The sequence below is a fragment of the Eublepharis macularius genome, chromosome 10 (genome assembly GCF_028583425.1).
Source record: "Eublepharis macularius isolate TG4126 chromosome 10, MPM_Emac_v1.0, whole genome shotgun sequence".
Taxonomy (NCBI): domain Eukaryota; kingdom Metazoa; phylum Chordata; class Lepidosauria; order Squamata; family Eublepharidae; genus Eublepharis; species Eublepharis macularius.
The window spans coordinates 38,879,239-38,951,327 of NC_072799.1; the positions used below are offsets into that span (position 1 = coordinate 38,879,239).

A 72,089-nucleotide genomic window follows, 5' to 3' on the forward strand; every position below is an offset into this window, starting at 1 on the left:
TGGACCACCGTCTCCCCTTTGCCCACTCTTGCAACATAACCTGTGAGATAAAAATACATGATGTTTCAAGAGTATTTATTGAAAACTGGGAGAAAGGGGAAAACAATACCCAGCTAGTATGAGAGAGAAGAACTGGTCTCATGGACCACTGAAATGTGTGCATACTGCTTATACAAGAAGTAGAGGATAAATAAATGAAGATTTCCAATTCTTCATCTTCATTCTGGCCTGACAGAAGGCAACATGTGTTCTTATTTTGCAAGCAAAGCCAAGGCTGAATCAATCATACATCCAAAAACAGTAGACATGCAAACAGAGATTTCTTTTACACTGCCTCTGACCTTCTTTTTGAAGCACAAAATGACAATGGGGACACAGCTGGGGCAGCGGTCCTTTTTGCCAGTATTGGGCTCCTCATAAATACCCAACCTCCTTGCTATGGCCCATGCAAATGAAAATCTGGTTACTCTGTGCCCCCTGCAGTTTTTTATATTAGAAAGGCATTTACTGGGTAGTCAAGCCAAGACACAGATATACTCTCAGGACAATACAGTTCTGAGATCATTCATTTGTCTTGGGTGTTAAGTAAGGGATTTATATGATTCTATAATAGATGTTTTAAAGCAGCTTGGCAAAACTGAGAGCTGTGGCACACATGCGGCATATTTCGAATGTACGGTCTTGGCCACATGGATGTACTACAGTTTTACAAAATAGAGCTGTATACAAATCACACACTGGGTGCTTATGAAAGTTTACTAGCTATCACACACAAAAAAGAACCCATTAAAAGAAAACTCTTAAAAAGTGTGCTCAGTACAGCTGTTGCCTTACCATTTGCCTTGTGCTGCACATCTGGCGGAAACCGGTCAGGAACATACCATTGACAGTCTGGCTGCACAAAACAATAAAACATTATTACAGCAATATGGACTTCATAGACACTTCAAACAAAAGAATAGCAGCATGGTAAATATAATTATGCTGTGAAGCTATTCATTAGTCATACCAGAGTAATTTACCCCCAAAAACCTTCCTATTCTTTGGATCAAATAATTCTAGTTTTTCAGCTGCTTTTCTTTTTATTGCTATGTCTTTTGGATGGTTGGGCACATAATAAAAAAAAGTTGTGTGAAACCTCCTAGATCCCACAAATCAAAACAAACTTTATTAACATCAACAAACCAGATTCAGACAGCCTCCTGAACCTTGAAACGGAACAGGGAGATGACAGAATGAGATGGAATGCACCTGATGCTATCGTAAACAGTTAGGCCTCTAACTACAGCCAATTTCAGCTGTTAAGAAGTTAAGAGAAAGCTGGTGTGCATCAACATGACAGGTGAAGGTGTTCCAAAGGGAACTTGTTTACATTTTGTTAGGATTCTATTAAAGCTCCAGTAACCTCGGAGAACAGAATCCTAATCTCCCACCCTCATGGCAGCAGGTCAACACTTTAACTTACAAATGATTTTGTTGAAAATATATTAAGAAAAAGTGATTGTTCTTATAAAACCTGCAAGATTTTTTCCTTTTTCAATTTTAGCTTCTAATTTTAAAAGTATGCACTTTCTGTAAAGTCGTGCTTCATTCATATGTAAAAATAACTATAATAAAATGCAGTGTTTTAGCTGAACTACAGCTTAGCTACGCGTGTTCAAATGGTACGATACTGGATAGATAATATGGGAAACTGATAGAATTTGGAATGTAGTGTTAATCTTCTGCTTCAAAAAGGAAGTGATCCTAGAGTGTTCAGCAGTCTTTTGCACTGTGGCAAACTTCTATTATGTCTAATACATATATTATGGCTGCAATTTTGCTTGAAATTGTTCCATATTGCAATGAGTTACTAGAACAAACTCTCCTTCTTGAATGCTTGTGCTGGTGTGCAAAAAAATAGCATTAACTCTATGGTGAGCCATTACAATGCAGCAACTTACCATCTGATAACAGACACCACAGTGTGCTTTAAAATGGCTGTCACATGACAACAGTAGTATGTAGACCACCTCTCTGCCACTGAGACAGTTTCCCTACTGCTGAAGGATGTCCAGCTCCTCCTCAGGACCAAGAAGGCATGTTAGGTTGTTCTTAGAAAGGCTACTGCAAAGACCATGAGAACCTTGGTCACCTCTCAAGCAATAGCAATGTGGATATAGGATGGGAGCTAGCCAGCTTTTTCACTCAGTCTCTCCCAATTCCTCTCCTACCTAAAACACCAGGCCCACATGCCTATTGTCTATGTAGATCCCATGAGAGCCAGTTTGGTGCAGTGGTTAATCTGGAGAACCAGGTTTGATTCCCCGCTCCTCTGCTTGAAGCCAGCTGGGTGACCTTGGGTCAGTCACCGCTTCTAGGAGCTCTCTCAACCCAACCCACCTCACAGGCTGTTTGTTGTTGTGGGGATAATAATGGTAACATACTTTGTAAACCACTCTGAGTGGATGTTAAGACTAGAGATGGGCACGAACAGCAATATGAACCAAAAAAAGCCACGAACAGCCCAATCTGTTGTTTGCGAACAAGCTGTTCGTGAGGCCCCATTCTAAATGAACAGGTGGTCGTTGCAAGCATCGTTCGTTGCTGTTCGTCTTGCTGTTCGTCAAGCCAGACAGTCAGGCACCTCCAATCAATTCCCTTGACAACTTAGGCAGGGATTGTCTGAACTCTGTCTGAACTCCTGCTGTTGCCCTGGAACCCCCAATCTAAGCCCAATTCAGCTTGATAGGCAGGTTTTCCTTTCAAGTGTGGAGCTCCAAATTTGTTACAAGGGAGGCTCTGGTTTTGCAGACAGTGCAGAGGGAGAGACAGTTGCTGTTGGCCTTTTGATAGAGAGAGTGCGTTGGAGCTTGAATTTTCTTTGTGTGTGGTAGGATAGGGATCTACCCCTTCAAGTTCCAGGGCTGCTGCCAGGCTCTGGGCCAAGCTATTATTTATTATTGGTACCTTTCCTGCTGCCTGTTCAGGTAAGGTTTCTGGGAGTGGTGCGGTAGGGATCTACCCCTTCAAGTTCCAGGGCTGCTGCCAGGCTCTGGGCCAAGCTATTATTTATTATTGGTACCTTTCCTGCTGCCTGTTCAGGTAAGGTTTCTGGGAGTGGTGCGGTAGGGATCTACCCCTTCAAGTTCCAGGGCTGCTGCCAGGCTCTGGGGCCAAGCTATTATTTATTATTGGTACCTTTCCTGGTGCCTGCTCAGATCAGGTTTCTGGGAGTGGTGCAGTAATGATCTTAACTTGGATGATGGCTGGAGGAGAGCCTGCTGGCCCCCACAAACAGCCAACCACAAACATGTTGGTGAACAGGGCCATGTTTGTGGTTGTTTGTGAGTCCCTGTTCGTGGATGGCAATGGGCAACGAACATCATGTTCGGGTTTTTTTCTGTTCATGCCCATCTCTAGTTAAGACGTCCTGAAGGGCAGTATATAAATCAAATGTTATTATTACTATTATTATTATGGTCCCCAGCATACCCTTGGGAGTTGTCAAAAGAGAGCCCTCATTCCCTTTTCACTAGCATAAAAGCTGGTTGAAGCCAACCTATACCTTTTTTTTTTTTTGAAAAGTTTTTTATTGGGTTAGAACATTATTATTTTTACATTACAATCAATTTTCCCCTAATTTTTCGTTTCTAACCCCCTCCCTTTCCCCCCCTTTTGTTGACTTCCAACAGCTTTCCCACCCTCTGTCCCTTTTCCCTTTCTTCTATTAAATTCCTCTGTCTAAAACAGATATACATTCTCCGTTATATTAAGCAGTACATCTTTAACTCCTTTACTTATTATACACCCAAACTATACGTCTTTAGATAAACAATTTATCCCATTTTCCAGTTTTGAATATTTCTATATAAACCTATATATCATAAACCATAAAAATTTCCCACATTTAAATCAAACAATTTGATTTGTTCTCTATATATTACTCATTTCATCTTTTTATGGTAATTCTATATAACTCCTCACATAATCAATCAATTTAACTCTTCTATACATTCAGTTTGGTGCATATAAATCTTATCAAAGAAAGAAAATATTGTTAATTACTCAATCCTCATGTTTAAACCTTATCATTAATTATTCTCTATCAATATTCTATCAGTTAACCTATACATATCTATATATATCTCAATCAATTAGTCAAACTGCTTATAAATTCACATTTCTCTTCCTCCCCCGGTAAAGTCACCCCTCTCTTTTATACTTTTATTATACTTTAGTAGTTCTCAAACTGCCACAGTTTTCCTCCCACCTCCCATTTCTTCTCTAGATATTGTTTCAGCTTCTCCCAGTCTGTGTTAAACTGCCCTGAGTCCAGATCTCTCAGTTTTCTTGTCATCTTGTCCATTTCAGCCATATACAGCAATTTGTAGATCCAATCTTCAATAGTTGGCACTTCTTGTACTTTCCATTTCTGCGCATACAAAAGTCTAGCTGCTGCAGTCATATAGAAAATCAACGTCCTATGATGGGCTGGAATTCCCTCCATTCCCAAGTTTAGCAGCAGGAGTTCTGGGTTCTTATTTATTTGAAACTGTAAAATTTCACTCATTTCTCTTATTATTTCCCCCCAGAACTGCCTAGCTACCTCACACGACCACCACATATGATAGAGGGAGCCCTCATGTTTCTTACATTTCCAGCATTTATTAGAAGTATTCAAGTTCCCTAGCGCAATCTTCTTTGGTGTCATGTACCAACGATAGATCATTTTGAAAATGTTCTCTTTAATATTAATACGCCAACCTATACCTTTTAATGGGGTGGTTTTACCAGGAAGAAAATTGGACCCTAATCTTTCCAGAGGGAAGTTCAGTAGGAAAGTTAATCATGCATTGCCGTGCCAAGACCACGGCAATACAGCCCGGAAAACCCACAACAACCATCGTTCTCTGGCCGTGAAAGCCTTCGACAATACATTTAATCATGGAAGTTATGTATGTGCTTAAATATTGACCAGTAAACCTTCAAAATACTGTAGCTGAATTGTCCAAGCTTCATCTTTAGCCCCTCCATATCTCAGGTAAAAGGCTAGGAAAAGCCTCTGCCAAAGACTATGGAGAGCCAATGAAAGCTAGAATAGATTGTACTAAGCTAAATAAAACAACAAACTGTGCCAGGCAACTCTTTAAATGTTGGATCTGTATATTTTCATTTTAAGTCTGCACTCAGAACATTAGGATTTACAGGGATAAATATCTGATTAAGCAGGTAAATTGTCCTTAATAAAATGTTATTAAACATATTAAACAGCAAACTCCCCAAAGTTTATTTTATTCCAAACAATACTTTGTTAACATCTTAACTACAAACAGTAACATTATTTTCATAATTATAATCTTGAAAGTATTCCAAAGCATAGAAACATGATTAACAATCAGACTAAACAAACTTTTATTGGATGATTGAAAGGTAAACAGTAAATGTGTGATTTTAAAAAAGGAATATAGGTCATCAACAAAGAGTGAAACAAATGTTATATTTTACATATGTTAAGCCTACGCACTCTTTTCTAACACCTTTCCCATTTCATGACAAATTACCTGGGGAATTATAAAGAATACATGTTGCAGCAGCTATACTTGTGTAAAAAAAACAATCACAGAGAACTCCAGAAAGAATTTAAATCCACTAATCAGTGGCAGACTGTAATTTTCCAGCACTCTTCTAAAGGACACAACTTTTCTAAACTCCAAAGATGAACTGCACAGCTAGAAACACAGTTGGTGAAAAACTCAAGAAGAAAGGACAAAATTATTTATGCTTATTTTAAACTTTGGTAAGAATTTTATTTTTCAGGCTACGTAACTACATAAACAAAAGACCTTCAAGTGTATGGTTCTCCTTTCTTCATTTTTTCCCCCAAGCATAAATATCAGAACGCTTCTGTAACTCTTATACATTTCAGTGTGTGTGGGGGGGGGGGGTTGCTCAAGAGAACATCTTAGTGAAACATGAAAAAGGCATCCTCTCTAGGAATGTGCATCCTGAAATTCCCAAGCTAAAAATATACACAAATATTGGTGTTTCGTGACATTACCATGATTTTCCATAATGTAAACACAAATCTGGAATTCTTAGGCTTTATGACCCCATATACCACCTCAAAAAATCTGTGCTATTTTTCCTGTTTAGATGCTTACTGTCAGCAGCACGCATCTTGTTTTCCTTTGCTTTTCTGAATTTCCCAGGCAGTGGAATTTCATCTTTCCAATTAGATCCTTGCAAGAGATCAAGAGCTGAGACAAGCCCCAGAGAAGGCATTTTTGTGGAGGAGTCTGTGCCAAGCTGTGAGTGCTCAGACCACTCCACATACAGTTCTAAATATATGTGAATAATTTCCCACTAGGGGTCTTTAGGATCAGGAAAAAGACTGGGGGAAGCAAGAGCACCTCCCTCCACCTGGGACACCTAGCAAAATCAGCATCTATGGCTTTTAAACAATGTTCTTGGAGCTGACGTGTCACTCTGATCAAAACAGTGAACCCAGACACAACTTTAAAAAAAATGTATCATCTACTTAGCCCTCATACTCTCCCACACCTCAGCCTCCTGCTGCCATCACCTCCTCCTCCAGCAACTCTTTAAATAGTACTAGTACAAAATAAGGTACCCTTCCAGTGGACACCCAGTGTGAAGATATGCATCTCATAGCAACTTGATGATTGAGTCATTGCAAGCAATCACACACACACACACACACACACACACGCCCTATCTTTTTTCCCAAAAAACTGAACATTTTCAAAGATTGGATGGACAAAGCTGGGTCGGGGGGAGGTTTACTTTAAATGAATCCTTCTTTATTTTGTGAAAGGAAACAATGAACCACAACAAGGAAGGATCACAAAAGCAGAGTTTTCAGGAGAAAGGTTAAAAAAAAATGTCAGTCAGTCACTATAAGATTATGTAAAAAAAAGTTTTTCCCCAAATAAAATGCTGATGGCTAATACCAATTCCCTCCATAAGAATCAGTGGAGAGAAGTGTGCCTGCGCTGAATGGCAATTGATTCAGGGATCTGTAAAATCAAATTGCTTTATCCATTCTGCTTGAAACTGGGGAATTCTTTAGATTAGAGAGAGGTCTATGTTCTGTCCAAATTTGGTGCCATTATCCTTAACAACTGTTGTCCCAGACCCTTGAATTTCCCAATAATGGTCCTAAACCTCCAGCATCAGGAAAAAAAATCACATAGATTTAAATTCCAAACCTGTAATGTTCTATCCCAAAACCAACAATAATGAGTAAAAGTTTCCCCTGAATCCCACAGAAAGTATGAATTTTTCCAAGCACACGCTTCTAGTCTACACTAGGGGTGTGCAAGCCAAAAATTTTCGGCTATAGCCGAAAGTAGAAAGCCGAAAGAAGATTCTCTATCGTTAAAGCCGAAAGCCGAAACAAGAATCTCTTTCGGCTTTCGGCTTTCGGGATTCTTTCGGCATTATTTCGGCATTCTTTCAGCTTTTTTCTAAGGGAAAATGCCTCCGTCTTCCAGGACGCCTGGAGGAGGCATTTTCCCACCGAATAAGCCCAAAATTGGTGGAGACCTTCCTCTAATCCTTCTCTAACAACCACCCAAGTTTCAGACAGATTGGACTTTGGGGGGCCATGTTATGGCCCCCCAAAGCAGGTCCCCCCATCCTCCCATAAGAAAGCGAAGGAGCAGCATATTGTTAGCATGCTGCTGCTAATCTTTCTTCATTATTTCCTATGGGGAAAAAATGAAGAAGCAGGCTTCCTTTGCCAGGGGTGGCATTTTGCATGCAAAATGCCCCCTCACCCTCAGGGGCCCTTCTCCCACCCCTCCTCCCACCCCCCACCAAGGCTCAGCCTGCTCCCACTTGGGGGGGCCATTTCATGGCCTCCCCAAGTAGGTGCTCTAATCTCTACCGCTGACAGCTGGGGGAGGCTTGTGTTGCCAGGGGTGGCATTTTGCATGCAAAATGCCCCCCAGCCCTCTGGGGCCCTTCTCCCACCCCTCCTCCCACCCCCCACCAAGGCTCAGCCTGCTCCCACTTGGGGGGGGCATTTCATGGCCTCCCCAAGTAGGTGCTCTGCTCTCATCTCTACCACTGACAGCTGGGGGAGGCTTGTCTTGCCAGGGGTGGCATTTTGCATGCAAAATGCCCCCCAGCCCTCTGGGGCCCTTCTCCCACCCTTCCTCCCACCCCCCACCAAGGCTCAGACTGCTCCCACTTGGGGGGGGGCATTTCATGGCCTCCCCAAGTAGGTCCTCTCAGCCCCTAAAGTCCACCCCTTACAGCCCCACACAAACCCAATTCCCCCCCAGCTGCCACACACAGACCCAAATCCCCACATTAGCCCCTCACAGACCCAAATCCACCCCCACCTGCCCCACACCCATAACCACAGGAACAGGCTGGCAAAGGCCAGCCCTCTCCCTTTGTTCCCTATGCTGGGAACTTCTAAACTCTCTTTCCCTGGGCAATTCTGCACAGCCCAGGGGTGCCACAATGGTGGGCACACTTCTGAGTGCCAGCTGGTCCCTGTGAAAGAGCACCTGAACCACAGACACCCTCCCTCAAATTCCCCCACCACCTACAGAGATGGCTGGCCAGCCAGTCCCATTGTTCCCTATGATGGGAACCAACTGCACAACAAAGAATAAAACAAGAACAACACAAAATAAAGTTTTAAAAAAATTATATTCTCCCTTCCAAAGTACAAGTAGGCAAAGCATTATGACACATTACACCAGCAGTCCCCCACACAGAAAAATTAAAACAAAACTCACTTAACATCAGAGAATCACAAAGCATGATTCCTGTCAAAAACACTTTATTTCTTGAACAGCTTTAGGTTACACAGCAGGGGGGAACACCAAAGGGCATGGCAGCACTATCTTACACAAAAATAACACAACTCACTTAACATCAGAGAATCACAAAAGCACAATTCCTGTCAAAAAAACTTTATTTCTTGAACAGCTTTAGGCTACACAGCAGGGGGGGAACACCAAAGGGCATGGAAGCAGTATCTTACACAAAAATAACACAACTCACTTCACATTAAAGAATCACCCCAAAAATTGCTGTCAAAAGCACTTTATTTCTGTAACTGCTTTAGGTTACACAGTAGGAAGGCACCACAGAGCAGGAAAGCAGTGTACTACACAAAAATAACACAACTCACTTCACATCAGAGAATCACACAAACACAATTGCTGTCAAAAACAGTGAAGTGGGTTGTATCATTTTTTGTAGTACATTGCTATCATGCCCTGTTGTGCCCTCCTACTGTGTAACCTAAAGCTGTTCAAGAAATAAAGTGTTTTTGACAGGAATTGTGTTTTTGTGATTCTCTGATGTTAAGTGAGTTGTGTTATTTTTGTGTAAGATAGTGCTGCCATGCCCTTTGGTGTTCCCCCCTGCTGTGTAACCTAAAGCTGTTCAAGAAATAAAGTGTTTTTGACAGGAATTGTGTTTTTGTGATTCTCTGATGTTAAGTGAGTTGTGTTATTTTTGTGTAAGATAGTGCTGCCATGCCCTTTGGTGTTCCCCCCTGCTGTGTAACCTAAAGCTGTTCAAGAAATAAAGTGTTTTTGACAGGAATCATGCTTTGTGATTCTCTGATGTTAAGTGAGTTGTGTTATTTTTCTGTGTGGGGGATTGTTGGTGTAATGTGTCATAATACTTTGCCTACTTGTACTTTGGAAGGGAGAAAAAAAATTTAAAACTTTATTTTGTGTTGTTCTTGTTTTATTCTTTGTTGTGCAGTTGGTTCCCATCATAGGGAACAATGGGGCTGGCTGGCCAGCCATCTCTGTAGGTGGTGGGGGAATTTGAGGGAGGGTGTCTGTGGTTCAGGTGCTCTTTCACAGGGACCAGCTGGCACTCAGAAGTGTGCCCACCATTGTGGCACCCCTGGGCTGTGCAGAATTGCCCAGGGAAAGAGAGTTTAGAAGTTCCCAGCATAGGGAACAAAGGGAGAGGGCTGGCCTTTGCCAGCCTGTTCCTGGGGTTATGGGTGTGGGGCAGGTGGGGGTGGATTTGGGTCTGTGAGGGGCAGCTGGGGGGGAATTGGGTTTGTGTGGGGCTGTAAGGGGTGGACTTTAGGGGCTGAGAGGACCTACTTGGGGAGGCCATGAAATGCCCCCCAAGTAGGAGCAGTCTGAGCCTTGGTGGGGGGTGGGAGGAAGGGTGAGAGAAGGGCCCCAGAGGGCTGGGGGGCATTTTGTATGCAAAATGCCACCCCTGGCAAGACAAGCCTTCCCCAGCTGTCAGTGGTAGAGAAAAGAGCACCTACTTGGGGAGGCCATGAAATGGCCCCCCCAAGTGGGAGCAGTCTGAGCCTGGGTGGGGGGTGGGGGGAAGGGTGGGAGAAGGGCCCCTGAGGGCTTGGGGCAACACAAGGCAACCCCTGGCAACACAAGCCTCCCCCAGCTGTCAGTGGTAGAGATTAGAGCACCTACTTGGGGAGGCCATGAAATGGCCCCCCCAAGTGGGAGCAGGCTGAGCCTTGGTGGGGGTGGGAGGAGGGGTGGGAGAAGGGCCCCTGAGGGTGAGGGGGCATTTTGCATGCAAAATGCCACCCCTGGCAAAGGAAGCCTGCTTCTTCATTTTTTCCCCATAGGAAATAATGAAGAAAGATTAGCAGCAGCATGCTAACAATATGTTGCTCCTTCGCTTTCTTATGGGAGGATGGGGGGACCTGCTTTGGGGGGCCATAACATGGCCCCCCAAAGTCCAATCTGTCTGAAACTTGGGTGGTTGTTAGAGAAGGGTTAGAGGAAGGTCTCCACCAATTTTGGGCTTATTCGGTGGGAAAATGCCTCCCCCAGACGTCCGGGAAGACGGAGGCATTTTCCCATTGAAAAGCCGAAAGAAAGCCGAAAGAATCCCGAAACGTTTCGGCTTTTTTCTTTCCGCTACCCGAAACGTTTCGGCATTCCCCGAAACGTTTCGGCATTCCCCGAAAGAAGCCGAAACACTTTTATTTCGGCATTCTTTCGGCATTCTGAATGCCGAAACGCACATCCCTAGTCTACACATCAAGCTCTGTACCAAAATATGTAGATACACTCATCCTATGATGTGACATCATCACATTGTGAGTTTCACCATCCCCAACAGTAGCAGCCACTGATATGGATCAGGGGTAGGGAAACTCATAATGTAAGGAAGCAATTTCACAAGGTCAAGGGGAGAGATAATTTGGCACTGAGAAGCCATTTGGGGCAATATTCCTGTGGTTCACATAAAATGTCAGTTCTGTCCTTAGTTTGTAAACTCTAGTTACCTTTACTATTCCTCATTTACTGGGTTGGACCCAGTGATATGTTTGCACAAAGATCACATATCTTGTTCCCCTCTGCCAAGTCACTGCTAATCTCAAAAAAGGGAGGAGGGATGATTTTGCCCCCTTCTCAGTGCACCCCCACAATCCATGTGGCTATCAATTCATACAGAGCCCACAAACCCCACAAATTAGCTTTCCCAGGGTCATAAGGGGAAAGGGGGGAAAGGGTTGGATTCACATCTGTCAGTACCTTCCACTGACACATGGCTGGATACAGTTACAGTTACCAGTTCCCCAGTGGGGGCAGGGGATCCCCCATTCCTACCCTCTGCCCCCGCCACCACTCACCTGGCCAGTGGGGAGGGGGAAGGTGCAGGAACAGGCCTTCCTGGTGTTCTCATAGAGTGGCATGATGACATCACTTCCCAGGAATGGCATCATCGTGCTACCCAGAGTGACAGCATTGCTGCTTTGCAGCAGACTGATTTGGGCACCAAACAAGCTGAATTGAGCCCGTTTGGGGTCCAAATCAGCTCTCTGCAAAGCATGTGCATGCTCCCACACCTGCACTTCCAGGAAATGACATCATTGCATAGGTGTGGGAGCACACATGCTTTGCGTGCACATGAAGAGCTAAAACAAGGTAAGTGCCCTCCCCGCTGCCAGAAGGGTAAGGAAACCTGGCAACCCTAAATCCAACCCATGATTTATGAAGCATTTTTCATTTCTAAAATGTTTTACACTTTTTATTGTGCTGAAGAATCAAATATTTTAAACTTCTTTGCACACTAACATCATCTCCAGGGTCTACCTCACCTTAAGGTATCATGTTGGTCTCTGTAGGTGTACATAAATGAAAAAGAGAAAGAAGGGGTTTGATGGTGAGTGGAAGGTTTTCATAGATTCAGAAAATACAAAGAAATGTTGTATTTTGTCCCATGACTTTTGTTCATGGCAAAAGTCTGGTTTTATTAGAACAAATATTAGAACAATTTTTAGTACAAACAACAACGGAACAGAGATTCTGCTATACTAGAAAAGACTGAATGGACCACTGAGCATAATATCTCTCCTTTTCTCTAGCAAAATAAATCTTACTTTAGCTTATAGTAACTTATTATTAATCTGTAAACAAAATTATAACATACATTCAACAGTTCCTGCAACCAGAATGTTTGGAGACTGATCCAAATAGGATACTGTGTCACAGGATAATCTTGAAAACGTTCTGGGCATCTCTAACCAAGATATCTTGGGACTTCCAAGCCAGCTGGAGCAAAAGGGGCTACAGTTGTTGATATTGAACAATAGTGTATGTTTTGTTGTCCAGGCAGTTCTATGACTTTCAAAATCACAGTATTAGGTATATTCACAAGTTTAACTGAGAAACATTTCCAGTGGTTCTGTGAAATCTTTGTTGAGATGTGATCATAATTTTTTACAGTGCTCAGAGTAGGAAATTGTTCACTAAGATGAAATCTCCTAGTAATATTTATATTTATTTATTTATATTTCAATTTATATACCGCCCATCCCCAGGGGCTCTGGGCAGTGAACAGTTTAAAATCAATATAAATCAATATAAAGAACTGCCTGATTGCTTTTCTGTATTTTTCTCTTCATCTTGATCATAACTATATTGTCTCACTCTTAGGTTTAGCCATCATGAGGAAGCAGTATGAGCAGTTCTGGTAGACTGATGTACATTGGCCAGCCAAACAGTGCAGTCACAGTGGGAATCTTGGTGGTGCTATGTTCTACAGTTCCACTTCCTCTTTTAGAGCATGTACAATTCCTGCTTCCAAATATGTAGCATTTAATGTTTTATTTACAGACTTTATAAACCATTCAGTTTCTCCACTGCTTGTCCAAGTAGTTTTCCAAGGAGGAAAATTCAGATAGTATACAAAATGTATGTTCATGTATGTGTACCATTATCATATTTTGCCATCTGTAGTAAGCCATAAGTGGAAAATCTATTTCCATAGAGTCTGCTGAGGGGTAGTGATGACTATCTGAATATTGGGAATCTAGAACAGTCATCAATTGCAATGAGAAGATACGAGACAAAGGGTAGCTTAGAGAAATGTTTGTTGATTTCCAGCCAGGCAAAGTGGTAATTTGGCACCATATGATCTCTATGAGCAGAACCACAAGTGACAAAAGGCACAGATTGGACACTTGTCAGCTTCCCTCAAGTTTTGATGGGAAATGTAGGCAGCTTGGCAGAATGTTGGACAAGTGACAGTTGAAAAGTCCATTGGACAGCAGTCAGAGAGCCAAGCTGCAAGACTAGGATGCCTACATTTCCCATCAAAACTTGAGGGAAGCTGACAAGTGTCCAATATGTGCCTTTTGTCACTTGTGGTTCTGCTCTATGTCTCTATGCAGATTAACAAAGGAAGCAGAATTGTATGTAGCACTTCTGTTGAAGATTATGCTTAATCTTTACAGTCCTTGATGTTTTTTGGGAACTACTGGTAAATTCAGAAATTACAAAAAGTGGGCTATAACAATTCTTGTTCCATGGAGAAGACAGTTTGTATTAATGATCATCCGTTTCCATTAAGGTTGCCAAGTGACCTGGAGAAAAATGTCCTGTCCCTTTGATGAAGACTTAATGGGATGCATTAGCAGGCAATGCCATTTAACACCATATCATGAAAATCATCATCTACCCACACATTAAGCCCATTAAAGGTAAGAATATTTTTCCAGACCACTTGGAAACCTTAATTCACAATAGAAATTAAAGAAAAACTAAGGAAAGCTTGATTCATCAATGAGATATTATCAGGTCTACAAGGAAAAGTGTCCCACTGCCTCTTTCACAGAGTTGAAATTGCTTGTTGAGGATACATGCCTGCATTTGCAGTTTCTTGAACATGCTGCAGATGGCTTTGGGGACAGCAAGGAAAGTTAAAAGAAAACCAGAATTTGTGTTAGTTTCATGGCTGTACAAAAGGTTAAAAGCCAAGTACGTGAATGTCTTGAAAGATAATCTGGAGGGTTAGTGTTGCCAGGGATATACTAGACTATGACTGCAGCAGGTAATGTTCTGTATGGGCTGGTGGTCAGAATGAATCTCTGGTTAACATAGGCTGTAGTAATTTGTGATCAGTGAAAATTGTGAAATGTTATCTACAGATATATATGAAGTATTAACAAAGTACTGTCAAATCAGCAGCGGCAGCAACATTTGGAAGGGTAGTAAAGGTGCCATATACTTTGCTGGAGCATAGGGTAAAGGAGAGAAACTTTCTAATTATGGTCTTTTTTCATAACATGGAAGATTTCTGGCATTTGTAACCATTTATCTCTCTCTCTCTCTCTCTCTCTCTCCCCTCATACTGCTTGTTAGTTTTAAGCAGACTACTAAAATATAAAAACTAGACCATATTTAAGAGGCTAAGAAAATCAATCACAAGATCATAAAATTTTGCAACTGAAAGAGTTTTATTATCTTCTAATAAAAGAGGTAATGGCTGAATCCACACATACCAGCATAACTCTAAACTGTCGGAATGCCAGAGTCTTCCTAGCGTGATTTCTGATGTCATCATGCCACGATGCTGCTCTTGTGGCACAACAACGGCAGAAATCATGCCAGGAAGATGCTGGCATTCTGACAGTTTAGTGCTATGCGGGTAGGTGTGGATTCAGCCAATGTCTCCATATGATCTATATTTTGGAGCAAAGGAAAAATTGAAAGATTCTTAGCCTCAGAAAAGCAGTTACATTCAAAAGTCATGTGATATAGAATGTCTACACTACCTATACCACAGTCATATACTCTATTAGAGTATGGTACCCCTTGCAAAACTCTAGATGGTAAGGCATTTAAGAGTGCCAACATAAAGGCACACCTATACTGAAGAACAGTCAAATATTAGCAATAGTCAGGAAGCTGACCAGATGGAAGAATACCAACACACTGAGTAGAACAAACACTTTGTGTTCTACAAATTGTGCTGTTATAATCATATCTAAATAAACAGTTCTCAATCATGCTCAGAGCTTCCTATCTGGGGCCTGAATGGAGGGAATCCAAGGAAAGATTAAGGAGCTGAAGCCGTTGCTCTACAAGTTTATCCCAATGGGAAACAGAGTCTTCTCTGATCAAATCATGGTAGCCCTCTTGGATGCTGGAGTGTATTATTTTAACTTTAAAGGAGAAAGCCTTAATTCAAAAGATGATCATTCACATTTGGCTTGGAGGCCCCCACCTCCCTGCTACACAATTCAGAATTCCAGAGATTGAACATAGAAATTTAAAGAGAACTGAATCAAAGGACACCCCTATTTTATTACCTTCATTGATAGTAAAGAGACAGAGCATAGAGTTTCTCGACCACTGATAGAAGGCTAATCAGCCTGCCACTGGACAGGTCTGTTCTGTCCGGCCCCCCGTCTTATAAATGGGCATGTCTCCAAACAGATGCCATGACTCCAGTCACATTTATCTGGGTGAAAACAGTTGCCAATATATCTTTCTATCAAAAGATATTGACTTGTAAAAAGTTCAGGGGGAATTAGATCTGCACCAGGAAACTTCCCATTCTTCATCTGAGAATTTTTTTTAAAAAAAAACTAATTTCAGTAGGTTGAACAGGGGGCCACTTCGGATATTCAGCTAGATTCCAATTACTCTGATAATTGTAGATACTGCAAGCGCTAGCAAAAATATTAACGAAGTGTTCCTCCCAGGTAGGCAAAGGAATATGAGATAAAAATGGACTCCTAGGATGTAAAACAGAACTAACCAACTTCCATTATCCCAGTGCGTTGCAAAGTAGTAAGGGCATCCAAACTGGAGATGGCATAGTAGCTTTTCTTTGGTGAGAAAGAGAACAGAGCCTCTCTCTTGTATGGAAGACAAGAACAACTGCATACCTTTGCCAGGGACCCTAATCCAAGCAAACCATTTTCAGTCCCCTGAAACTCTTGATGCTGACTTTTAGAACCAGTGTGAATATTTGCTTGTGCACTAAAAGATAATAATTTTATTCATTTACTGAGAAAATATGGTATTGTGTGTTGGGCTGTGTGAAAAGGCATCTTTCTCTGAGGCCGATCACAATCAGTTTGTAAAAAAAACCCATTCTGTTCTCTGTGTGAGTCTAGAATTCATCACCGCTGTAAGAGTCTTACAAAATTAAGAGATGTGGTCAAAACGGTTGGATTTTTAAAGGAAAAATGTGGGTAATGCCTGTCCTAGTCTTTCATGGCTTTCTGACATGTCCAGTTTGTGGAAGTGTGAGAAAGAAAAATTACCTAAGCCATGAACAATACCTGGGAACTAGTAGAAAACATGGACCAAACGTCTAAACATTACAGCAAGTTACAAAAACAAAGCATTTTTTTTAAATCACAGGAGAAAACAGATGTTGCAAAAGGGGGTGTTAGATGACCTCTAGGAAAAGAAATGTGGAATTGAGAAACAAGAAACAGAAAAGTTACTTAGGTTGCACAATTTTCACACTATTTCAATTGATTTATTTTTCCTCACAGTGTATTCGCAGAATATGGTATTCTGAGTTGTGAAATGTTGGTTTTTGACTGTTTCTGCTTTGTGAAGTAGAAGTAATGACAGGAGTCTGACTTACTGAGGGCTGCAGTGTTCTATTAATGCCACATGGGGCCAATGTTATCCGAGGTTCAGGGTAAGGGTGATGCAGCCCACACTTCCTGCAGCTAAGACAAGGAGGAACAAACATCTGATGTGGAAAACCATGCGGCCCTGGCAGTGCCTGGATGTCTCTGGCCTGTAACAAAATTGTGATTTAAAAAAAAAAATTAAAAACACATCCTAATAAACTATTAATATTTTAGAGCTAATCCAGATGGCAGATTCCTGTGCTGACTCTGCTGTAGTGTGCAACAAGGAATGTGGGTAGTGTCCAAATGAAAAGATATGTCAGGGTGTTGTACTTCCGTAGTGAGTATGGCAAATCTACAGTGCAGACATTACAATTCTTAGCAACAGAAACTGTGATGCCTAAAATGCAAAACTAGTATGACGAAAGCCAAAAGAAAGGTCTGGGTGATTCATCAAACCTGAAGGAAAGTTATATAATTAAAAAATGTTAATAAGGAAAACCTATTATTTCTTCAAGTACATTAGGCTGATTACAACAACTTTGAATTTATAACCACGCGACAGCTCCTGCTGATCAGCATATTATTAGGGTTGTATAGTCTCTAATATTGTCACAAGGGCTAGAAACTTGCTTTTCCATTTTAAAAAACAAAAGCAAAGATTCTTAGTGTGCTACTCAATATCATATTCTGAATCTGTACCATGGAATCATATCACAAGCAGAGCCCAGCCCTCAGTCCTTAGAACAAAAGAAAAATGAGTTTAACTGTCTTGGAATAAAGACAGACTGAATTAAACCCAAGACGGATCTACAATTCTCAGACTGATGTAAAAAGGTAATCTAAAAGTGGGGCACACACCTACATAGACACATACCTGTTGCTTTACTTGCTTCTCAAGTAATTCTTTTTCTTCTTGTAAGTCTTTAATCTGTGGGAGCAAAATTCATTCTGATGAAGCAAGCATATAGTTGGCATGCTTTATGCACACCAGACATCCTTCTCCGTTAGTTGCAGCTCATAAAATGGTAGCAGTGAAATAACTTATATGTCAGTTGTACAGATGGAAACTAGAGATGGGCACGAACCGCATAATGAACTTCAAAAACCCACAAAATTGGCGATCATGAGATCGCAATCCGGCAGTTCGTGATTGTCCACGGCCAACAAACCAGCGTTTGGGAGAGGTCTGGTTCGGTGCGTTCAGCTGTGGTTCGGGAAGCCAGACACTCAGGCACCAGCAATCAATTCCCCTGGCAACGAAGCCGGGGGAATGCCTGAACTCTGTCTGCGCTCCTTCTGTCACCCTGGAAACCTGAATGGAAGCCCAGGTTACCTTGATCGGCAGGTCTTCCTTCCAACCACGGAGCTGCAAAGCAGTTACAAGTTGGGAGAAGACACCTAGGGAAGGGAGGGGGAAGGGGGTGTTCTGTAGCCATGGGCACTCCAATCTCATCCCTGTAAACCCTGATAGGCCTCTCTGACGGCCAAACACAGACTACCTGCGTTGCTCAATGGGACCTCTACTTATAAATAGCCGTGGGCTCCCAGCCTGGGTTTCACTTTCAGCGAGCAGTGGAGTGGGACAGAGCTCTTGCTTGCCACTTGCTAGCCTTTGGGGAGAGAGAATGAGAGTATAATTGAGCTTGGATTTTGGGGGGAGTTTCCTGGGGGCCTTGGATTGGAGAGGGTATAACTCCAAGATCCCTTTTGCAATCTTATCCAAACTTGGGTGATGGCTGTAGGAGAGCTTGCAAAACACTCCCCGGGAATATGGGCTCTCTAAGTGCCACGGGGGGCATTCTGCGCCCCACGAACCGCGAACTGGTTTGGCAACAGAAAATGTTTCTTGCGGTTCGCGACCTCAGGATCGTTGTCGGCACTGAACCACGAACCACTGGTTCATTAAATTTTTTTTGTTCGTGCCAAGTCTAATGGAAACATTTTATAAGCCTACAGGCATGTCTTTGCAAGAATTCCCATATTTATTTTCACTGTGCACTATCATATCTTATAGCTATGAATTTTGTTTGTACAGGTCACAATGATGAGGAGGCATGGATCTCATTGCCAAATAGAACTACTATAATTACTGCTCATATTTTTATTCCACCCTTCAGCCAAGGGGTTTAGGATGCTACATATAAGCGCTTCACCCCTATTTTATTCTCACTACAATGCAGTAAGTTAGGCTAGGTAAGAGCGTGTTACTGTCTCCATTGAGCTTCATGGCAGAGAAGGGATTTGAATTCAGGCCTTCATGGTCATATTCCAATATATGTAGACATAAACACACACCTAAGCATGCTATCGAAAAGAAGGGCAGAGGCAGACAGAATTCCAGAATTACTGAAATCAAGAACTCTCATGCCCTCTAGTGGTAACTTGATTGAAATAAGGGGAGATTTAAGTGCAACAGGATATTTTGCACTGATGAGGAAAACAGTTTGGGTCACATATACCGATTTTCTCTTCCTTGTTCCTTGTTAATTCCAAAGCACTCATTCATGAAAAGGCTGCTCTTATTGGCATGGTTTTGATTCCTAAGCATTCTCTTATGGGAAGAGAGATTGGCTTAATAGCATACTAATATAGCACGCCTAAGCAGGTTTATTCAAAATCCAAGTCAGGTTATTCAATGTGGCATACACCCAGAAAGTGTTGTTTAGATTGCACTGTTCCAAATAGTTCATTGATTTAAATAGATTTAGAAGGGTGTAACTCTGTTCAGGATTGCACTACAATTCTTACATTAGGCTTGCTAACCAAATGCAAAGGAAGAGACGGCAAAGGAGCGTTTATACTCTAACAGTGGAATCCTAAACAGAGTTACCCGTCTAAAATCAATGGGCTTAGACTCGAATAACTCTTATTAGGATTTCTCTTTTAGTCCCTAATCATTCCATTTATTTCATCTCAGGAAAAAATTCAAATAATTCATCATTCCACCAACAATGTTATATCAGAATGATTTCATCCCAGGTGATGACCTCACATAAAACTCAGTGTCAGTTAAGAGAGACCAGAAAGTCTTGGGTTGTGTGGAATGTGAGAAAAACGAACACTGTTGGCAATGGTATCTATATATCAACTCATACCTCAGAATTTAGTTTCTTCAGCTGAGACTGCACTCTCTTGTTAATTCTCTGCAGTGCTTCTTTCTCTCCATTAAGTCTTTCTCTATCAGATCTTTCCTTTTTAAAATCTTCTTCATATATTTGAACCTAAAGTTGGAATTCAATTTATTAATTCAAGGGTAACATCCAAATATTCCACAATTTAATTAACACAGAGCTACAGTGGAATTCTATAAATATATGTCACATAGTTACCTGACACAATTCTTGGCCAATTTATCCTATTGTGCATTCACTTTCTATATGCCCATTACGTTATCATCTTCTATGCCTCCTGGACAATCTCCTTGAGACATGGAGCCTATCGCACAAGTTCCTCAAGAACTCTACTTGGTATGCTCAAAGGATCTTCTGACAACAAATATGAAATGTACAACTTTGCAGACAGAGTTAGTAAATTCCGTATTTTTAATACCTTTATTTCCATGATGGTTGATTGCCCAGAAACTTGTTCTGATATTAAGGTTCCGATAATAATAGCAACAATGGCTCCAGCACTTGGCCATTTCAAGCCACCAGCATGGAGTGCACTGAGAATGGACATCTAAAAGAATACAACGATGCCTGACGGAAGAATAGCCACTCTGTTCCTCAAAGCTGCACAGGGACCAGCATAACCAGCTGACAGAGGATGGGAACCTTCAGTAAACTACTGCAGGCTCTCCAAAGAATTGTTATCACTTTACAGCATCTGTCAGTTATGACATCAAGAACAAACAGAGCACACAGATAATTTACACTAGAGGGCTAAGAGATTTTGTCCCTCTACCAGCATCACTTTCTTGCTTGTTCTCATGATTGAGAACTTTCTGGTTATGTGTAAGAAAGAAGACCTTTAATTTGTGGCTAGCTTTCCATCAGTTTCTAGGTCTTGAAGGAACACCAACACCACAATCCCTCATCCCATACATGCATTCTCATGAGCCATGAAAAAAGTTTCTTTTAATTCTGAAATTACTGTTACATATTCTACATTTCTGAAATGTCAGCCTTTCTATAATATAATACCCAGCCTGAGAATCCCACAAGTTTGCTAAATATTTTGTAACTTTTCATCACTTAAAAAGCGATTGTCCTGTCACTATATTTTAAAAAAATCTAATAGGCTAACATGGCTGCAAAGATTGGGTCAATTAATTTGCAACTTTATTTTTCTGGCCTTTCTAGCCCTCTAAAATCAAGTTATCTTTCAAGTTCACACTCAATAGACAAGATGGCTTAACTGTTCTTCCCCCACAGTAGAACATTTGCAGTTTTTGATAAGCACTAGCTTGCTGAAACTTCTTTTAGCTTCTTTCAGTCACTGGCACTGTGCAAAGAATCCATAAGGTTATACACACTTCACTGAAAATTAGTTGTCTCTGTACTGAAATAGTTTTCATCTTGATTTTGTTCATCTGCTTTCTTAATTAGTGTATTATTAATCTGACTGAAGAAAGGCCTTGTTTAATTTGAAAACCTGGAGGATAGCTTGGTGTCCTTTAGCTTTTTTCGTTCCCTTCTTTTATCTCCTTTTGTTTCTGGCTGCCTGATTTGTATTTATAGCCACCAGTAGAGATAGGGCTGCCAGACCCCCGGTGGGGGTGAGGGATCCCCTGCCCCCACCCTCCCACCCCCACCCCCACTTACTTGGCCAGCGGGGGGCGCACACCTTCCATGCGCGCCCCCCTGTGGTGCTGAGCACCCCCACGCAGAGCAGCCCCAGGATCAGGCCTGTTTTGGCCTGGATCGGGGCCCCTGTGGTGCGCAGGAGCATTCCTACGCTCCGCAGGGGCCCACAACGGGCCCAATCCATGCCAAAACAGGCCCAATCCGCGCCCGTTTTGGCATGGATCGGGTCCGTTTTGGTGTGGATTGGGCCCATTGTGGGGCCCTGCGGAGTGCAGGAACACTCCCATGCTCCACAGGGGTCCAAAATGGGCCCTAACCGCATCAAAACGGACCCAATCTGTGCCAAAACGGGCATGGATTGGGCCCGTTGTGGGTCCCTGTGGGGCGTGGGAGCGTTCCTGCGCTCCGCAGAGGCCCACAACGGGCCCAATCAGCGCCCAAACGGGGGCTGCATGATGACATCACTCCCAGAAGTGACATCATCACGCCTGTAGGAGTGCCTCCAAGGTAACAACCAGGCCCCAGTCTCCCACTGGGAGATTGAGGGGGCCTGGCAACCCTGAGCAGAGACCATGTGTGTTTGTGAGTGAATTAATCAATCATTCACATATATTTTGGGCCCACAAATCCTACCAGAAGAAACAACAGCAGCAGTAGCACTCGCTTATGGTCTTATGGTGCTTTTCTTTGCTCTTCACACCAGGTAAACTTACCAGTTGCTTGCCAGTGGTTGGCAATCTCCTGGGGGTTTGCTGGGTTGCCCACTGATCACTGGCAATTGGTGGGAGGTGAACCCCCCTCCAGTGATCACCCATCACAGCAGGCAACCTGGGAAAATGCGCACTGAGTGTTCTCCCAGGAGGCATGACAACATCACTTCCTGAAGTGATGTCATCGCTCTGGCTGAGATCATGCTCCCATGCTTTGTTGCGGCCAATTTTGGCCCCAAATGGGCCAGAATGAGCCCCACCCAAAGCATGGGAGCACACCCATGGCTGGAATTATGACATCATTCACGGAAGTGACACCATCACACTTCTCTAGGAGTGCGCATAAGAAGGCCTTGGAGAAAAAGTTCCAGGTCCCTCCCGCTGGGAGGGGTAGGAACCTGGGAACCCTCCACCAGGTGTCCTTCCCTCCTGCCTGTGCAAAAGGAACTCTGAGACTGGTGGTTCTTGATATGATAGACCCAGGTAGCCCAGCAGTTCAGACTGTTGCTTGAGATTGCTGTTCTAACACTTTTTCTGATTGGCTCCAGCAAATCTCACAAGATCAGATACACAGATACCAGGAAATAAGTTTCTCTAAATATCCTCAGGCATGATCTACAGTTTATATTCATTTCCCCCCCATATGATAGGAATTGCAGCCTGGGCCAGGCCCCTCTGGACTCCTGGAGGCCAGTAAAGTGCACCCTTCCCCACTTATATGGGGGCCCTGCTCCTGCAAGCTATATTCTTTGACAATCCACCTCCAAACACAAACCAGAAGGTAAACTGGAGTTGAAGAGGACAGTGACCAGGAAGAATGCTAACTGCTACTACTGCTGTTTTTCCCTTATCCTACCACCCATCCTACCACCTTTCCCTTATCCTACCATCCTACCATCCTACCACTACAAGCTTGACATGAAGATGGCTGAAAGAATGGGAGAGTCCTCCTAATACGGAATTGGAACCTTCTGCTCTCCAATGTGCACTATCAACTCCATAGCATCTCTAAGGAGACATAAAACTAGAGAAACATATATACATTTTAAAAAGATTTAAGTGTCCTCACAAGAATTTGTGAAAGGGGTTGGGATTGATGTACTCTGTTTTATTATGTGTACAATCCATTACTGTGCAATCAAATTCAAGGTTTTACCCTTCTGCATGTGGCATGCATTACGCGAGAGAGTAAAATCTGGCTTGGTCCTTCAAACGTGACAAAAACAAGTATTTTAGTTCATGAGTTTTCCTATCATACACATTTGTGTTTCAACAGCTGATTCTAACAGTGTCCAGAATGACAGTCTTTACAGTTGTTAACTGGAAAATACCATGCTTTTAAAATGATGGAGTACTACTATAAAAGGAATCCCATGGGGAAAAGTACATCTTTTCCTGAAGTTTAGCGCTGCATAACAGATTAAATCAATCTTTTGCTGCACAGATATTGGCGCTACTTTAAACAACCTGAGGACACTTCATGTTCTTTTTAGTTTTTCTCTATGTTCCTCTCTAAGGATAATGAACTATATATTAGAAGAACAAAGATTCTGTGTAGTGCACTCGTTAGTGTCAGACTAAGGTCTGGGAGACCCACTGTGCCATGGACACTTGCCAGGTGACCTTGGCCAGTCACGTCCTCTCAGCCTAACCTAACTTTCACAGTTGTTGTGAGAATAAAATGGAGGAAAGGATAATGATCTAAGCCATGTTTGATCCCATTGGGAAGAAAAGTGGGATATAAATTTATTTATTTATTTAATTTATACCCTGCCCTCCCCACAGATGGGCTCAGGGCGGCTAACAACATCTAAAAAATACATTAAAAGTCACAAAAACATAAAATCAATAATAATTTTTTAAAAGTTATTAAAATAGTCCAGGAGCAGGCTATTTAAACAAATATTGGGAGTCCGTATACAGGCACAGCAGATGGCCGAGGGCAGCTCCAGAAGAAGTGGTGGTCTTAGATAGAAGGAGGACACCTTCTGGCACTCAGCCAAAGGCCCAGGGGAACATCTCCATTTTACAGGCCCTGCGAAACTGTAACACATCCCGCAGGGCCCAGATCTCCAGCGGGAGAGCGTTCCACCAGGCCAGGGCCAGGGCAGAAAAAGCCCTGGTCCTGGTTGAGGCCAGACAGATGTCCTTCAGGCCGGGGACCACCAGGAGTTGCTTGTCTGCAGAGCGCAACACCCTGAAAGGGACGTAAATAAATGAAGGAAATCTATGATTCACAAGGAACACTGTCAGATAAGAATGAAGAAGCAACATGTGGCTTCTTGTTAACTCATCTACATGTGTAACTTTTGGTAGGTGAGATGGTAGGAGTATAGGAGTCACAGTAATCCAAGTCCAGTTATGCAAATGTAAAGTAAGTTTAGGCTGACTGGATAAAAAAATTATGAGTTGAAATAGTTTTTTAGTTTTATGGTCTAAATAAGAAACAATATCTTTACAACCAAAAATATCATGTTTTCTACTGTGTTAATCTTAAACCAGCTTTGAAACGTATAGAGGCTCAGTGCCCATGATAGAATCTGAATACATAAATAAAGCATTCTACAATAATAATAATAATAATAACATTCGATTTATATACCGCCCTTCAGGACAACTTAATGCCCACTCAGAGCAGTTTACAAAGTGTTATTATTACCTCACAACAATCACCCTGTGAGGTTGGTGGGGCTGAGAGAGCTCCAGAGAACTGTGACTCGCCCAAGGTCACCCAGCTGGCTTCATGGAGGAGTGGGGAATCAAACCCGGCTCTCCAGATTAGAGTCCCGTGCTCTTAACCACTACACCAAACTGGAATAACATGTTCCTTTTCAAAGCTTTTGTTTTTTTATTCAGATTTTACCTTTGAATTCCCATGTTGCTAAGGTTTAGATTCAATTCATTCATACCTGTTGTTTGAGAACTTCCATTTGCATCTGCATCTCATCCTGGACACAATTTCGGTCTACTTCATCCATGTTAGGGACATGTGAGGAGACATTATGATCGTTCATGGCATTCAGAAGGGCCTATATCAATAAAATATACACATTATACTTCAGATTCACCAAAAAAACCCCAATTCTTTAAGTACCATTATCTTAGTTAAGCTCTGTGAACTATGATGTTATATTAGTTTTAGTTCACAGAGCTTAACTAATATAACATCAATCATGTCTTTATAGTAATACTTTGAAAAATCAGCAGGGCCTATTGGGGAGTCAGAGACACCTGAAGGGCAATGTGGAGTTCCAGAAAAGGAGACTAAGGTGAGGAAACTTCTCTCCCCTCCTCCACAGCTACACTGTCGGTTGACTGAAAATGTTAGTCAAGAGCCTTCCTTGATTCATATTAGAGCTCTGTTGTTTCATTCTCATCCATTACACATAGCACTTTTATCAACTTCAGTGGTATGCTAGCGGTACCCTTTTATCCAAAAGCATGTTTTAGCCATAGCTAGCTACGCTCTCAGAGCATTCAGTCAGATTACTTCAGTGCACAAGATTAGAATGAGGGTCCACATTAAAAAGGGCTTTGAAGTTTAGTTGAGAGCTTTAATAATCATGATGACTGCATTCTTGAGTTTTATTTATTCTGAAATAAAATATATGTATTTCCTGTACTGACACAACCACATTCCAGTCACCAGATTTGACGCTGTGTAGGGCCCAGAGAAGCAATGCTCTAGTTGCACAAATAATACGCCTTACTATTGCAGACATAAACACATGTGGCTGAAATCTAAGAAGTGAAAACCTCCGAAGCAAATGAAACACAACTGCCTAGATGACCTGGGACTGTTCTCCATTTGTAGTATGGATATACAGAGACAGACAGAAATGGAGATGTACCACTTCATTGTTTGTCTGCTCAGTTTTCACTCATAAATATCACTTGGGCACACAAGTCAGAAATTCGAAATGTCTAAACATGTGTTTCATGTTCCTTAATCCAGGCACATCAAAACAGAAACAAATGTATAAACAACTTACCATGCTTGCCATATGTTCCCCCCCCCCCCCCCACAAATAATCCAATTCTAAGTAGTTTCAAAAATTCTAAAGTTGTAAGATGAAAAACCTTAGATTTCATTTGTTTAAAACCTTCCTGGATAGTCACTTATATGTATAAAAAAGGTGTTGTGTATGCAACTTCACAGCCAAAACTATAGCATTTAGGCCTGGCACCTGCTGCCCAGGAAACAAAGTTAGGAATCCCAGCAGCCTGTTTAAAAGGGGTAGAATGAGTATGTAATTAGTGTCCCCCCCATTTCACTTTTCCAGATGAGCATTATTCCAGCTTTTTGCTTGGTTATGCACACAATCTCAAACTCTTCATAAACATTTTCTTGTATTGAGGACAAAGCCTTCAGATTCCGGAGGAGGCTTAGGCAAGTGTTGTTATTTTTAAAAAGGTTGTGTGCAATACTATTCAAAAGGAAGAAGATTCATAGTATTTCTCCACATTGGCCCCATGATCCCTGGCATAAGTTTTTGGGTGGGTTAAAAGAGAGCCCCCTCTTCCCTCTTTTGCCAGAGGAAAAGCTAGTAGGATACAGTCCAATGACTTTGTAAATTCTAATAAACTCAAATCACTTTTATGTTTAAATGTTCCTCTAATTCTTTCCAAATCAGAACCTGACTTCAATATGTTTCATTAACCAAAGATGCTTGCAATGAATGCATAAAATCTGGTTTGGTTTTTTCCTGTTACCATGTGGCTTACACCTGGGGGAGACAACAAGATACTTGCGTGCTATATGAGAGGCTTTGGTGTCCAAAGATGCCTTTATGTCATTGTTTCACAATGAGAATTATTTTTTTCTTCAAGCTTCTCATCCCCATGTCTGTTCCCTTTCCATTTTAAATAGATTTCTATATCCGTTGTTGCCTTATTTTCTCTAGCAAGTTCTCATTGAAAGTTTTTGAAGTTTCTTTTGATTCTACATAAATCAGAGGTGTTGAGAACATTGATGGAAATACAATAAACAATCAAACATGCCAAGATTGACCTCCACCTTTGTTGCTGTCTAAATTCCAGTTTTAATCAGTCAGATAGAACAATAGATGCTAACTAGGAGAAGAATAAATATGCAGACCCATAAGACAATTAATTTGTGCTTAATGAGGATATAGTGCCAGTCACTGTAAGGATGCAGTTGAGAACCCCTCCTTAGATCTGTAAGACCTCAACCAAAGGGTGATGAATATCTGCTGCTTGGACAAGATGGTCAATTGAATGAGGGCTGGATACTTCCCAACATTTGGATGAGCAGGGTTAGGCACATTTCAAACCAGCTTCAGGCCTGGACTTGGAACAGAAGTTGTCTTGGTCACTCTGTACTACAAGAGAGACAGGGAAAGTGCAATCCTATTGATTCACTTTGCTTTCTCAGAGACTTTTGATATTATCAGCATCAGTGAATAACATGTGTTTGAACCTCTTGTTCAAGAAACAGATATTCTTCATTCAGTGGTTTAGGTCTCATGGTTATAAGGATACCATTTTTATTGGAGGGGTTCATAGCTGCATCCTTAAGATGGTTGGCACTATCCCCTCCTTTAAGGCATATTATTTTGTTGGTCTGCATAACTAGTCCCCTGCTAGCTAGCTTCCCCTTCTCCTTTCTACTGATTAAAGCCGATCTTTGTACAGCATCACTAAGATGATCTGGAAAGGTGACTAAACTTCCATGTGAACAAGGAGTTCAATCTTTGCAAATTTCAGTGGTGATTATTAGAGATGGGCACAAACCTAAATATGACTCAAAAAAACCTACGAACCAGGCCAGTTCAGGGTTCGCGAACCAGGGTTTGTGGAAGCTCTTTTTCATGGAACTTCCGCAAACTGTATACTGGTTTGTTGGGTCGTATTTACAGGGGCAGTTTAAATGGCCATTTCCCCAGGGAAATGGTCATTTAAACTGCCCCTTTAAGGGACTTGCAAGGGCAGGTCCCTTTAAACTATCAGCTGACAGGTGGCAGGGGGGAGCCGTGGCAGTTCCCTTTAAACTGCCCAAACCCCAGCCCCCCTACCCCCAGCCCCCAGCCCCAGCTCCACACTTACCTTCCCCTGCAGCACGGCGTCCTTCCTCTCCTCCGGGGGGTGGGGGGCAGGAAGGTCATTTTCAGCCTCTTTCGCTGCCCTGGGGACCTGCAGGGTGGCGGAAGAGGCCGAAAACGGCCTCCTTACCCCTCAAATGGCCGCTGTGAGAAGGCTGTTTTTGGCCTCCCTGCCCCTCAAATAGCTGCCACAATGGCCATTCAAGGGGCAGGGAAGCCATTTTCAGCCTCTTCTGCTGCCCTGTGGGCCCCACCCCTCCTGGGAGGAGAGGAAGGATGCCGCACTACAGGGGAAGGTAAGTGCGGGGCTGGGGGAGTAGGGGGCTGGGGTTTGGGCAGTTTAAAGGGCCCTGCCACCAGCAGGTCTCTTTAAACTATCAGCTGGCAGGCAGTGAGGGGGAATTCCCCCCCCCCGCCACCTGCCAGCTGATAGTTTAAAGGGACCTGCTGCTTGCAAGGCAGGAAAGGGCCCTTTAAACTGTTAAATGCCCCTTTCCCTGCCACTGTTAAGGCCGGAAAGGGGCATTTAAACCCCACTAACCACGAACCACGAACTGGTTCGCAACTGGTCCAGTTCCGTGGTTCATGGTTTGTGAAACCCGTAAACCACGAACCTCCTGGTTGTTGTTTTTTTGTTCCGTGCCCATCTCTAGTGATTATATTTTCTTCAAAGTTCTTAGCATGCCTAATTTATGTTGAATCATGACATCTTCAATGGGTACAGAAAATAAGGCAACTGCTTTATTATTAAGGGTGCTTAAATATATTTAAAATGGAAATGAGATTAACATATGGGGAGGAGGACAATGGACAAAAATTATTATAATTGTGAAACAATTATAAATGCATGTTTGAAAAAGAATGCCACTCACACAGCATGCAAATATATTGTTGTCTTGCCCAGGTGTGGTAACAAGGAAAGCCAAACCAGATTTTATGTTAATTGCAAGCATCAATCATATATCTAATTCTCAAGCTGTCCAGATCTGAGGATACTTAAATCTGGAGACTGGAGCTGTGAATGGACAAGAAAGATCTTTTGATAAACCTGAAAAATAGAACAGGTTTGCAGAAAAATCTGAAATCTAAAAAACTTACATTCAGGGGTTAAAAAACTCCCAAAATGACAAAAGGAGCACATGCAGCTTTAAGAAATGGATGACCTCAGTGGCCATTCCAGGAAACCAGAACAGATTGCAAGCATTCCAGGTTTGGTTTCTGTAAGTAATAGGGAAGGGGAGGGGACAAGACCTTTTCCAGGGATGTTTTGGCCTTTGAGGGAAGGCTCTTTGGGACCAGGTCCAGCAGCAACTACCAGGCAACTTGTTACCACCCAACTTGCATTACTCAATCAGGCTGCTTGCTACTCTTTTACAGCACCCAACCTTATGAAAGCTAATGTGGTATAATGATTAGAGTTTCAGACTAGGATCTCGAATCCCCATTCTGACATGAAAGCTCACTGGGTGATCTTTGGCCAGATATACATTCTCAGCCTAACTTACCTCACAGGCAGGAGTGGATTGGCCACTGAGCACCAGGACGACTCCCAGTGAGTCAATGGCCTCCCCCTACCTGTATGTGTCCTTCCTTCATGGCTGGATTTACACAGCTGCTATAAACTGGAACTGAAAAAAATGATGTAATATGAAACTTGAGCTTGCCATTTGTGCTGCTGATAGCATAGGGTGAAACTACACATTGCACTCAATGTTTGTTTGTATGTTGCAGCTGTGTTAATCCAGCCATGGAAGAAGGACACACAGATGGGGAGCACAGGCATCACGGCACACATTTCCCTATTCCTGTTTCTCAACATTGGCATTAACAAGGAAATACACAGCTTAATGATGCACAACATGAGTAAGTGATCCTGCACATTTTTGGAGGTAATTTGACATGGGAATGGCAGTTTGGGCAGCAGTTTGGTCTTTGCTACTTTTTAATGTGCCGCTGGACTAGACTAACATGGCTACCTCTCTGGAATTTTTGGCTGCAGCCTCATGTAACTCAAGTGGACAACTTTTTTCTAGATGTCTGAATATCTTCTGTCTATACAAGATGCAAAGGCACGTATACCCTGAAAGTTGTTGTTCTCCTCCAAAACTTCAAAGGGAGAATCCAACTCAGAAATAAGAAAATTAGAATTAATTAACAAGTTCAAGACTACTTCCCTTCCAAGTATTTACAGGAACCTGGGATTGCTCACTCATTATAAGTGTTAATATATTACATATCCCACCCCTTACAGCTGACATTTACTTCAGCTTTACCTCTATAATTTCCTACTCATCTTGCCCAAGACTTTCTATTAACTCTACTTTGCCCAGCTAACAACAGCTGGGGTGGCCCTCGTCAACTCTGAACAAACGAATTACTTTTTATTGGATCTCATTTTAAATTGGCCTCTTTTTTAGTAACATATTCTTCTGAATTGCCCACCTGTTGTAAATACAAAAGCATCAGCTTAATCAGTGTACATGTTGATTCACCTGAAGAGGTACACTCTGACTCAAAAAAGCTTATGCTGGAATAAATTTTGTTAGCCTTTAAAGTACCACTGGCCTTCTGTTTTATTGTACTCTAAAAGTTACTCAATTCAGCATGGAAAAAGTATGGAAGAGGGCTACTAAGATGATTAAGGGGTTGGAGTACCTTTCCAATGAGGAAAGGCTGAAGGGTCTGGGACTTTTCCAGTTAGAAAAGTGATGACTAAAGAGGGACATAATAGAGATTTACAAAATTATGAATGAAGTAGAAAGAGTGGACAGAGAGAACTTTTCTCTCTCTCTATCTCAAAATACTAGAACTCCAGGGCACCCAATGAAGTTGATGAGTAATAGAAGACATAAAAAGGAAATACTTCCTTTACTCATGTGGAATTATCTGCCAGAAGATGTAGTGATGCCCACAGGCATAAATCTCTTTAAAAGGGGATTAGACAGATTCATGGTAGAAAGGTCTATCAGTTGCTACTAGCTATTGATTATTAACCTATGTATTCAGAAGGAATAAACCTCTGAATATCAGTGCCAAGAGGCAACATCAAGGGAAGGCCTTGGCCTCTATGCTCTGTTGTTGGTCCTCCAGACTAACTGGTTAGCCACCGTGAGAGGAAGGATGCTGGACTGGAAGGACAACTGGTCTGATATAGCAGGTTCTTCTTATGGTCTTGTGCTCAGAAGCAGCATCTCATGCAGCAAAAGGAATTTTCTGATTCTTGTTCTACAGTCTAACAAACCACTGCTTCTTTATTCTGGGTTAACATTCTATAACATGTACAGTTAAATCTAACCACTTTTTTCCATTTAGCCATCCCATTTACTGACTTGGTTCAGGAAATACCCCACTTCCTTAAGGAATTGAGGAAAAGGAGAAAAAGTCTCCACATACTAACATTCCAGGCAGCCTACAGAATCACCAAGAAGTGACATCACATCCTCTCCAAACTCTGCCGTCTTCAGGACCCCCCCCCTCCCAAATCTCTCAGCATTTGCTGAGGTGATGTTTGGAACCCAACTTCCAATAACTGAACAGTTTTCCTCCACTTTTTTCCACCAGAGCACACTTCCTCACTTCGTAGAAAGAAAGCTTTGGCTCAAAGGGATCATGGAATGTTTGCATTCAAGTTAAAAAGTAAGTGCTAATAACCATGAAATTAAGCTTTTGGGAACTAGGACAAGTTTTATCACATACATGAAATGTTACACTCATTTGGCAGGTATACAAAATTATGAGGTACACTTCTATTGAAAAAACTGATAAATATCATTCCATAAAGTGCAAATCTTATCAAATAAGGCAAAGGAATTTTCTATAACTTTTCATTTTCATGCATTGTTGGAAGTTCTGCCATCCTGAGATTTTCAGAATTTTAAAAATACTGGATGATTAGTAAAAATAATACTTTGTAGATAACTTTTCTTTCCTTTTTAATTCTATCTTTTGAAATTTCATTTTCTTTCACCATCTGTGTGGTTCATTGTAATTCTATTTCTTTTATTTTGCTAGCAATAGTAAGATTTTTATTTTACTAATAGCAACTGTATCTACTCTACCTTAGAGCTAGACAGAGCTAATTTTCAGATACAGTTAGAGTAAGCTATCTTTTCCGATTTCCTGAGGAAGTCCTTGTGGTTTATCAGGACTTTTTTTTAAGCCATTGCATTACGTTCTTGCTGTTGCAGAAACTATGTTTATTCATTTCTAGTGTTGGCTTTTAATTCTTTTTCACAGTCTTTAGGAAACTTATTGCATATCTGTCATATACAACTAGGGGTCATATATGAACAGAAAAAGTTGCTGCACAGGCAATTATCTTTCCTGATCCAACCACCAAGGCTGTGCGTAGGGAGGGCCTGGCTTATATACTATAAATCAGGGGTTCCCAACCTGGGGCTTGGGACCCCTGGGGGACTGTGGAATTATTGCAAGGGATCCGTGAATCCATATGAGCACTAAGCATTGTTATTTTGATCTTTTTGTCATTATGTATCTTCTCATTCAACAGATACTAATAGTACCATTTCTACTATGTGGGAGGTCTGTGAAATTTTATGATGTTAAAACAACTACGTTTGCCCCCCTAGTTGGAATGAGAGTCAGACACAAAGGTTTGGGTAAAATGGGCCGCTTTATTAAATGAAACAGCAACAAGAAAATACGGCAAGGAGCCTAACTAGCGGTACAGGTCAGGTCCTGGGGTCATTCACTGGGACCCCGCCCTGACCTGTCTGGACGAGCACCCGCTGCCACCGGGTGCGATCCATCCATGAATGGCTGCAACCCGTCCTGGCCAGGCGGAGTGTATCGCTCCTGGAGAGCTCCCCCACCCGGCCGAACGGCAGCGGGGGGAGACCGGCTTGTCCAGGCGTTCCACACCCAAGGGCGTCTGACCTCGCAGCTGGGCCGAATGGCAGCCTGCTGCTCCTGAAAGACCCCAGTTCCCCACCAATGGGGAGGTGCCAAGGGTGCTCACCGGCCCGCCACAAATATATCCCTAGCTAAATCCTGCACCCATGGCAGCAAATAAGGTCCACCCCAAAATTACCAAACTACACCTCCAGTGTAGGTAGGCAAAAAAAACTCACAACCCAAGGCCAATCAGGGCAGGGAGACAAAAAATTCCTACCTGGCCCCATCAAATAGCGACCGGCTAATCCCGCACTGAATAGGGTGAGGAGGGTGGGCCGAGCACGAGGCGAGACTGTGCTGTGGAGGGCGGAGCGGCAGGCTGCTGCCTAGAAGCTCCGCCCACCTTAGCTAAGCCCAGGAAGCAGGGCTGATCCTCTCTGGCTTCATCCTGCCAGGGAGGCAAATGGCTGCCACCAGCCTAAGGGGCTTAAGCCCCTGGCTGGAATGGCAGTATTCTTTAAACACTCAGGGCTAGTTTTTCCACAGTGAGCAATCTACCAACATTTCTCTGTGCACTTATAAGGAAATACCGCATGAACTGAAAGTACATTGCAATGTTTACATTGTGAAGCAAGACTACATTGATTCTTATTGTCCAGGCAGGACCAGGAGGTGCTACCAGGATCATGGGAATCACTGCCGCCTCATATACTGATGTGTGTGTGTGCTCTTTACATAGTATTTCCTTTGTGCGATCAGTGACATTTGCAAGAATCAATAATTATGCAATCTTTTGGTAGAAATTTGTTGGCCAAGCAGTTCATTTGAATGAAGCCATTAATGTACTGGTACTAATTACAGGTCCACTTCAGCAATGCCACTTTATAGAATTGCTATGGCGAAGTTAGACAAACAATCTTGTGGCAGCCAGGAAATTGCAAGTGGTACCTCAACTTCCTGTCACATAAAAGTGTGAAGAAATGAGCATTACACTGGGTAAAATAGCATACAAAAGAATCTTTCAAAATAAAATGATAATTGGAGGCAGGGCTTTTTTTCTGGGAAAAGAGGTGGTGGAACTCAGTGGGTTGCCCTAGGAGAAAATGGTCACATGGCTGGTGGCCCCGCCCCCTGGTCTCCAGACAGAGGGGAGTTTAGATTGCCCTCCGCGCCACCGAGAGGCACGGAGGGCAATCTAAACTCCCCTCTATCTGGAGATCAGGGGGCGGGGCCACCAGCCATGTGACCATTTTCAAGAGGTTCCGGAACTCCGTTCCCCCGCGTTTCCCCTGATAAAAAGCCCTGATTGGAGGACAGGGAAATATCTGATTGAAGAGGGTAAGTAAGGAGACAAGAATGTCCACAGAGTCTATACTATACTTGAAAGGGAGGTCCACATCTTCAAACACAGCAGATAGAGATGAGCAGGTCCAAAGCATGTTTACTGATATACAACTCCATTTTACAGTGTCCACAGTATCACATGAAGTGAAAAGCAGGTAAGTACCGATGAAATGGCAGAGTTCCCAGCCTACTAAGAGAAAAAAACAACTCTTCCTTATAATAGTCTTCATCTGCCCTAGGCCCTTCCAGAGCTATGGACTGGAAGTGGGAAGATATTCTACCACTTACACCCACATGAAGATAGCAGGTGGCAGAAAAGAGAAACTTCACAATCTGATATTGCCAAACAGATTTATGTATTGAACAAATAAGGATTTCTAATCAAAGATAACAGAAATCCTGAAACAAGAATGATTTGTACCTTGTTCAGGCGATTAATTTCATATTCGTAATGCATTTTCTTTGTGTTTGCCAAGGTACTTTCTTCTTTCAGAAGACTGTTCTCTTCCTTCAGGATATTTTTGTCTCTCTGAAACATAAAAACACATAGATATGCTGATAAAGTGCACATGGCTGCATTTTTCAGGGTCTCCCCCCTCCCCAAAGACTGCAGCCTGACAGACGTGATGTATTTTTTATTATTCTTTGTGAGTGTGCCAAACTTTTCAGAAAGCAAGCAGCAGCAAAACTGATGGATAGCTCATCCTAGATATTCTAAAGTCTGATTACCATCCATTGACAACCTTTTGGGCTCTCTTGTGGCACATACAGCTCATAAAACTACATGAGGTAGCTAAGAAAATATAGAGCTGACCTGTTCACATCTATAAATACCACCCTGAAGGCCTTGTTGTTAGAAGATATGCTTGTCAAAAAAAAAAGCACTGAAGGCCAGGGATGGAGTACAATAGTAGCTCCGTAATCCCCAGCCATAGCAATAACATCTTGTAAAAATTATATGATTTTTTTTAACTTGCTCTGTCCTTCAGTTTCAGGGCAAGTGTCATTTTTAATTTCTTTTTAGAAGGAACAGTTTGGTTTACCTGGGGAATTTCCTTTCAGGCATGAGCACAAGAACATTCGGAAGTGGGAAATCTGATAGACTGAGCTATTGGGCCTCCCCCTTTTCTTTGGAACAGGAGCTGTATTCACAATAGGTACAGAATCATCCAGCTTGAGATTGAGATACATGATGTTCATTGGCAGGGCTTTTTTCTGGGAAAAGAGGTGGTGGAACTCAGTGGGTTGCCCTCGGAGAAAATCGTCACATGGCTGGTGGCCCCGCCCCCTGATCTCCAGACAGAGGGGTGTTTGGATTGTCCTCCACGCTGCTGGCGGCACGGAGGGCAATCTAAAATCCCCTCTGTCTGGAGGTCAGGGGGCAGGGCCACCAGCCATGTGACCATTTTCAAGAGGTTCCGGAACTCTGTTCCACTGCGTTCCAGCTGAGAAAAAGCCCTGTTAATTGGGTACAGCTGCCAATTATTGCAGGTTGCCAATGCCAGTAGGCACTGACAGGAATTCTGCCCACCACTAGGAGTGTGTTGAGTCAATGAGAAGCATTCTGGAATCTCTGACAAAATAATCCCCCTTATGCAGACCAGAACAGCCAAGTGGATGGTCTTTCTATGAGTGCCATAGGATAGTCTTCACATAACTGACTTCCCCTCCATCACTTAAGTCCCTCGCTGTAACAGAAGAAGACAAAATGGCAGCTATAGCTGTAAGGAAAAGCATATGAAAATCATCTGCTTTCTTTCAATGCCATCATACTTCCTGTGAAAAAAGGACGGAGCTGGAAAGCTATATGGTGCAAAAGAGTGGAAGATGCTGCATTCAGTGTTCCTTATCCAAGATAGAAGAATCTGAGCATAATATTTCAAAATAAAAAAAACAAAACTTCTTCCTATAGCCAGAATCTCAGACAGTTAAAATGCCTGAAGCTCTTGCATAATAACTTTCTTGACTGATGGGTGGGAGGGGAGAAAATGCAAGAAAAGGTGATATAATAGATTAAAACTAAAGAAGACAGAATAAAAAAAGAGTAGATGAAACAGGAAGGTCTGATGACAGATTACAACATGTTTCCTAGTCTAGGCAGGAAGAGATTGACAGTAGGGACACCCTTCTTCAGATATCTTAAACTTGCTGCCTCCTGGTCCCAACTCCTGAGGAAGAGAACTTCCAGAATGACCTGCTGCCCTTATCCAAAGGAAATGTAAAACAAATGTTTTCCCCCAATCACTAAGTACCTATTTAAACAAAAATTCCTTACATTAATTCCTAAAGATGTCCAATGTTATCAGAGTTGCCTGGCAACTGGTGGGTGGGCTGTCGGTAGCCATATTGGGGGGGACTGTGGCATTAGCTGTGGTCTCATGCCATTTCCAATTTTTTTTAAAAAAAATGACACAGGCAACTCTAGGAATCACTTGAAACTCGATTGTATGGTTTATGGCTACACTTATAAATACCCTATATCACTTCTGGTTTTTTACCAGAAATGATGTGATGCCACACATGGAGCTGTGAGAGTGAGGGCAGGGAATGCTCCACACCCACTGAGAGCTTGGCAGTCCTAAATCATGTTCAAATTGGGCTGATATCTACGCAAAGCAGTTATACAGGCATAGTTAGCACGAGTGACTGATACGGGTGAGAAGCTGGGCACATAAAATCAAAGGCTCATACTTATGCCTCACTATAATCTAGGGCTGCCAGACCCCCAGTGGGGGCAGGGGATCCCCCGTCCCCACCCTGCCACCCCCGCCCCTCCCTACCTGGCCAGCAGGGGGGTGCGCACCTTCCATGCGCGCCCCCCCCTGCAGTGCTGCGCGCCCCCGCACACAGCAACCGCCAGGATCAGGCCTGTTTTGGCCTGGATCGGGGCCCCTGTGGAGCGCGGGAGCATTCCTGCACTCTGCAGGGGCCCACAATGGGCCCAATCTGCACCAAAACGGGCCCAATCCACACCAAAATGGGCGCGGATCGGGCCCATTTTGGTGCGGATTGGGCCCATTGTGGGCCCCTGCGGAGCGCAGGAATGCTCACATGCTCCACAGGGGCCTAAAATGGGCCCAATCCGTGCCGAAACGGACCTGATCTGTGCCAAAATGGGCACGGATCAGGCCCATTTGGGTGCGGATCAGGCCTGTTGTGGGCCCCTGCAGAGCGCAGGAATGCTCCTGTGCTCCACAGGGGCCCACAACGGGCCCGATTCGTGCCCCAACAGGCTGCGTGGTGACATCACTTCCCAGCAGTGATGTCATCACGCTTGCAGGAGTGCACGCGTGCGCGCGCGTGCTTCCCCCTCCCTCCCAGTAAGAGCCAGGTCTCAATCTCCTGCTGGGAGATTGAGGGGGCCTGGCAACCCTACTATAATCACATTTATATTAAGACTAAAAGTGAAAAAGGGATTTAGTTTTTTCCCTTTGTTTTACAACATTACTTTTTTTCCAGGTCAGGAGTAAGGTGGGGGAGAGACTTAAAAGCTCTGAGGTACACATAATGCATATCCCACTTCATTCTATGTTACTTGAAAAAAAAATTTTAGGTGAGTAAGCAATAAGACTACAGCTCTGGGTCCCTATTAAAGAAAAAGGGTAATGGAACAATAGCTACCTTGAGAAATAGGTGGCACTTGTTGTCTTTTTAAAACAAGTAATAGATAATGAGAGTTGTAGAAACTTCTGCTAATAAAACATTGTGTGCTTTTTCATCCAAAATACAATTCAGTAAAATGCTGAAGTGCAAGCTTCAATTACATGAACCAGATTAGTACATTAAATATTGGCATCCAGACCTGTAAGCACTCGCGCAAAGGGCAAAACACCACAGCTCTCCTACCGTTTCCTGTAAAAGTTGATCCCTAGCCAGGGCTTCCAGTCTTTGGCATTCTTTCTGCATTTGGTGCTTTTCTTTTTCCAGCTCCCTGACACTCTTCTGTATTACTTCCAGTTTTGCTTTCAGTTCTGTGACCTGCATCATGATCACATACACAAAGTGAACAAGTTAAGATACATCAATTTATCTCAAAAAGATTCCACCAGGAGACAAAAACAGTTAATAACTGGGTAGGAAATGCAATGATTTGGTAATAGAACAAAAGCTCTTACCATATATGGAATGAGAAATGCCGCATGTTCAAACTGGATTCAGAAAAGGAAGATGCACTAGATATCATATTGCAAATTAATGATGGCTTAATGCAGCATACCAGTGAAGTTCAGAAGAAAATAAGCCTGCATTTTATAGATAACAGCAAAGTTTTTGACTCAGCAGATCATGAAAAGCTATGGATGGTGTTAAAAGAAATGGTTGTGTCACGCAACATTTGATTGTACTCTGGATAAGAAGCTACTGTTGGGACAGAATATGGGTAAAGAGAATGGTTTCCAATTGGCAAAGGTGTTAGAAAAGGATGTATTATTATCTCCATATCTGTTCAACCTATAGGCAGAACACATATCACAAGGTAAACTGGATTAAATTTAGAAGAAGCTGGAGTGAAAATGGATGGAAGGAACTATAACAATTTTAGATATGTAGATGATACAACATTACTGGCAGGAAATAGTAGAGACTTGAAATGTCTCTGATGAAGGTTATAGGAGAAAGTGCCAAAGCAGGATTACAGCTGAACATCAAGAAGACAAAAGTAATGAATACTGAGGAACTACACAATGTTAAGGTTGACAATGAAGAAACTGAAATTGTTAAAGGTTTTTTTTTATTACATAGCGTAGTCATCAACCAAAAAGGAGACTGCAATCAAGAAATCAGAAGGAGACTGAGACTTGGAAGGGCAGCTATGATGGAACAAGAAAAGATCCTTAAGGACAAGAATGTGTCACTGGAACCAAGACAGGTAATCCACACTGTGGTATTCCCCATTACTGTGCATGGATGTGAGAACAGGATAGTGAAGAAAGCTGACAGGAAGAAAATTGTTTCATTCAAAATGTGGTGCTGGAGGAGAATTTTACAGACACCATGGATGGCCAAAAAGACAAATAAGTGAGTTTTAGATCAAATCAACCTGGAATACTCCCTAGAAGTTAAAATGACAAAAATGAGGCTATAGTACTTTGGTCACATCATGAGAAGACAAGATTCACTGGAAAGGACAATGAGGCTAGGAAAGGTGAAAGGCAGTAGGAAAGGACGACCCATTATGAAATGGCTTGTCTCAATAAAAGAAGCCACTGCCTACAGTCTGCAAGATCTGAGCAAGGCTGTTAATGATAGAACGTTTGGGAGGTCTTTCATTCATAGGGTTGCTATAAGTCAGAAATGACTTAACGGCATATAACAAACAACCCACAATACAATGGCCCATGTGGGAATCTAAGGAATGCCTCAAGTCATAAACACACTGCTTTAGAACAGTATTAGGTTACTATGGTTGCCAGATCAACATGTCAAAAATATGATCTCATTGAATGTTATAAAGCTATACAGAAATTTGGGCAGGGGAAGAGAAAAAATATTTTTAAAATTGCTATGGGCATGATGTTACCTCCAGGAAAAGCCTATAAATGACATGAAGCCTCTCTAGAAACCATTATAAACTTCATAGAATGCCATAACGTCATTTCTGGGTTTTCCTTGAAGTGATGGCACACATGACATTGTTGTGGAAATGTCCTTAACACTGTATGGAGATGTCCTTGATACTGTATGGAAATGTCCCCGATACTGATTGTACTAATCTCATGCTATGTAATCTGCCTTGAGTCTCAGTGAGAAAGACGGACTACAAATAAATAAATAAATGTGCGGAAAGGCAGTCCTACGGGGAAGTGGAGATGAGGGACTACTGTCATGCACAGGCAAGCAAACAGACAAGGAGGGAGTTGTTGTTCAACACAGACTTTATTGAACTGCCAAAAGTGAAGAGGATGTATGAACGTGTGTTGCCAACTTCCCTTGGGAAGCTGTGTAGGGAGCTGTGCCTGTTAGCATGGCAGTCAGGGCCAGGAGAGCCATTCCTTGTGCTGCTTTCTCAGCAGTGGGGCTGCCTGGGGAACCACATCTGGGGCTGATTCAAATGGCAGTTGAGAAGGATTACTGGGGGCTGGAACAATGCTGCTTCTCGGCCTCCCTGACAGGTCTCAATCTACCAGGAAGGTAAACGGAGATATGTGTGGTGACAGGTCTGGCCTTGTGCAAGCCACAGCCAGGTCTTCCACAGCTGGGGAAAGTGTCTATGGCTGCGGATGGCAGCAGTAGCTTCATTGCTACAGGTGCTGCCAGAAACCAGATGATGGATGCCTCCCTGGCAAGAAAGTGCTCCTCAACTGCATCGGGATGTTCCACTGTTGCCTGGTTACCTGGAGCTGTGATCCTGTGAGGGAGACAGTCATGGGGATGCATGCCCATCATCGTAAGGGAGTTACAAAATTGAGCATCCAGTCACCTCAACCCACAGCCGTGCTCTCTCCTCTGCCTGAGGGGGGAGCCCCGACAAGGGAGTCCAAACAGAGCTGTGACATAGGTTGCTGGAAGCAACCCCCCCCCCCAACACAGGTATGTTGAGCATGGATCCCGGGGCAACTGCCTCTGTAGCAGGCATGGGCCACGCCAGCTCAAAGGCAGGTGTTGCGCCTTACCTGGCGAGCCTCAACCACAGAGACCAGCATTTGGGGGGCACAGTGAGGGGAAAGGGGAGGCCAACGTGAATAATCAAGCTGGGGTAGCTGCCTCCCTAGCTCCTTCTAACCTATCAGTGTGCCCTCACCCCTCCCTGAGCCAGGACTCAGGAGATGGGTAACCTGCAAGGAAACTTGAGTGGTAGTTGTTAGTCATATAATCTTTTCCCATATTTGAGTGTGAGGCATGCTCTGATTTTGTAAACTTCCCCCTTTGCACTTTTGCCCAGTCACCAAGAGCACCCTTTCTCACCTCATGCTCCAATTCCCCACAGCAGGGGGCTCCTGAGCAAAGCTTCCAGTTGCCTCCCTACTTACCTGGGGTTATGGACACACTGCCTGGAGGTTATGTAAGGTGCCTGAGGGGCTGACTGGGCATGGAGAAGGGGGCTTGGCCACCACAGGGGCACAAGCAGATTGGCCCCCACGTTAGTTGGCATCCTATGCTCTACCAGGCCACTTGGGCAGAGCTGGGTGCGGGAGGGCAGTCGACTTTTCCTTCACATTGGATGCCTATGGCCTGCCATAATTTTTTGTGGCATAACTTTCCAAGTTTCCAAGTTTCCCATGCCCAAAATGGCTTGAAGAGCCAACTAAGTCAAACCTCACCCCTGGCCCACTCCCCAATCCTCCAGTGCAGGGACTTGCACTCCTATTATGCCCTCCTCCAGCTGCCATGTTCTGGCGCCAGGTGGAGTGGTGCCGGGCTGCTGTACCATCATGGTGGGGGGGGGGGTTACACCAGCATAAGTACAGGATACACCAACATGACTTTTAGCCAGCTTCCAGGGTGCTTTCCCCCCCTCCCCAGAATTGTGCTGTAAAGATTGTTGTGAAGATAAAATGGAGAGGAGAATGATGTAAGTGATGTGAGCCACCTTGGGTCTGGGGGGGGGGGCAAAGACATGGTATAAATGAACTAAAATAAATATTCTTGCTAGTTACTGCTATTACCTAATTGCACGTGGACACTGTTGTTCATTTTAATCCAAGCATCCTCTTATAACACAGCTAAAATCTGCTAAATTACTAGTATAATTAAAACAGGCAGCTCTTACAGTCAGGGCAATAAACTCTGATAAAGTAGCCATTTTTTACCTTTTTTTCATAGTACTGCTTCATCTGCCTAAATTGTTGATCCCATTGATTGTTCACCATCAAAAGCTGAAATGATTAATCAGTCATTTTAGATAAATTCTTCTCATATCATTCTTAAAATGTTACCGTGGTCTTGTCTTTAAATCTTTGAATACATTATCATTTGATATATTATTTTAGAGATTTAATTTGCCCTTCAGTGCTCTGGAGGACAGAAAACATTTAAAAATAACATTTTTATATCAAGTTCAAATGTATTATTAAAAGAGTCTGTCAACATCAGCCACCAAATTGTTGTCTAGAAGATGGTCAGGAACCAGGAGACAGTTCTACAGTCAGATGGGGAGCACTCACTACCAGTCTTTCACTTTATAATGTCACCATTATAAAGCCAGTAAAGTATAAAAGCTTCTGGCTATTTAGGATATTATGGGCTGTATTTGCTGCCAGTCACTTCATGACACTAGTTACAACTGTTTTGCATTACTGTAGAGATAACAGTATGGAAAGCCTTCGACAATATAACAGTATGGAATGTTTTAACTAATACCTTATTTCCTTGTAGCACAAGTCATAAAGCAAAGTGAAGGAAAGGATTGAGGCTTCCTAATGCAAGTCAAATAGCTAGCAAGGGAGTGTCAGTTGACTCATCATTAACATTGTAGTAATGTAAATATTAAACACAAAACTCCCAACAGAAATTTTAAAGACTTGCATACTTCCCTCACAGTTTTGAAAGTTCACAGTTCACAAGAAGTTGTGAACAAAGCAAGAGTTTGCACAAGTGAGAGTGGTGGGGCAACTTCTGTCAATTCAGTTTTCTTGATCTGCACTGGGGACATAACTCCTCACTTTCCCTGAAGTCAAGCTGAAAGACATGGAATCAGGTTGTATGTGGCTGTTTGCACGTCTCTAAAACTCGATATTAAAATCCTTATTTTTGATACCCAGATATTTAGCCCTCTATACAATATTCCCACCCATGCCAAAGCAAAAAGAATAAAAAAGGAACTTCCCTGTGCACTTTCAAACCAGCAATTCATCGATCCTGTGCTGGACTTTAAAAAAAACATTAAAAGAAGAAAGAAGGGAATGGGGATGAATGGAAAGGAGGGAAGGGGAGTGACTGGCTAGACAAGAGTAGCCAATCATGCACTGAGCTGGCAGGGAATGGGAGGAGGGAAGAGGGTGGAACACCAAAAACAGAATAAACAATATGCACAGGAAAACAGCCTATCACAAAGTGGATTTTTTTTTAAAAGTCAGGGCATAAGTTGGAGTATATACTCTCCCAGGAAAGCGAGGGAAAAGTTGTATAGTGGCCAGAGTGACTGCTCATGGTAGCAAATCTGGTGCAGATATTCATGAAAAAAGCTGCAGTATGGGAACTGAACCAGCACAATTGACCAGTGCAGACTCAGCTATTACATCTCCTCTTGTACCACATCTCACTCTATTCTCAAAAGTCCACCCAATCCTCAAAAGCAGCTTTTTAATGTGATGATGCACAGCCCAGATATACATTCCATTCACAATTCACAAGATCCATCCCGTAGTGTTCTGTATTGGAGTAAAGGTATTAAGAAGGATCCATTGAAATCAGTTCACAAGTTTAACTGCTGTGTCTTAAACCACATGAGAGTCCCAAAAAGGATGCTTAAAACTACCTCTTGCCTCTGCTTTTCCAGTGATATAATCTGCAGCTCCAGTACATCTGTGGATGCATTCTTTTTTGTCTCTAAATGCTTTGAAAATAAAATTTAATTAGTAAAAACGAGTATGGAAATTTAGTATATTTTACTGGAACTCTTCTTAATTAAAAATAGGACCCTCTCTCAATTGATTTCCTTGTGTTTTAATATAAAAAAGCATAAAATGCCACCTTTGGGTTCACAATTTGATATAGGATGTATGATTATTTTGCTGGATGCATAAAGCAGTTTAATGCAAAAGAGTAAATAAATAACCAGGCTGGAAGGAGGTGTCTCTTGAGTTTAATACAGGCTTGATCCAGCCAGCTTTTCCACTGGTGAAAAAAGCAGGCAAGATCCCTTTTGACCAACCAAAAAGTTATGCTGGTGATCATGGGGGGGAAGGACACATGGAACAGGATATGTAATAAGTAGAAGAACTGGTCATGAATGAACAAAAAAACTGGCTAGATCCAACCCATAATTTGTTGCTTAACATCTAAAAATGTATCTGCTTTTAAAATAACCGCAGCCCCACAAAATGCTGTTTTGCGATAAATGAAACGGCCCGTTTCATGACGAAATTTGTTTTGTATTTCGATTCGTGCCCATGTCTGTGTGAAAGACCAGCAAACTACAGTATTTACAGATTCAAAACATTAAGCAATATATCTTAGCATGATTACTCCTAATTTTAATTTCTAACTGTGATGGTTATTGCATGTGAGGCACTATCAGCAGGACTGAAACACATAAGCCACACAAAGTCTTCAACAACTCCTACTGTTAGTCTAGCAGTGTCATTCTAGGCAGAATTACACATCCGTTTAAGTCCACAGATTTACAAGGGTGTAACTCTACTTGGGATTGCACCGTTAGATACAACAGCAGACAAACAGAGTGAAAATAGCCTCAAATGTTGTGTGGAATGCTTGTAATTCTAAAATCAACCAGGAGACTATTGAATAGATTTTATACAGAAATGTTTAGTACTTCCAGTAAAGATGAGCTTCTGTTTCAAAATATTGGACATACAATACCTCACTGTTGGACTGAATGCAGAACTAGTATTCTGAAGGCTCAGTCAAAATTCGTTCTCATCTTTTTATTCTTATACTTGCCTTGCTAGTTTAGCAATGCCATCCTAAGAAGAGTTACACTCTCCTAAGTCAACAGATGGGCACAGAAAGTGTAACTCTGCTTAGGATGGCATTGTTAATGGCAGACTAGAGAACAAGCAGTTCTCTAGTTTAGTGACTGGGGTACAATCTAAAATGGTGGTGACCATTGCACAAAATCCCTCTTCACAGCCCTTCCTTCATTACTTTTCCCCAGCAGTTAATAATCTGAGGGGTAACATTTCATCTGGTGTAATGGACCTCTGTTCTAATTTTATAAATTATCACAAGTTATATTATTATGATTTATTTTCATGGAATTTGTGGCCGATGCCATCCCAAAAGTTCAGGGCAACAAACATTAATTACACATACACGCAAACAGATGAACAATCCACATTTCCACACTAGATATATATATCTACAAAATACAAAATACAAAATAGTTTCAGGTGGGTAGTCATGTTGGACTGCAATAGAAGAGCAAGATTCAAATTCAGTAGCACCTTAAAGATCAACAAGATTCTTAGGACTCATCATGAAGGGAGTTTAATTGTTGAAAGGTTATACCCTGGAAATTTTGTTGTTCTTTAAGGTGCTACTGAACTGTAGTTACCCAAATGTTATTTTAAAATAATTTACCTATTGGTGAGGCAGAAGGACTGGTCTGACAAATACATAATTGAAATATACTGACCAATCCACACATGTTGAAGTATTGGACCCTGGGTGAAAAATAAGAACCACGATTCTATTCATGCCTGTGAAATGTTCTGAAGATTTCCACAGCTGAGAAATTTCAAATTTAAGAAAAACTAAAGGGAAAAACAACTACCAGTTCAAAAATCCAGTTTTTTCCCTCCACAATACTAGAAGAAGAAGAAGAAACTAATTTCCTCGGTAAATTAATAGTGTGATCCTAAACAGAGTTACTCCAGTCCAATGGACTTAGAATGGAGTAACTCTGCTTAGGATTGCAGTGTTAATAAACTAATTAATATATTAGTACTTAATGGAGTCCCATCATGATCTATAAAATGTAATATATCATCCTGGTACAAACTGAAAGAATACTAATACCACAATTAGCCAGCACATCTACTTACCTCTGGCACACCACCTGATATTTCCTTTTCATCCATGTCTGCCTGCATCTGTGCAGAATTAACTTGGGTATCGCTTTTACCAAAAGCCTTTAAAACAGATGAAGCAGATAAAGACACAATTGTTGAAGAAGGGAAGCAGTAATTACTATGTTAGTAGTTACTAAGTCTTGGGTCTCAAAAACTTTACAGAAAGGGTTTCCAAACCTTTCTGTGTGTGGATTACAGGAGGCAACAGAATTTGTATGTCAGTCATTTCCCCCTTCCTAACAGGGGCTTCCCAGAATGTCTCAAGCATGTAGCCTGTGACTAATGTAAAAAGATAGCAGTGTTTCTTGTGTGGTATGTAAACTGCAGTTTCCCTGTTATTGCCTGATACTCTTCTGGGAGGGGAAGCCACCCAGATAAGAAAAGGAAGAGTACATTTTTCAGTTTGTGCCACTGGAGGCATTTACTCCCCCCACCCCAGCCCATCACTGATAACCATTTCCTATTGGAATTCTGCCCTGCTATTTCCTTCCAGATATACACTAATGGGACATTAAGACATACTGTATATTTGGCAATGACAGGGAAATAAGTGAATCATGTTTTATATAGAAAGGGTGTAATGCTTGTGAAAACATCAGGGAAGGAAATACCCAGTATGAGGAACACTATGTACTGTAAAGCACAAACTCCAGATTATTTAGTGCCTTACATACTAGGTGTGGCTTTTTGTTGACCCATAGAATTTAAATATTCCCTGTTTTTATGATACTGTTGAGTAACAAAGAAAAGGAATGAGACAATTCACAAAAAAGAAAATCTAGAGCCAATATGGTGTCTTGGAGCCAAAACACACGAGAAGAAATGCCTAGATTCAGCATGTGTTCTCTTACCTCAAGGTTTGCCGGGATCTGTAGGCATCCTGGAAGCTTAAAGTTTAGCATTTACAGAGCAGCAGGAAGGGGAAGGGAAATACAGGCGCCTGTATTTCTCTTCCCCTTCCTGCTGCTCTGTAAATGCTAAACTTTAAGCTTCCAGGACGCCTACAGATCCCGGCAAACCTTGAGGTAAGAGAACACGTGCTGAATCTGGGTATTTCTTCTCGTGTGTTTTGGCTCTTAGTTACAGGGTTGGACTGGGATCCAGGAGACTGCAGGTTCAAATTCTCACTCTGTCACAGAACTTACCTAGGCCAGTCACATACTTCCAACCTAACCTAATTAACCAACTCACAGGGTTGTTGAGAGGATAAAAATGGAGGAGAGGAGAATGATGTTAAACCGCTTTGGGTCTCCATTGATGAGAAAGGCAAGGTATAAATGAATTAAATAAATGAATAAAATCTATGAATTTTTTTCTCAGCCCATATTCAGTCTTAGTCAAGATTTCAGCTATTAATTATTAAATTCCTAATCAGCAATAACCTGATCAGCAACAGCAACAATATTATTTTTATATTTACTCTTTGTCCATTCAGTCAAACTAGCTTTCCATGGTATCTTACACTAGACACTAGATTGACTGGAAGGAATTGCAATGGTGGAATGAGATTGACTGTTACTTGATATCTTGCCTATGAAGAAGCCTTTGGGGTGAAACAGGACTGGACATTTTGCATGCCGGTGAACCCCGTAGGCAGCGTACGTTACTCAAGAGAAGACTTCTATAACCTGGACGCTACATTCTTGTGGAAATTCTGGCTTTATATTGGACTATTAGGGCTTCCAAGCACCTTATGTATTGTTTACATGTACTGCTTGTAGAAATTCTGTGACTTGTATACCACCGTTGATGTCTAAAGGAAATTTATGATTTTATACCGTCGCTGATATTTGTTATATGACAATTTGTATGATGGAACAATTCATATGATGGACTTATTTGCACTGAGCACTTTTAGCACCTTAAATATATGAATTTGGGATAATTGTTGATTGCATTTTCCTAAGGGCTCTTTGTATTTTCTGCTTGTTTGGTGCCCTTGGGACAGCTCTTTTGTTACCTTTCATATTCAGTCCTAGTCAAGATTTCAGCTATTAATTATTAAATTCCTAATCAGCAATAACCTGATCAGCAACAGCAACAATATTTGTATATTTACTCTTTGTCCATTCAGTCAAGCTAGCTTTCCTTGGTATCTTACACTTGAAATACACTGAGGACCAAACTAGACATTGCAGTCTGACTTGTGGAGCTGATGCCGTCTTAGAGCCAGTCTCAGCCATTTTAAAATGCTGCAAGGGCCTGATCCTGAATATTGACATGACTTACTATCCTTTCACCAGTGTCCGCCAAATCATTACTGAAAATATAGCTGTATCACAGAAATATAAGAACAGCTTTATTATTCACACTTCAATTTGTATGCTTTTCTGAAAGTGGGTAGTTTCCCACCCACCCCCGCAAATGACTTCATGGCCATAATTCAATTTGAAATCTATAGGCTTAAACCACACAAAGGCTGCAACCCAAAAAGCACTTATTTCTGAGTATATTTGCTTAGGATTGCTCCCTGAGCTTATTAGAAATGCACACGTTCTGTGTTTTAATCACATTGTTTCTAACAATTTGATTGCCAAAGGATTCCCTTCACAGCAGAGATGGGGTACACTTTACAATTGGCACTTTCCCCTCTGAACCAAGATATAATAGAACAAGGCTCTACACAATGTCACATTTGCCATTGTCTTATATGTTAGTTATAAATGAATTTTTTTAAAAAAACATTCACACCATAAATGTTGGTGAAAAGGCAACATGATGAAATATTTCCCGAAAGAAAAATTTCAAGAATGAGAACGAGATGAAAGAAAAACATGCAGCACGATCATATGACAGGGAAGTCCACCTTTGGAAACAAAGCAGCACAGCTGGTCCTCTAAGGTTACTATGTAGTAGTAACCTTATCTGCCAATCAGAGTAGCTAGTACTGATATTGAAAGACCAATGATCTGATTTATTATAAGGCAACTTCATACGTTCAATAATTACAGCATTGCTGGTATAATTTGCAAAGCTGTCAGACCACAAAGATTTTTGATGTAGCTTTGTAGACAGAAGGGGGGCAATGTTTCCATATTTAACACATCCCAAAGTGTCAATTATATGAAATCCCATAATGAGCTAATGGTAAACCTCCAATTTATGTAACATAGGTTGTGTAATACCTAAAGTAGCTTATGCAGACATATGCAAGGACATCTATACCTCTGTTAAGGTATAATCTTCTAGAATTTGTACAATTGTGAAAAATCATTCAAAGAATGTTGTGAATTTCATATATTAGTCCTTATCATGTCTAAATCCCACCCACACAACATCTCAGTTTGCATGAAACATGCCACTGAGAACTTTAGGACTAGATCCAACCTTTTTGTTGTTGTTGTTCAATTTTTTCCTAATTCCTCCCTTTATTAGAACTCATGTTCCACATGGCTTTTGTCCATGCAGGTCCCATAATCCTCAGCATAACTTCTTTGGTAGTCAAAGGGGATTCTCTCCTCCATTTTTCACCAGTGGGAAAACTCATTGGATTCAGTCCTTTGTGTCAACGTTATTATATGTTTAATATATTGGTTAACGTGATAAGGGTATACTGTAGCCTGTCTCACATCCTTCTTGGAGCACAACTTTCTTCTGCGGTCTGTCAGGCTCAGACTTTCTTTGAGCAATAATTTCCTTAATCTTACATGCCCTGGTCAGCAACCCTAACTGATTTATCATTGATAGAACTGATAAAAAACTTTTTTTTCTTTTGCAAAGAATATGTGATAATTTCATTCCAATGATTTCAGAATCTTTCCTTGTGACCTGAAATAGTAGTTGCAAAGAAATAAGTGAATATAAGTTATTAGTTATCTAAGGAAAGTTCCACTTTGGTAAATTTCACATTCTGAAATGTTGATAGTTCTAATTAAAAAAAACAGAATCATGGCAGAAACAATCGATTAAATATAAAACCCAGAGCTCCATATGAAGATGTACACATGGAGCTTCTGTGGAGCAGGCATTCCCATTAACTTCAGTGTAAGAAGCTTCTCTACATATATGTCTATTTGTATGCATGAACCTGATCCTGTACTCAACTACTGTGAAATAGCTTGCAGTTAAAATTGTTTACATGCTGAAGCATAGGTAAGAGATTGTGGGAAGAGCATACTTATGAGATGAACGTGGAACCAGAGCGAGGGTGAGGATATATGTCCAGGTGGATTTGCTGGTAAGATGCAGATATGCCAAGCTGCTCCCAGAAGAAAAATGGATCACAATATTATGATTTTTGTCACGAGTGTGATTAAAAATTATATTTCAAATTACAAATTATGGAAAAATTCTAGGTTGAATTAAAATAAGATGTACCCCAACTGCAGAAGTCACTCATAAGGCCTCCTTTTGAAGCTTAAAAGCTCTTGCAAAAATGTTTGCTGAGAATCCCAAAGAAGATGAGTGACAAAACTTCCCTAGAAGTCACATGAGGAGATTTAAATAAGATAAATGGGACCCCAGAAAGGATTAGGATATTGCAACACTCCAATGAAAAAAAAACATAGATGCAATTACTGATGCATGAAGCAGATGTTTACCATCCTTTTGGTTTTCACAGCAGCTTTTGCTCATGTGGTATCTTTTAAGCCTCATTTTATTTTCCCTGTGTAGGTTTCCTGGTTTATATAAAGAGGAGGGAGGAAACAGCATGAATCTGTTTACATATCAACCCTGAAAACAATCTTGCAAGAGCCTTTGGGTTACAAGATGTCAGTTTATAAGATGTCATCTAAATTCTGTGCTTTGGAAACTGTAAACACTACAGAAAGGCATGCAGACGCACTGTGGCCTCAAATGGAAGAAACAAGAGACAAAACCCAGACAACAAGTTCCATATCCCATACTCAAAAAATGCAATAAATTGCATTCACTTGAGTTTCTAAAGAAGGCTGAATGGTCTCCATGCTCTAGGAATTCCCCCTACTATTTGTGGAGACTACGAGAGCCAGCCTAATGTGTCACCTGGAAGTGACAGCCTCAACAAATTCTGCCTTTCCTTTGGCACTGCCCCCCAAATGTCCCAGCATTTGCTGAGGCAGTGTTGGGACCCCTCAAATAAAAACAGGGGTACACTGGCAGCCTCACCCACCAACTATGTTTATTTTTAAATGATGAACCTGACCGGCTGTTTCTCCTGGTGAGAGACGTGAACTAGAGATGGGCACGAACAGCAACACAAACTAAAAAAAGCCATGAACAACCCAATCAGCTGTTCGCGAACAAGCTGTTCATGAGGCCCCATTCTAAATGAACAAGTGGTCGTTGCAAGCTTTGTTCATTGCTGTTCATCTTGCTGTTCGTCAAGCCAGACAGTCTGGCACCTGCAATCAATTCCCTTGGCAACTGGAGGCAGGGACTGCCTGAACTCTGTCTGACCTCCTGCTTTTGCCCTGGAAAACCCAATCTAAGCCCAATTTAGCTTGAAAGGCAGGTCTTTCTTTCAAGTGTGGAGCTCCAAATTTGTTACAAAGGAGGCTCTGGTTTTGCAGACAGTGCAGAGGGAGAGACAGTTGCTGTTGGCATTTTGAGAGAGAGACAGGGAGAGTGCATTGGAGCTTGAATTTTCTTTGTGTGTGGTGGGATAGGGATCTACCCCTTCAAGTTCCAGGGCTGCTGCCAAGCTCTGGGCCAATGTATTATTTATTACTGGTACCTTTCCTGCTGCCTGCTCAGGTAAGGTTTCTGGGAGTGGTGCGGTAGGGATCTACCCCTTCAAGTTCCAGAACTGCTGCCAGGCTCTGGGGCCAAGCTATTATTTATTATTGGTACATTTCCTGCTGTCTGCTCAGGTAGGGTTTCTGGGAGTAGTGTGGTAGGGATCTTGATGGCTGGAGGAGAGCCTGCTGGCCCCCACGAACAACGAACATGTTCGTGACAGGATCATGTTCATCAGTGTTCATTGTTTGTTGTTTATTGTTTGTGGATGGCAACGAACAACGAACACCATGTTTGGGGTTTTTTTTCTGTTCGTGCCCTTGTCTAATGTGGACATCTGGTCCCTTCACTACTGCCTTTACCATACTGACAGAAATACTTGAAGTGTGGACTTCCCCAGTCCACACTTCCCCAGTCCAGTCACCCTTGTACGCAGACTCAGGATGGAGATATAGTTAGCTGATCTCCAAATCCTGCCTTGATCCCCTCAGGAATTCCAAAGCTATTATCTCCCTGAAATGGACTAATCTGCCTGCCTATACCCCTGGCTAACCTTATCTAAAGAACAGACTTCCTTTCTGGCCCTTAAACTCCCCCCCCCCAAGATCTATGGCCTCACATTGGCTGGAGCCTCTAGGAATTTGCATGCACAACCTGAGATCAGAGATTGGCAGTGACACCTAGAAGGTGTAACTGGCACCTGTCCATCACAATAACAACACAGAATACATTCTGCTGATTTTAAAATGCTTATCAGGAAAGATGAAGTGAAAAGAAAACTGCTTACTTTCAAAGTGGATGAACTGAACTTCTCTGAAGTACTGCTCTTTCCTATTAGAGTCCTTATTTCGTTATTGAGCTCTACACTCTCACATCTGGATAGAGAAGGAAAAAAACAAATGATTTATCATTTAAAATTGCAGGTATTAGTAGAAGAGAGGCTGAGAAAACAGCAACCAGGTATTCAGGTTGGGTTTTCAACTCCAGTTTTGGAAATTCATAGAGATATGGGAGTGATCTGGGAAGGGCAAAGTTGGGGAGATGATGGAGTCCAGCAGAGGTGTGATGCCACAGAGCCCACCCTCCAAAGCTGCCATTTCCTCTAGGGGGACAGATATCTATAATTTGAAGATCAGATGCAATTGCAGGAGAACTCCAGGCCCCAACTTGAAGTTGGTAGCCCTATGTCAGGTCAGACACACAGTAGCTATGCAATTTGCCAAGCACCAAAACTTATAATGACAATTTTGATAAGCATAGCACTAACCCTGGCAAAATAACTGGGGAGGCAGGGGTCATACATTATTTATTTATTTATTTATTTATTTATTTATTTATTTATTTATTTATTTATTTATTGTCCACCTTTCTCACTGAGAGTCAAGGAGGATTACACAGTATGAGCTTAGTACAATCAGTATCAAGTACATTTCCATACAGTATATCAAATACATTTCCATACAGTGTCAAGGACATTTCCATAAACAATGCCATAGGGTAAATAGATACAAGTTTAAAAAGACATAGCGTTAGCAAGAATCCAATACAAAGTAGAATAAAATACAGGAACAGAACGTAATCACTTCTAGGATTGACATTAGACAACATAAAGCACAGGTAGTACATAGGAGTACATATTAAAAGCAACAGATAATATGCAAGGCAACATATTGGTGAAGTCTATGGTCCCTAACTCATTAGCAAAGCATCTGAGATCCCATCCCTACAATACAGCCCTCCCATTTGAGTAAAAAGCCTTTTTGAATAATTCAGTTTTGCATCGTTTGCAGAAAGCCAGGAGTGTGGGGCCTCTCCTGACCTCCTCAGGCACGCCGTTCCATAGGGAAGGGGCCACCACAGAGAAAGCCCGTGTATGGGCTGCTGTTCATTTCACCCATGTGCAGCCTGGCACCTGCAGGAGACTGTGTTCAGATGAGTGAAGCTGCCGTAGAGGAACACAGGGAGGGAGGCGGTCCCATTGGTATGCTGGACCAAGGCCATGAAGAGCTTTGTATGTAATAACCAATACCTTGAATTGAGCACAGTAATTGATAGATAGCCAATGGAGTGACTATAGGATGGGAGTGATGCTCCTGCTCCTGCTTGCTCCTAATAACAGTCGAGCTGCAGCATTTTGCACTAATTGGAGCCTTCTAGTTAGCTTTGGTGGGAGATCTATGTCTAATGCATTACAATAATCAAGCCTTGATGTTACCATAGCATGGATCCAGGTGGCCAGATTGGCCATGTTGAGATAGATTTTCTACAAGGAGAAAGTGTACTAGTGAAACAGATAATATGTATGATTGACAAACATCGCTATATGCACTGAAGTACAAAGAGTTTTCTACGACACCAAAGCAAGAGTAGCTTTGGGATAATATAAGACTTAGAGATCATCAACAAACCTCCTAAATTAATCATCATCTGTAACATTTTACAGTGGATAAAAGGTTTTTCATTACTTATCTCATTAGCTCAGCATACTAAAAAGGCAGATTAGGCTAGGGAAATATTCTCAAGGTTACAAAGTAAAACTCAGAACTGAGTGAAGATATTTAAGGTTTTTCCTTAAAACGTGTGGTGTACTGCAGCATGCTCACAGCAGCATTCTTGTGAACAGTTCTCAGCCATTACAATTTCAAACTGTACAATGAACCACTGTAAAGACACTCCTCATTTTTATCTCAACTAATAAAATGTTAAGCCTGGGGACACTGTAAAAAAATTACAAACTGAACTTCAGAAGCATATATTTTAAGCTCCTAGATTTTATTGGTTTTGTGGCTCTATTTTTAGTTAGAATTTTTACATGGCTAACATTGTACTAAGGAGTACAATTTTTATCCCTTCCCTCTCATTTTTGCTATAAGAACAGCCTGCTGGACACAACCAGTGTTCTGTCTAGTCCAGCACAATATTTCACACAAACGACCAGTTTCCATGAACAAACCAAACCAAAAAAAACCCCATTTGCCTAACTCCTTTTATGTCCGCCTTGGAAACCAATAGGATATTTAATGAGAGCAATAATCCTTTCAAAGATCAGATCCTTTGTTACAGGCGGTACATAGATGACATCATTATTGTGCTAAGACAAGAAGGGTGTGCTGAGGAGTTAGGCAAATGGTTCAATTCCTGGCATCCAGCAATTCAATTCACTTGGACCGGTAGTACAGACAGTATAGACTATCTAGATGTGACTATCTACAGAGAAAAAAACAACAAATTGGCGGTGCGTCCCTTTAAGAAGCACACGGACCGCTGCTCTTATCTCCACTACCGATCCTTTCATCCACGTAACTTACGGGACAATATTCCCTTAGGCCAATTCTTGAGGATAAAACGCAATTCCACTAATCCGTATTTTTATGAGATCGGACGTAGGGAGCTGGGGGAGAACTTCGCAGTGAGAGGCTACCCTAGACAGATAATTGAAAGGGCGAGCGCCCGTCCAGATGTAATTGAGAGGGGAGGTTTGTTGACCCCCAGAGGGAGGAGTGTGGATGATAGGATCAAATGGGGACTGGACTATACCCCTCTAGCTCCTAGGATCACTTCCATTATAAGGCAGCACTGGTATCTTTTATCTGACGTTCGTGGCTGTACCTCGGGATTGGCGGTCGGTTTCAGACGGACCAGGTCCATTCGCGATATTGTCATAAGGTCCGAATTTTCTGCTACCCCTCCACACACCAATATGCCTACAGGCCATTTTGCCTGTGGCAATTGCAATGTGTGTGGGCATATGGTGGGACTGGATCGGATATTAACGACCCGCCCCTTTCCCAGGAGTAAATTTACAAATTGTAAATCAACAAACGTCGTGTATATCATACAATGTCAATGTCCCCTGCTCTATATAGGCAGTACCACCCGCCCCCTCAGGATAAGAATCCAAGAGCATTTATCAAGGATTAGGAATGGAGTGATAGAAGCGCCTCTGGTGGGACATTTTCACCAGTGTAAACACCCGTATCATGATTTCAAGGTTTCAGTTATTGAACATTTGGATTGCCCGCATGCAGCGGATACAAGTAAAATACTTATGCAGTTAGAATCCAAGTGGATCTTTCAACTTAATACCCTGACACCATATGGACTCAATATGGAGATTATTTACTCTTGCTTTTTATGAGAATTGGCACTTTGGGCTGTAAGTTGTTGCATGACCCAGTATCTTCCAGCTGCAATTAATTGGCACATTGTATGATTTGGCCCCAAATTGAGCTATATACACAGTTGTTGTTTAATCATTATCAGTCCGTTAACACCACCTTCGTCTCGAGCCCTTAGAGAATGAGCTTGGATTTTGCAATACTCTGTAAGTAAAACTCACTGTATTGTTTATACGTTGTAACTTGCAATTGCTTAATAATGGCTGTGTAATTGTTTATTACATTTCTATGCTTACAGTGTATCCAGTCTGAATTGTTTCATGCCGAAGATGAAGTGAGTTTTTTCTCACGAAACGGGTTAATGACAATTGCCTGCACACCCCCGTCGGCATTGTTGGATTTATCTTGTAATTTAGGACTGGGAATGTCAGAACATCTTCCACGATTCTCTATCCATGGGCTTCTGCATATACAAGACTTTTTGCATGTTGCATTTTAAAGGAAAGTGAAAAAATTATACGGACCACAAAGATTTGTTTGTAGAACATATGTGCTGTATAAGATTGTACTGTGTATTTCTGTTGTGTGTAATTGAGAATTGCATACTTGAACACATTGCACTTTGCACTTTGCACTTTTATATGATTAGAAATATATTTATATTTGCAATAGTGGTTTCCTAGCATTAAGGACACAGCAGAGGTGACAGAGCACAAAAGATCAATCCTATGCAACTCTAACCATAACCCTATGCAGATTTATTCTATGGGCCTTACTCCTAGAAAAGTGTTCTTAGGACTGATTACACTGTAAATGGATTTTAGAGTCTGTGTACATGACTTGCATCAACAGACTGAAGTGATTCTCCTGAGGCTTATCAAAAGGGGAAAGTTGTGGGATTGACATAGTACTGTAGCCTGGAGGACAGGTCATAATAGAGAAGGTAAGCATTTAGAGGCCCAATGATCTCATGAAAAGGCATCTGGCTGGCAAATGAGAGCTCAGAATCTTTCAATCTGATCTGAAAGGTTATCTTAAAGATTTAAACCATCCTAAATAAAGGAACCTGAAATCCAGCTTGCAAAATCACTAGTAGTCACCTTTCTTTTACTGTCTGTCTGATGACTTAAGTTTTAAAAAGTGAAAGCCTTTTAAAACTTTTAAAGCCTGAGAAATCACACCTCTATTTATATAACACCCTCTCAACCAGGAAGAGATCCTTTTCTTCTCCAGCTAGTTTTTAACAGTACTTTGTTTAAAACAAATATAAATATGCCATGTAATTGCTCTTATCATTCAGCAGGACTATCTTTCAGCAGGATTTGGGAGACCTTGAATATAGAACAAAAAAGTAAAATATTTTACTTATTAGTATGTTCACAAAACTATCTATTAATAATACTATATAAAATACCTCAGCGTTTTCAAGTTTATTGGGAAAAGAAATTATACAGGTAACTTCTTAAAAAGGCCATTGAATAGCACACTCCCCAAAATACTTAATTCATCCTCATTTGTAAAATACAGATACAAGCCTACTTTTGAAACAATAGATAATTTTAGAAAGAAAATCACCACAACTTACTGGTGCCAGGTCTCTATAACCTCCCAGGGGGAGGGCAGGCTGGCATTTACCTCATGCCTCATCTGTGTTTTTTTCTCCCAGCACTTGTGTGATGACATCACTTCTGGGAAGTGATGTCATCTAGCGAGCCATGAGCATGCTCCCATGCTTTGCAAGGGGTTAATTCTGACATGTTTTGGGCCAAAATTGGCCCCAACAAAGCGTGGGAACACATGTGCGATGAGCACAATATCAAAAGTTGTCTAAGGAACCGATCATTGCCTAGCTAGACAACTTCATGTTGGAATTACCAATTATAACTACTTTGCATATTGCACCTTTCCTACAGAGAAAGCAGTTCCTTTTATGCAACAGAACAAAGTAAACGTATAGATAGCTGTTCCTGACTATTAGGCATCAGTTTTACACTGTTTCCTATGGAGAAGCACTCTTCATCTTGGAAATATGCAATCTGTGAAACAAGACAATCTCTTTCTATCTTTAATGGGATTTGTATTTTAAAGTAATACTGCATATGTTTTGTATGTATAAGAAGTCTGAGATTTTTACTTCTGCTGGTTAATGTGGGTTTTTTTTAAATATTTGTTACTGTGAGTTTAAATGCAGGCCTCTGAGGAAAGGGCAGATGAGTGAATGGAGTCTGCCCAGATTGGACAGTAGCTATTGCTTAGGGGGCAGAGAGCCAAGCTATGCCTTGCACAGGTTGGACACTTGTCAGCTTCCCTCAGGTTTTGATGGGAAATGTAGGCATCCTGGTTTTACAGCTTGGCTCTCCATTACAAATGCAAGACCTACATTTCCCATCAAAACCTGAGGGAAGCTGACAAGTGTCCAACCTGTGTCAGGCGTCACTTGTAGCTTGGCTCAGAGTCAGAGTGCTGAGAGAGATTAATCTTTCTAGGTCAGGCAAGCTGTGTGGAAAAACTTGAGTGAATCTATGGATGAGATTAGAGTTTATTCTGCTAGTAGAAAATGTCTGTATAGAAAATATCTTCTGAATATACCTTTTAGAAGATAAAATTATTTGAAAAAACACTACACATAAGAACTATTCTGAAACCAATGTGCTTATCAAAACTCTGCAACCACCACACTTATGTTTTTATGAATAAATTCTACTTTTGTTTAAGCAAGAAAGATCCCATTTTTTTTACCTCACAATCACCCCTATGTGCTGACATCTATAACAAAACCTTCCTATAATACCAGTTAAACAGAAGAGATCTAAGGAGAAAGCCTTCAGTGGCAGCAAAAACCTTTTGGAAAGCAGCAATATATAGGTCATAAAAACAGGGCAAAACAGCACAGTTCGTGTTAGCAGTGGGATTCAAACCCAAATGGGAAGGTATTTGGGGGGTAAACCCCTGTGTAAAGTAGAGAACACCTGAAGGTCTATGTGACTGGAAATAAAAGCAGTGTTGGTTGTAACCAGGGTTGCTAGTCCTATACCCTCCTGGGTCCCAGCAGGAGGGAGTACCTGGCACTTACCTCATGTCACTCACATAGACAATCTTCATGCACGCCCCCCCCCCCCGCGCCAGTACTTGAGCGATGGCGTCACTTCATCACACCAGCCACGGAAGCACTCTGCATGGGGCTGATTTGGCCTGTTTGGAGCCCAAATCAGCCCCAAACAAAGCACAGGAACACTCCCCCAGCTGGCTCAATAACATCACTTCTGAGAGCCAGTTTGGTGTAGTGGTTAAGAGTGCAAGATTCTAATATGGAGAGCCGGGTTTGATTCCCCACTCCTCCACTTGAAGCTAGCTGGGTGACCTTGAGTCAGTCACAGCTTCTAGGAGCTCTCTCACCCCACCCACCTCACAGGGTGTTTTGTTGTGGGGATAATAATAACATACTTTGTAAACCGCTCTGAGTGGGCATTAAGTTGTCCTAAAGGGCGGTATATAAATTGCATGTTGTTGTTGTTGTTGTTAAAGTGACATCACTGTGCTCCCTTGGAACACGTGCACTGCTGGTGGATCGGCAGGCAAGGGGGCATAACTCTGGGAGTTTGCTCACCACTGGTGGGCACCTGGGAACCCTAGTTGTAACCTGAGGTAAGAGTTTAAAGTAATGTAAGGAGGAGCTAATTTAAAAGTCCAAAGGCAAGGTTATAAAAAAGACAATAATTACACTACAGTTTGAGGTCTAGAGGGCATTCTGAATTTAGTTCAAGAAATAACAAAGCATTGCATGTCATTACAAAAGTTCTTTTCCTCAAAAATTCCCAGATTTCCATTTAAAAGTTAATTGCAAATAAAATGAAAGTATTCACCTCCAGGGTGATGTGAATGTTCTTTTAATTTAACATTAATTTTCTTACATAGCTAAGTAAACATGTATAAATATTTATCAATAAAAATGATTTCTATTAGAGCACAGAGGAACAGTTTGCATGGGTCTTTTTTCCCCCAAGGCAGGTGCCTGGCTTTCATTCGGCCTGCATTCAGACACCACATTATACAAAAACTTAGCTAGTTTTGATGACTGAATACAAATAATCCAACAAACTGGAGTCTGTTGGTTCATCCCAAATGAGTTTTCAAACTAGAGTTTATAACTGCTTTAAGTTGTTTTTACTCAGAGCAGGACCACAAGTGACAAAAGGCACAGATTGGACACTTGTCTGCTTCCCTCAAGTTTTGATGGGAAATGTAGGCAGCTTGGCAGAATGTTGGACAAGTGATAGTTGAAAAGTCCATTGGACAGCAGTCAGAGAGCGAAGCCGCGAGACCAGGATGCCTACATTTCCCATCAAAACTTGAGGGAAGCAGACAAGTGTCCAATCTGTGCCTTTTGTCACTTGTGGTTCTGCTCTCACTGTAGTTCATTACAATGGCTGCTTCCACATGCCCTTAAAGGGACAGCATACTCACAGAACGTGGGTGGCTTTTCCACTTCACACCACACGTCTCCATTAGCAAAATGGGTGCAGGGAATTTACCAATTGTTTTTTAGGCATTTCTTCCATGAACGCACTTTCTCCAGTCTTTCTTTTTGGCGCAGCTTGATGGAGCAGTTTTTCTTCATTCCTGGGCATGTGAATGACGAGAAAACCTCTGACTGGCACCCAGCTCCTCTCCCCAAGCTCTCAGCATGTGATCACACATGAGCAGAGCTTAAAAAAAAACATTTGAAAGGGAAGCGGGCAATGGTGACGAAAGAGCCCGACCTCCCCTCCAAACCCACTTTTTCTAGGAGCTGCTAAGGCTGCCTGCAAACACAAAGCGCAAGGTAAGCACTTTTGGGGAGGGTGTGTGAATGCTGAGTTCTCAGAGTGACTCAGGAAAATAAACACAATAAGCAGGACAAGGGCTGAAAAGAGCAGCTGTGTGGAAATGGCCAATGTCTGAATTCATAATTCACATTTTATTGAAGTACCATCGCTCCTTCCAGCAATTTGGCCACAGAGACGACAATATAGGAAAGATGTCTTCCACATAGGGCTGCCAGTCCCCTGATGGGGGTGAGTGATCCCCCGTTCCCAGCCTCTGCCCCTGCCACCACTCACTTGGCCAACAGGGGGAAAAGGCCCCAGGGAACGGACCTGGGAGGCAAAAAAACTCCCAGGCCAGCGTGCAGCAGGTGCACTTCCCACAGGAGGGACAAGGTCATTTCTGGAAGTGATGCCATCGTGCCCAGTGGTGGGTATGCTCTCGCACTTCACAAAATTGGCTCCTGTGGAGGGCAGGAGCATGTGACACCATCTGGCAGGGTTTTGCAATTTTAACAGCTGTGTGACACTGATACTCAATATGTGAAACGACTGTGATCGCACAGATGCAGTTAAAGTCTCCCTTGTAAAATGTGTGCTTGTCATGCAAATCTTAAAGTCACAATAATTTTGCTGAGAGGGAAACAAATTTGTTCTCTTCTTTTGGGGAAAACAGCATGGGGTCCTAGTTTATGGGCCCCCAACCATCCTACTTGCAGAGGTGTGGACTGAGAGGGGGGAAAGGGCCTGCCCTGCAAAGGAGGAAGGGAAGGAGAAGGGGCCAGCCAGACTCAAAGCTTTGCCATTATTCCCTAAGGGGAATGTTTTCAAAGACGAGCTGTTTTTTGACCAAATGACACCAACATTGCAGGGGAGCTAGTACTGCCTGTCCACTAAAGACCCCCCCCCCAAAGATTTAAGCAAATTGGATCAAGAGATCCAATTCTATGAGCTGCTAAACAAGGGGCCTACAGGCATCCTACTTGAAGGAAAAAATGATTCTGCCCCCACAATAGAAGGAAGGAGGAGGAGCCACCCAGACTCACAGCTCTGCCGGGCCCTGTGCCTGGCTTGCACCAGCCAGAAACTACCCTTCCAGGCGAGTCTCAGTCTGGCCAGGTGCTGCCTCCTCCAAGCTGGGTGACACTTGATCGGGTCCAATTAGATACAATTGGAAGGGAGAAATTCCACTGCCTGGGAAATTCAGAGAATCAAAGAAAAATAAGATATCTGCTGGTGCTGATGGCAAGCACCAGATTTTGGGGGGAGGGGTGTTTTTTGTAATGCCTAAGAATCCTGGATTGTTGTAATAATTCCAGAAAATCGCAGTTATGACTTGAAACAGTGGTTTGCATTTATATTTTTGATTTGGGAATTCTGGAATGCACACCCCTACATCAGTCTGTATCACTGTTAATGTCTAAATCAGTATGGATGCAAGAGATTTTATCTGCAAAGTGTTGAGCATGCATAAATTATGTGTCATGGAATCTGATCACAGATCCTCATTACCATGTGTAGTTTGGCACCAAGAATAGCACAGGAACAAGTAGCAATGGAACAGAAGTGGGAAAAAGATGTCCAAGGAAAGTACCATCAGTCAGGCGCATAATGGAAATTACATTTCAGATTTCAACACTGCAACACAGAATTATGAAAGAGCCTGAGGTGACTTTTCTGGAGACCAATAACAACATAACAACCGCTTTATAGCGAGAAATGTGGCGGACAGAGTGTTCAAATTGCACTAGGGAAATCTGGGTTCTATGTTTGCCACAGAACTTTCTGGGTGACCTTGGGTCAACCATTCTCTTTCAACTTAACTAACAGGATTGTTGTGAGGTTAAAATGGAACACTATGTACATTATCCCTTGTTCTTTGGATAAAAGATGGGGTAAAAATGAACTAACTAACTAAATAAATAACTAAATGTAATGCTGGAAGAACTGAGGATAGGAGTTTTGGAACAACCTCATCACTTCAGAGGTTATATGAAGTTTAATTTGCCTTGGAAGATGTTAAAAACACACAGTTCATTGCAGTAGAATACTGGGAATAAATGAGAAGAGAAACTACATTGCTTCTGTTTTAGATTACATACGGTTACGTACATCCCACTTCCTCTGGCAGTGATAATTTCCTGGTCAAACTCTGCTGGATTGAAAACAAAATCTGAGTCTAGTAACGCTTTACAGACCAACAAAATCTTCCATGGTATAAGTTGTGTGAGTCAAAGCTCATTTTGTCAAATACAAAAGAGAATTGACCAATCAGCCCTTATATCCAGGTCAGAAGAGCTGTTACAAAGAAGTTAGGATGCAGTTGGAATTAGGATGCAGAGGTACAATACAAAACGTAATCAACTTGCTTAAAATTAGAAGATATGCACAGATATGGGAAATGTACAAAATTGTTGGGTTTCATTTCCATTGGCTTGCACTGGAGGTCTGAGGTCTTTCCGCAATATTTGCTTTATTTACAAATATACAAAGCAGAGCATAAACAGAGGCAGAGTGCAGCCTCTAAAAGGCAATAAACCTGCCAGCCCATAGCAAGCCCCTGAAAGAAGCGCTGCACCTCAAGGTGCTTCACCTTCAAACAATTCACACTGCTTTCCCTCCCTCTGTATGTGCTTCTGTGTCTCTCCTTACTCTCTCCTTACTCTCAGCTGGAAATCTTTTACATTTTCCAAGCTGATTCAAATAACAAGTGACTCCCAGCTATCAAGGAAGATTTATTTTTTTGTTTGTTTTATGCTAGCTACCAATGATAAAAAAATTAACCAACCATCATAGACTATTAGTTAACCACCTGACTAACAAAGGGATAATCAGCCCGCAGACAGCATGAGTTAAGCTGAATTAGGGGACGTTATCTCATTGGACAGAGTACTTTGCAAATTTTGCTAAATTTGAAATTTTAATTTTGATATAACCTGAACAAATTATTTGTACTCTATATGCAATTCTGTAGTTACAGTTTCAGTGCACTTTTTGTTGAAATGTTCTGTGTTACAAAAAATAAGCCATTTTGCATAACAGGTTTTTATGTGTCTTGCAGCTATGTGAATAAAAATTGAACAGTATATAATATGAGGTGAACAACAGAAAGATATGCTATCTGCAGAAATTACTGTCACTGTAGAAACTATCAAAATATACATGTTAACCTTCATAGCTTGGAACAAACAGCCTCTCTACAGTGATTAACACTACTAGTCGGTGTCATCAGAGATGTCATGAAAGCTAACGAGAAATGGAGAAAAAAGCGATCCTCTTAACCAGTCATCAGAAATGAGGTCTATGACATTAAAACATAGAATATCATGCAGGATCACCAAAAAAAAAAAAGAAAACTTGTTGATTTGGTACTGTGTAAGTTTTGCCAGTTATCATGGAAATAAGACAAAGCAAACCAAATCAAGTGTGATGCTATGAGACAGAAGTGCCTGAATTTCGTGACAGAAACAAAATAGTTTTTATTTTTACTTTACTTCATTTTTACCCCACTTTTCTCCCAAATGGGGACACAAAGTGGCTTACATCATTCTTCTCTCCTCCACTTTATCATCACAACTGCCCTGCAGGCTTGGCTGAGAACGTGTGACTGGCCCACCAGGTCACCCGTGGCTATTGTGAGGATTCACGCATGGTTCTCCCAGATCCTAGTCTGACATCATAACATTCATGCTTGAGTAACATATCTGTATGAAAAGACAGTTACATGGAACCTGCTTAAGAAAAAAAACCCCAGACTCCTAGTGCAAAACCAGTAACAGCTAGGAATGATACAAACCTTAAATATGAACACAATCACCTGGCAAATTTAACCTTGCATGACAATCTTGATTACATTAAAGGAACGGGCCCCTGTGAAGCATGGCAGTTTGCCTGGCGCCACGCACAATAACATCCCTTCCAAAAGTGATGTTGTTATGCCTGTTTGGAGTGTGCCCCCTGAGCGCAAGCCTGGGAGTAACAAGGTAAGAGCCAGGTTTCCCCCTTCCCACCAGGGGGGAGGACCTGGCAACCCTAAATCAGAGCATGGATCATGGTTGTTGCTTGAACCAGCTGGAGCTAATAAAAGGCATTACATGCCACAGATGAGAGCTGAGCCTTAAACAGTAGGCCAAAGACCTAGGGTTGCCAGGCCCCCTCGATCTCCCAGTGGGAGACTGGGGCCTGGCTCTTACCTTGGAGGTGCGGGTGTGCACGCGTGCTCCTGCAAGCATGATGACGTCACTTCTGGGAGTGACATCATCACGCAGCCCCCTTTGGGTGCTGATCGGGCCTGTTGTGGGCCCCTGCAGAGCGCAGGAACGCTCCTGCGCTCCACAGGGCCCCTGATCCAGGCCAAAACAGGCCTGATCCTGGGGCTGCTGTGTGCGGGGGTGCACAGCACCGCAGGAGGACGCGCATGGAAGGTGTGCGCCCCCCCCCGCTGGCCAGGTAAGTGGAGGCGGGGGTGGGAGGGTGGGGGCAGGGGATCCCCCGCCCCCACTGGGGGTCTGGCAGCTCTACAAAGACCAGTAGCACCCACAAGCTACATACCTGCAACTTCAGGGGGAGTGAAACCCCCTCCATGACAGGCTGACTCTTCAGTCCTTGAGCAGCTTTGTCATTAGCCAGCAACACTTCCATCTTGTCTGGACTAAGCTTCAGTTTACTGGCCCTCATCCATCCCATTACTTTCTCCAGTCACCTGTTCAGTCACTTTCCATAGACCTACCTGCTTAGCCGTTAAGAAGAAACTGGTCTCCTTCACAGGCTAAGCCAGGTGAAGAGAAAAGTGTTGACTGTGGCAGTAATGCAGATTGTTCAGATTATTATGAAAAGGCCTGATCTCAGTAATGCAAAGCATTTTTCTTTAAATTATTTGAATTAATTGACAGATGGAGAAGTGGCTACCCTATGGTTTGAATGCTTTTTTTAAATCAGTACAAGAGGTCTTTGAATGAAGCTACTTATGTAATAAGAATGGTAAATGTGGTCTGTTCATTAAAATGTGAATGATGCCTCTGAAATAAAATCATTAAAACAATCCTGAGTGTGTGCAAAAACAAAACCAGTGTGTGACGTAGCACAATTTTCAGGGCCTCAAGTACTAACATTTTGGTGATGGGGGCTAAATCCCTACAGATCAGCCATAAATAGTGAACAGAGAAAGTTAACATTATTAATAAGAGTTTAGGGCTTTTTTTTTGCCGGAACGCGGTGGAACAGAGTTCCAGGACCTCTTGAACATAATCACGCCCCCCTGATCCCATTTCCTCCCTGCATGCAGTCCAAGGTGCTTGGCTCTTTTGCAGAATGCTGAGTCTCAGTGGCAGTGAAATAGAAGCGGGCCCCGCACCCCAGCTTTCTGGGGAGGTGCTGCCTCTACTGCTCCTTCCTCAAGTGTTTCCCCCTGGCTGGAGGAAGAAGGGAGCCTCCCCGCCCACGAGGGTGCACTGGGTGGCAAAGTAGCAGGCATGGCCAGTTGGCGCAGGAGATTTCCTGCCCCAGGTGCAGAGAGACCAGGCGCTGGCACTTCCCCTTCCCAGCACTCCTCCACTCCAGCCCTGAACAAGGCAACCTGAGCTCATGGGCTTGCTTGGGCTGGAGAGCAACTGACATTGTGGACACCATCCGCAGCCAGCCAGATGGTGAATCCACCCTTCCCTTCCATGTTCCCTGCACTCCCTGTGGGTCTTGCCTGGAGGCGTCGCTTCAGCCGCAGCTTGTCTGCCTTCCTTCCTGCATGCCCGCCCCGCAGGTAAGGGTGGGGTTTGGGGAGGAGAGGGACTTCAGCAAAGTATAATTCCATAGAGTTAAGGTCGCCAGCTCCAGGTTGGGAAATTCCTGGAGATGTAGGGGGGAGCCTGGAGAGGGTGGGGTTTGGGGAGGAGAGGGACTTCAGCAAGGTATAATGCCATAGAGTTAAGGTTGCCAGCTCCAGGTTGAGAAATTCTTGGAGATTTGAGGGGTGGAGCATGGAGAGGACAGGATTTGGGGAAAGGAGGAATCACAGCAGGGTATAGTGCCATAGAATACACCCTCCAAAGCAGCCATTTTCTCCAGGGGAACTGATCTCTATGGCCTGGAGATCAGTGGTAATTTCAGGAGATCTCCAGCCACCACCCGGAGGCTGGCAACCCTATGAGGAAAGCCTGCACTGCATCTGCTGGAGGCCACCACCTCCTGCTGGGAGTTGTGGTGCCAGGGGCGCCACCTCCTGCCAGGAGTTGCCCCAGGTGTTGGCAACCCACGCTATGCCACTGAGTTTCACCACCTCTTTTCCCAGAAAAAAAGCCCTGGTCTTATCTGTTATCCCAAAGTCTTTGTACTCACTGTCCAGAAAACTGAAGATGATGAAAATTCAAGGAGAGACATGGAATTCTCCACAGCCAAGCTAGTTGGTGATTGGACTCTCTCCTACATGAGGCCATATTCCTTTCTCTTGCAATCTGGCCCTATTTAGAAATATTGCATTCCACACAATCTGTAATCATTCACTCATTGATGAAGGCTGCTACCTGTGCCCTCCCCAACTTGCATACACAATTTCTGCCATAATCACAAATCTAAATAAAGTTCAGAGTAATTCTTTTACAGAATATGTACATCTACTTTAATGTAATAAATTGCACTGCATAATAAAATATAGGATTTCAGTCTGAGGTTACCTTTCTTTGACCTAAAATTTAAAATGTTAAAGAGAGGGAAGTAGATCATAGAATATGATCATTCCTGCTAACAGTTTTAGAAACAGGCAATAAATAAAGTGCATACTTTTTTTTAGTAAAAGGGTAGCTTAGAAGAAAAACAGAACTCTGCACAGTGTTGAAAATTTCCCTGATGACTTCTGCTGTAACATGAAAGCTTGTATACCTTTTTCAAGCAAAAAGTACTCTGAGATAAAGATGGCAAATACTGTGGGTACCAGCCTATGATTATGGAACTGTTCACCTGCCCAGATATGGGGCACAAACAACACTGGTGGGGTTTATATAGCGTACAGAGGGATGTCAGGAATGCATGAAAAAAAGTGTAACTGCTATATCTCAACTTCGAATTAGGTTGATGTTAAAATAACTTTCCTCTTGAGAAGAGGGCACTGTGGACTAAGAAAATAATGGAAGTTTTAAAGTATATGAGCATATAATCTATACAATAAAGAAAAAATAAGTGCCACTTGCATTAAATAGCTGTTCAATAAAAACATCTGCTTATCACCCCATAAATGTCTCTGTGCTTCTGCTCCCCTCATGAAAAAGGAACGACACTTTTAAAGAACAGCTAATAGCCAGCAGCTGTTTGGCTGTCAAATTCTACATCTGGAACAGTACTGTGTTGTTAATGTGGATTGGACCAATTGTTTCCGAATAGCTTCTGCTTAATTTTTTAAAATAGTAGAAGTAACAAAAAACAAATAGGGAAATGCATGCTCTTTGGGTAAACATCTGGTTTTCAAACAATATCAAAATGCCTTAATATAATTCTATAAAGCTGCACCCATGACGTATTCCATTATAACAAAAAGGACCTAACAATATTTAAAATCAGGGTGGTATTTGATTGTTCCCAATACGGTCCCTATTATAACTGTTGGAATATACCATGTCAAGAGTAAAAGTGAAGCTGCCCATCCAGGGGGCAGCAAAGGAGAAAGTCAGTCAAATATGGATATGGATGCTACCATTCTTTAATCCGTTCAATAGTATTTCCTAGTTTATCCCACAGTGCAGCCCTCAGGTTTAGTTCCTGTGTCTTCTCCCATATTATTTCCTATCAACCATGTCACAAGAAAGCTTAACTTTTCTCTGTAGCTATCTAGGTGTCTTGGTGTCACCACTCTGACCAGAGATTTGATAGGGCGGAGTCATCTAGGGATGTCCAGGTTGGGTCCTTGTCAACAGGTCTGCATCAAATAGTGCCCAATACCGCTCTACTTCCCCCCACCTCATGGTGGGGATGGTCAGCAACAAGGCATGTCTGGCCTAGGTTGGGCAATGCACACCAGCAATATTGGGCAGGCGCAGCTGTCTTCTCGCCTCCTGCCAAGTTCTGTCTCCTTACTTAAAGATGTACAGAGGGGGAGGACGCCCAAACCAGGCTGAAGGAACCAGAAGGAAGAGAGACGCAGAGCACCCCTTCTTAAATTGACTTCACCTGGTCTAGCAATGGAGGCTTTCTTTATGATGAGCTGTGAGCCTCCAGGGGGCCTGAGCCAATCCAGTGTTGGCCTCTTGAAGGGCCCTGCCATGAGCCAATGACTACTACTGACTACTACTCCCAATTGTTAAGGGAGGCCAAGAAGAGGAGGACACTGGGTATGGTCAAAAACCTTCAACTCTTCCCCTTCCTCTCAGGTAACGTCCTCTCATTCAGATTCAAAAGTCAAATTTTAATTTGCTACCTCATTATTACTCCCACCCTGCTTTTTTCTCCTTCCATACATGAAGTCCACCCTCTGTTAGCCCCACAGCTCCTACTACTGAGGGCCCTTTCCTAAGTTGTGCAGGCAGGGCCGGTGCCAGAATTTCTGGCACTTGAGGCCAGGGACAGCTTCAGGGCTGTTGCTCCCCCACACACATGCACGCACCCGTCACTGTGTGTGATGTCATCACACAGCATGCCGTTGAGAGCCAGCCCCATTGGTGCGGCAGGCAGCTGGGACAGTGCCCAGGTGGCCTCCCAGCCCTCCTGCTCAGCTGTCAGTACTGCCACCACCAGCTCCGCAGCGCCCCACCCCCAGCTCCCCCTCCAGCGCCTCAGCACTTGAGGCGGCTGCTGGACCCACCTCAATGGACATGTCGCCCCTGTGTGCAGGTCTTTCATAGATCTCTGACATAGAGCCAAACTAGATGAGTCACCTGACATGTGGAGGACACATGTCGGTTTCCCACAAGTTTCTATGGGAAGTGTAGTGAGAAATAACCTCTGCCAGGGAGAAGGTTCTTTCTCTAGGCAGTTCATCTAGTCCGCTCAGCTCCATCTCGCCACCACTGCTGCACTTGGCTCCCTCTGGCTGCCAAGTGCATTTAGGGGAATACATTCCCTCTCACCGCTGCCAGTGCACTTGGCTCCCTCTGGCTGTGTGCACTAGGGGAGTAAAGGGAGCGCACTGGAGGTGGCAAGAGGGAGCTGAGCGCGCTGGTGGTGGTCAGAGGGAGCCAAGTGCACTGGCAGCAGTGAGAGGGAGCATGCTCCCTTTGCTCCCCTAAATGCACTCAGCAGACAGACAGAGCCGAGCGGACTAGACGAGATGCCTAGAGAAAGAACCTCTGCCAGGGAGAAGAGGGATTCTCTCCCTCTTCTCCCTGGCAGAGGTTCTTTCTCACTACATTTCCCGTGGAAACTTGTGGGAAACTGACACCTGTCCTCCACGTGTCAGGTGTCTCATCTAGTTTGACTCTCAGGGCCAAGCTACACATGACGAATGACTCTTGAACAGCAAGTGTATTTCTCCCTGTTCACTTGCCCTCCACTCAATCCACTTGCCATTCAAGTGTCATTCGTCATGTGTAGCTTGGCCCATAGTTAGGAAGTGGCTGTGATGCTGCTGCATTCCTTTCAACCTGGCTGTATTTATTTCCAACAAGGCCAATCATGCAGAGCCGCTGTCACCCCCACTTCCTTACTTTAAAAAAATTATGCCCAGAATGAAAAGCACTTAATGAAACAGCTTTATAAGAAGCAGAATCCAGGGGCCCACAAGACTTGTGTGGGGCAGAGAAATCTCATCCTTTTAACCTCTCCAGTGACCCTCTCCTTTCCTTTTTTCAGCACCTGCCTTCTCTTCCCTCTTCTGCCTCCTGCAGATACTCTTCCTTCCTTTTTTGCCCCCCTGCTTTACTTCCTTCCTCTGCCTTCCAGCTCTCAGGCCTTTCTCTCCCTTCTTTGCTCCCTCCTTGTTCTCTTGCCTTTCCTCCCTCCACCACCTCCTCTTCTTGATTCTCTGATTCAGTAGGAATTTAGGCAGATCATGAAAGGGAGGGCAGGAAGGGATGTGCCAGTGCTCCGCTCTTGTGGCTTTTATATGGGAGATATAAGCCAATTGCCACTTTGGAGTTTGGAAGGACTTTTCCTCCAGAACACATGGGCTAGGGATCCTGGAAGTTTTTGCTTTCCTCTGAGCATTAAACAGGAGCTACTGGGGGAGTAGGGAGCTGTGAATTTTCTGCATTGTGGAGGGGGTTGAATAGATGACCCCTCGGGTACCTTCCAGCTCTGTTTCCTCTCTGCCTCCAAGGCTTGCCTGGCTATGTTGCCTCTCTCTCCCCACCACCTTGTCCACCCTCCCTCTTGCTTGCTTGCGAGCCCACCTGCTTGCCAATCCTGCCATTCACTTGGTTGCCAGCCAGCCCACCTGTTGTCTCTCTTGGCCACCTTCTTGCTTTCTAGCAAGCCAGCCTGCCTGCTCTCTGGGCTGTCCATTCACGCACTCGCCAGCCTGCCCATCTGCATAGCCACTGCCTACATCTGCCTGGCTTATGTAGCAGAGGCAGTGGCTACTCCTTTTTTCTATGCCACCTTCTCTATTTTCCCCATCACCTCTACCACCTGACAGCAGGATTTCTCTCTTGTTGCCCAACTGCCTTCTGTTTCCTCCCTGGCCACCTCTATTTCACCACCCCCAAGTACCATCCTCAACTGGGCATCATACCATCCCTTTTTTTGACATTGCCTGAGTAACTGCATACAATGTTTCTATGTTTGGGGGAGGGGAATTTAATCATTTAAACACTTAGAATTTTCCTGCAAACCTGGGGATGTCTTCTGTCTGCTCCTGGCCCTGTTCTCTAGGTTTATTGATCCACACTGGGGCCCCACCAATCCCATGTCTCCCCCTCCACCATTACTGGTGCCACATATCTAGCTTGAGTGACAGAAGACCCCAGATGCCCCTCCCTCCTCCCCTACAGCACTGCCTCCTTTCCCAGCCTGATTGGCAGGAGAGTTCCCACTCCTCCTCCTGTAGTGCTGGCACCACCTAGTTGACTCAGTGGCCGCTCCCCCTCTGTTTTGTTCCCTAAAAACTGTGGCTGAGATCTCATGACATAGCATTGAAAGATCTCAGCTTTTCTGTCCATAATTTAATTTTTTTTAAAAAAAAAATCCCCCCTTTTGGGTATTTTTGTGCAAAATTGGGAGCTGACTTATGCTTCTACAACATTCTCCTACTCTATATCTGACCCTGATGTGAAGATTTAACAATATGCATACTGACGTTCTGGTTCATAATTAGATAGAGGATGGTTAC

General features: G+C 42.6%; 1 protein-coding gene across 1 annotated transcript; it reads right to left on the minus strand.

The window, feature by feature from the left end:
- Positions 1-16,755: 16,755 nt before the first annotated feature.
- On the minus strand, positions 16,756-46,441 carry TNIP3 (TNFAIP3 interacting protein 3). Its single transcript, XM_054989624.1, has 9 exons — positions 46,240-46,441; positions 43,992-44,069; positions 42,325-42,390; positions 38,423-38,554; positions 34,998-35,105; positions 25,226-25,345; positions 19,957-20,082; positions 17,736-17,789; positions 16,756-17,025 (listed from the first exon to the last, which is right to left on the minus strand). Exons 1-9 carry the CDS (start codon positions 46,285-46,287, stop codon positions 16,756-16,758), a joined length of 1,002 nt encoding a protein of 333 aa, XP_054845599.1. The 5' UTR covers positions 46,288-46,441.
- Positions 46,442-72,089: the final 25,648 nt, after the last annotated feature.

Bases quoted from the DNA above. Each gene is read 5' to 3' on its own strand.
- TNIP3 (XM_054989624.1), bottom strand. From the start codon at position 46,287: ATGCAGGCAGACATGGATGAAAAGGAAATATCAGGTGGTGTGCCAGAG. The intron at 42,391-43,991 runs GTAGTTTTAAGC...TAATCATTTCAG, and splicing joins TGGAAAAGCAGAGGCAAGAG to CTTTTGATGGTGAACAATCA. The intron at 35,106-38,422 runs GTAGGAGAGCTG...TTTATGTTTCAG, and splicing joins ATCAACTTTTACAGGAAACG to AGAGACAAAAATATCCTGAA.